This window comes from Salvelinus sp. IW2-2015, linkage group LG17 (genome assembly GCF_002910315.2).
Source record: "Salvelinus sp. IW2-2015 linkage group LG17, ASM291031v2, whole genome shotgun sequence".
In the NCBI taxonomy this organism is placed as follows: Eukaryota; Metazoa; Chordata; class Actinopteri; order Salmoniformes; family Salmonidae; genus Salvelinus; species Salvelinus sp. IW2-2015.
In genome coordinates, this window is record NC_036857.1 from 16,278,693 (window position 1) to 16,350,781 (window position 72,089).

The 72,089-nt window shown below is 42.7% G+C and overlaps 2 protein-coding genes across 2 annotated transcripts; both read left to right on the top strand.

Moving 5' to 3' along the window:
- Nucleotides 1-10,681: 10,681 nt before the first annotated feature.
- LOC111976902 (5-hydroxytryptamine receptor 6-like) lies at nucleotides 10,682-19,657 on the top strand. The gene is made up of 3 exons (XM_070447731.1): nucleotides 10,682-11,641; nucleotides 15,614-15,748; nucleotides 19,193-19,657. The coding sequence occupies exons 1-3, from the start codon at nucleotides 10,682-10,684 to the stop codon at nucleotides 19,544-19,546; spliced, it is 1,449 nt and encodes a 482-aa protein (XP_070303832.1). The 3' UTR covers nucleotides 19,547-19,657.
- Nucleotides 19,658-53,995: 34,338 nt separating this feature from the next.
- LOC111976800 (von Willebrand factor A domain-containing protein 1) lies at nucleotides 53,996-62,278 on the top strand. The gene is made up of 6 exons (XM_024005930.2): nucleotides 53,996-54,480; nucleotides 56,914-57,471; nucleotides 58,388-58,720; nucleotides 60,791-61,075; nucleotides 61,253-61,534; nucleotides 61,994-62,278. Exons 1-6 carry the CDS (start codon nucleotides 54,396-54,398, stop codon nucleotides 62,020-62,022), a joined length of 1,572 nt encoding a protein of 523 aa, XP_023861698.1. The 5' UTR covers nucleotides 53,996-54,395; the 3' UTR covers nucleotides 62,023-62,278.
- Nucleotides 62,279-72,089: the final 9,811 nt, after the last annotated feature.

Below are 72,089 nucleotides of genomic sequence, written 5' to 3' on the forward strand. Positions count from 1 at the left end.
TCTAAACTTCTTTCTTTAAACTTTGGCAAAGTCTACAAAACTTAGTCCACTCTGTTCGTAAACAGATTATAGTTTTGGGAAAAGAAAGCTGTATTGAAATCAAATGTTTCATCAATGAGAAAATTAGCAGATGACTGAATGCTTGTGTTGTCCATGTACACACAACAACTGAAAAACAATTCTGTTTCGGCACTTTGTCTTAAAAATGTAGGCCACACAAGCTCACAGAACGGGAACGCGGAGTGCTGAAGCGAGTAAAAAATTGTCTGCTCTCAGTTGCAACACTCACTACCGAGTTCCAAACCGCCTCTGGAAGCAACGTCAGCATAACTATTCGCCGGGAGCTTCATGAAATGGGTTTCCATGGCCGAGCAGTCGCACACATGCCTAAGATCCCCATGTGGAATGCCAAGCGTCGGCTAGAGCGGTGTAAAGCTCACCGCCATTGGACTCTGAAGCAGTGGAAACGCTTTCTCTGGAGTGATGAATCATGGTTCAGTCCGACGGACGAATCTGGGTTTGGCGGATGCCAGGAGAATGCTTTTGATGTCTTAACTATTATTCTACAATGTAGAAAATAGTAAAATAGTAATAAAAGAAAAACCCTGGTATAAGTAGGTGTCCAACATTTGAAAAAGTATGTGAACCATTTGGAATTACCTGGATATCTGCATAAATTGGTCATGAAATTTGATCTGATTTTCATCTAAGTCACAACAATAGACAAACAGTATGCTTAAACTAATAACACAAATTGTATTTTTCTTGTCTATATTGAATACATCATTTAAACATTCACAGTGTAGTTTGGAAAAAGTATGTGAACCCAGAGGCTAATGACCTCCAAAAGCTAATTGGAGTCAGGAGTCAGCTAACCTGGAGTCCAATCAATGAGATGTGATTGGAGATGTTGGTTAGAGCTGCCTTGCCCTATTAAAACACTCACAAAATTTGAGTTTGCTATTCACAAGAAGCATTGCCTGATATGAAGCATGCCTCAAACAAAACAGATCTCAGAAGACCAAAGATTAAGAATTCGTGACTTACATAAAGCTGGAAAGGGTTACAAAAGTATCTCTAAAAGCCTTGATGTTCATCAGTCCACGGAAAGACAAATTGTCTATAAACGGAGAAAGTTCAGCACTATTGCTACTCTCTCTGGGAGTGGCCGTCCTGCAAATATGAATGCAAGAGCACAGTGCAGAATGTTCAATGAGGTTAAGAAGAATCCTAGAAGGTCAGCTAAAGATTTACAGAAATCTCTGGAACATGCTAACATCTCTTGACGAGTCTACGATACGTAAAACACTAAACAAGAATGGTGTTCATGGGAGGACACCACGGAAGAAGCCACTGCTGTCCAAAAATAACATTGCTGCACATCTGAAGTTGGCAAAAGTGCACCTGGATGTTCCACAGCACTACTGGCAAAATATTCTGTGGACAGATGAAAAGAACAGTTGAGTTGTTTGGAAGGAACACACATAACTATGTGTGGAGAAAAAAAAGGCACAGCACACCAACATCAAAACCTCATCCCAACTGTAAAGTATGGTGGAGGGAGCATCATGGTTTGGGGCTGCTTTGCTCCATCAGGGCCTGGACAGCTTGCTATCGTCGACGTAAAAATGAATTCCCAAGTTTATCAAGACATTTTGAAGGAGAATATAAGGTTCTGTCCGCCAATTGAAGCTCAAAAGAAGTTGGGTGAAGCATCAGGACAACGACCCAAAACACAGAAGTTAATCAACAAGAGAAGGAAATATGCCTTCTGGAGTGGCCCAATCAAAGTCCTGACCTCAACCCGATTGAGATGCTGTGGCATGACCTCAAGAGAGCAGTTCACACCAGACATCCAAAGAATATTGCTGTATTGAAACAGTTTTGTAAAGTGGAATGGTCCAAAATTCCTCCTGACTGTTGTGCAGGCCTGATCCGCAACTACAGAACATGTTTAGTTGAGGTTATTGCTGCCAAAGGAGGGTCAACCAGTTATTAAATCCAAGGGTTTACATACTTTTCCCACCCAGCACTGTGAATGTTTACAGTGTGTTCAATAAAGACATGGAAATGTATAATTGTTTGTGTGTTAGTTTAAACAGACTGTGTTTGCCTATTGTTGTGACCTAGATGAAGAGCATATCAAATTTTTACCAATTTATGCATAAGTCCAGGTATTTACAAAGGGTTGACATACTGTTTCTTGCCACTTTGTGTGTGTATATATATATGTTGTGGGAATCAGCTGTTTTAAAAACACACACACAATCTCAATTGACTTTATTTTATGATTATTTTATCTAAATAAAGACAGACTGTCCTGTTCAGGCACATAAATTATACTGATACATATGGAAGGGTCAACCCACAGAAGGAAATTAGTCTGGCTGAAGGTCAGTGCAAAATGCGGGGCATCACAAAAACGTGACAGACAGTCCTTCACTGACGTTTGGCTACTGCTCCTGTGAGGAAAATAGTGAAGATAAAAGGGAGTCAATTTTCATTTGGATTTACATCTCTGTACGTTACGCAAGAACAATGTACGATATTGAGCAGAATGTAGGTCCAACATACTATGCATTAGTAACACATCCTCAATACAAAATGTGCATGGATTCTTATACTGACCTTAATGTTTCTCTGAATTAGATATGGTGCTCTCAAATCATTCTGGCAGTTTGTGTATGCCATGCCAAGCCCCATTCCTAAGCCAAAGGCAACTGGCCAGGTGTGTCCTGTGGAAAGCAAAATTTGTCCAAGCTATTTTCTCTTGAAAATACATCTACTCACAGGAATGTCTGAGTCACACTACCGTGCTGACCTAAACCATACTGTGTGCAGATATTTTCTTTTCACATGGCCTTTTCCTAGACTGGGAACTAAGACCACGTGGTCCAGTGAGAGCTTATGTTCCGAATGGTCTGGCCACAATATTTCTTAACTCCTGTTGAGTCCCATGTTAATTGACTGAATGCACACCATTTTGGGCTATCGCACTAATTGTATGTCCCGCTGACTGGTTAACCCCCCAGCGTGCTGAGATGGCCTCACAATGTTTAATTTGAAAACATCTGTTGTAAATCAAGGGGGATGGCACTTGGGGGGCTGTGTGTGTGAGTGTTTGTGTGCGTTTGAGTAACGGAGACCAAACACACAGAGAACCAACCAATGTAAAAGCACATCCCCCTTCATTAATGACTTAACGTGTTCACAACATCAAAAGAGCCTCCCTAGATGCAAATTATATGTGCTAGCTATGTAACTAACATGCATCTGGTCAGGGCGGAGTATGCTCCTTTCCAGCAGAGTTCCAGGAATTGTGGTTTATGCACAAACAGGCCAGCGCAATGCAACCTGGCTTGGCTTGGTTCAGGTCAGTAGTGTGAAATAGTCAAGGCCACAATGGCTGCTCCACTGCAAGTATTCCATATTTTGCATCATCAGTTTGCACCCCATAAAGAATGTTTATCTCTGGCCATTGTTAACAATCCTGTGAACGGTGAAAGTACTCACGTTTGAAGAATACCACAGAAAACACGATTCCTAAGCCCAGACCAGCACCTTAAAACAAGTAACATAGGGAGAAATGTTCAGGTAACAGAACTGAGACAGGAAATATGGGGCCAGAACCTGTACTGGCAGAGATGTAGCTAGCCATCTTGTCTCCACCAATGCACATCAAAAAGGATACACGATGAAAGCATTGCATAATGCCAAAGTATCATACCTTTAACACATTTTCCTAGAAAATGTAAACGAATATCCAATGGCTTGAGACATAATAGGCTACTCTTATGCCTCTAGGCCCTACACCCCTTTGGACAAACACTGACAGGTTATAACTATGTAGTAGCAGCAACCATGTTTGCTGGCTACCAAAATATGTTGTTATTCACATCTCGCACGCTAGCTATGTGACTAGCTGGACTGACAGTGATTGTAAATTACTAACTGATACTGTAACAGTTATCTATATTAGGAGAATAGGATGGATGGCTGACTGGCTAGCTAGCTGCTGCTGCTACCACCACCACCACCACCTACTACTACTACTACTACTACTCGTCCTTAGCAGACCTTCTAACTAGCTCGGTAGCTAGCAATAAGTGATAGCTAGCTAATACTGACTTGTTTCTTTTAGTTGTATTATCTGGCAAAGCAGACTGTAGCTAACGTTCTGGAACAAATTGAGTTATTTACCAAGTTTAACGGCGCTATCTGCGAGGCATCGATCCAGCTTTTTCCCCAGTTCCTTTTCAGACATGTTTAGCTTTTTGCTTGCTAAAAATGTCAAACGCAGTCCTTGGATTTCGGAGCCGTAATCTAGATCTCGCGATAGCTCGTTTTACTTGAGGAGGAACATAATACTCCATCTAGCGACTGAACTGGGAAATTCAAAGATCATTTTATAGCCAAGACTAGAAGAGTCTTAGCGGCATCCCGAATAAAGGGCCATTTTCACCAAATCTATCCATCAAGCAGGTGGTCCATATCTTGCAATGTCAGCATTTCCTTTTGCTGTAAAATAAACAGTTTGAGGCATTTGATTACTATTTATTAAACATTAATACATTTGCTTATCAACGCATTGAATAAATTACAGCTCACTTTTTGCAATAATGACAAGACAGTTTTATGAGATGACAGTGTCAAATACAACTGTTGCATTATAAAACATAAAAAAGACCCTCAAATCAAATGTACTTATTTAAGAGAAGTTCTGGAACTTTGGCCACTACAGAAGTATTTTTTTTTTAAATCCTGCTTTGGGCTGGATGTGTCAATGCGGAATTAATTTAAGTGATCCTTCCACAAGATCTAGTCCCAACACAAATCACTGAGGTATAAAGACAGTTTCAGGATGGATATTCGACAGATATTCATTCACCTGTAGTTTTCCTTACGTCCACCAACAGCAGTTAGGGACCATCAACATAGTGACAAATCTAATTTTTCAAATTTCAATTAGTCCTTAAATGTTCAAAACTGGTTCTAGGTAACCCGATGGCATAGACACACATTGCACACACATTTTTTTGTCGATTTACATCTCACACTATTTTAAATTATTTTTGAATTTCAATAGCTCTTTGGTCATGTGACCTACTGACTTCAAACAAGGTTCAGAATGTACACTCAGTGGGCCTACACATTGCACACCCTTTAGTTTGTCCATTTTCATCTCACATGTTTATACATTAATTTTTCAAACTTTAACATTTTTTACATTCGAATTTCAATAGCTCTTTGGTCATGTGACCTACTTGACTCAAACAAGGTTCAAATTGTACAGTCAGTGGGCCTACACATTGCACACCCTTTAGTTTGTCCATTTTCATCTCGCAGGTTTTTACATGTATTTTTTTAAATGTAAAATGTCAATAGCTCCTTGGTCATGTGACCTACTGACCTCAAACAAGGTTCAGAATGGCCACTGACTACCCTTCTATATTGCACACCCTTTAGTTTGTCCATTTTAATCTCACGCAATTTTACATTAATTTGCCTGCTCTACCCCCCTGAAGGACAGTGTCACTCACATACCTATTCACTTGGGCCTTCTCCCTGGGGCCTTCCTGACCTACAGGCAGGCCCCCATTGACCTGGCCTCCACACCTACTCTCCCTACCCGGTCAACACCCCTCTCCCTTGGCCTTAGAGTATAGCTTACTCCCTGGAATTACTAAGACGTCTATAGTCCCGCTGTCAGGAACCACGTGCACATGGTAACCCGCAACAGGCTCTGTGCACCTGGTAAACCGAAACAGGCTCTGTGCTCCTGGTGACCCGCCCACTTTTTTCTGCTCACAGACTAAGTCCCCACTCCAACCTCCATGGCCTGAGTGCTGCCCCCACCCCACGAGTCAGGTCGCCCATGCTTGGACTCGGAGTGCCCCCCGCCTTGATGGAGGCCTCCTTGTGCACCTGGTAACCTGAAACAAGCTCTGTGCACCTGGTGACCCGCCCGCTTTTATCCACCCAGAGACTAAGTCCCCAACCCAACCTCCACAGCCTGAATGCTGCCCCCAGCCCCTGAGTAACGCCCAGTGGTATCAGAGGTTTTTCTGTCTTACAAACTGGACATCAGTCTGACATTCTGTCTTACAAACTGCCTTTGCCTACTCCCTTTGTTATAATAAATATCAGAGCTCAACCATTTGCCTCCTGGGTCTCGCCTTGTGCCCTTATACCGTGGACATTCTGAAAGTAGTTTGAGGTCAGTAGGTCACATGACCAAGGAGCAATTGAAATGTTACATTTCGTAAAATACATGTAAAATTGTGTGAGATGAAAATGGACAAACTAAAGGGTGTGCAATATAGAAGGGTAGTCAGTGTACATTCTGAACCTTGTTTGAAGTCAGTAGGTCACATGACCAAGGAGCTATTGACATTTTACATTTAAAAAAATTAATGTAAAAACCTGCGAGATGAAAATGGACAAACTAAAGGGTGTACAATGTGTAGGCCCACTGACTGTACATTTTGAACCTTGTTTGAGTCAAGTAGGTCACATGACCAAAGAGCTAACGAAATTCGAATGTAAAAAAGTTTGTACTTTGTTTACGCTCCCTAACTCATTAAACTAGGAATACAAAATGCTGCTCACATTTCCACATGTTTATTAGCGTTGGAAAGCGAATTAATGTACAAATCGTGAAAATAAGACCTGTGCAATGTTGTGCGCAATTTTTCCAACATCATGACACTTATTTGGTCTGTGGCTCAAGTGGTTTGAAAGTTAATGAGGTTTGAAAGCGCAAATATCCAATTTGAAACTGTCTTTACCTCTACACAAATCTAGGGTTCGGTGCAGTTGGTCATACATTCTATCGGTTCGGTTGGTTGCAAGAGACGCGACCCAGTCCTTCAGTCTTTTTGTTCTGTATCTATGGATGCAACCCAGTCGTTCGTTCTAAATGTTCCATTGCCATACTGGCTGGCGACATTTGTATCCCTTGCTTGCTAGCCAACCAACTACGGCTAACTCAGTCACGTCAGAAAGTGCAGTGACATTTTGTAGTGACATTTATTTTGATTCATCCATAACAATGAATCGCGATTTTGCCTGGCATAGAAAATGTGCTCACTTGTCAGGACACTGTTGTTCAGAGGATCTAGCCAACACAGCTAACACAATCACTTCAAACTGAAGCTGGAAAAACTGCAAACTAGCTGCACTTTGTTAAGTTTGACCTTTTTTCAATTGACATTTCTTTGTATATATCCATAAAAATGATGCCAGTGTAACAGTATAAGTGTAGTCCGTCATCTCGCCCCGAACCGGGCACCCTCTGCACACATCAACAACAGTCACCCACGAAGCATCGTTACCCATCGCTCCACAAAAGCCGCAGCCCTTGCAGAGCAAGGGGAAGCACTACTTCAAGGTCTCAAAGTGAGTGACGTCACCGATTGAAACGCGATTAGTGCGCACCACCTCTAACTAGCTAGCCATTTCACATCGGTTACACCAGCTGATTCATGATTTCGACTGGCTGAGAAACGCTCATTGTCTGTCCAACCTCTCCTCCCAACACTTTCATTACTATGGGACAGCTGGAGGTCAACTTTGAATATTGAAACAATGTTGGAAATGTCGGAGAGGTTTATACAAATCTCCGCTGTTGAAAACAAAATGTTAGTCTAAAAGAAATGTGAGATAATGTCTAGATGCTTTTTATAGTGGAGCTCAAGTTTATAAATTGCCTGGCTGAGCTGATGAGACAGTGGATAGCGCAGTCAGATGGAACAGAGTAAATAGGCATTTTAATGTCATCGATTTAGCCGGTGGCAACCAATCAGCATTCAGGATTAGACCCACCGTTGCATAAACATGTATAATCTATGAGCAAAATTACTGTTCTACCTCAATTAGCCACAAAATCCCTAGTTTTCTGGAAGCTGTGTTGCGCCATTTTGAGTAGGTCCGATCTCTGCGGAATCCTTGGTACGTTCTTACCCCATTGAAGTAGAAATTTAACATGGTTAAGGTAAGGGTTAAGTGTAACGTGTACGCTGGGAGTCAGGAAGCAAGTACAGGGAGTGAATAATTGAATAAATAGAACATACAAAATACTAAACAAGAAACACGAAAAGTGCACAGACAAGAAACTGAAACAGAGTCAATAATGCCTGAGGGAAAAAACAAGGGGAGTGACAGATATAGGGAAGGTAATCAGGGAGGTGGAGTCCAGGTGAGTCTCATGAGGCGCAGGTGCGCGTAACGATAGTGTCAGGTTCCGTAATCATGAGACAACGAGCACATGAAAGGGGGAGTGGGAGTAAATGTGACAGTACCCCCTCCCTGGTGCGCGGCTCCAGACGCAGGACGCCAACCAGAGGGACGGTCCCGGGGACCATGCCGGTTGCCTCAGCTGAGGCGTGGGGGCCTGTCGAGCCGGCTGAGGCGCGGGGGAGCTTGCCTGAACCAACCGAGTCTTGAGAACCTGTCAAGCCAGCTGAGGCATGGAAGCCTGATAAGCCAGCTGAGGCATCCCCGGTTGCTTCGGCAGGGGCACTTGGACCCGAAACAAGATTTTCTGGTCTGATGAAACCAAGATTGAACTCTTTGGCCTGAATGCCAAGTGTCACGTCTGGAGGAAACCTAGCACCATCCCTTCGGTGAAGCATGATCGTGGCAGCATCATGTTGTGGGGATGTTTTGCAGCGGCAGGGACTGGGAGACTAATCAGCAAAGATGGACTGAGCAAAGTACAGAGATCCTTGATGAAAATCTGCTCCAGAGCATTCAGGGCCACATACTGAGACGAAGGTTCACCTTCCAACAGGACAATGACCCTAAGCACACAGCCAAGACAACGCAGGAGTGGCTTCGGGACAAGTCTCTGAATGTTCTTGAGTGGCACAACCAGAGCCCGGACTTGAACCCGATCGGGCATCTCTGGAGAGACCTGAAAATAGCTGTGCAGCAACACTCCCCATCCAACCTGACAGAGCTTGAGAAGATCTAGCTGAGAAGAATGGAAAAACTCCCCAAATACAGGTGTGCCAAGCTTGTTGAGTCATACCCATGAAGACTCGAGGCTTTAATCGCTGCCAAAGGTGCTTCAACAAAGTACTGTGTAAAGGGTCTGAATACTTATGTAAATGTCATATTTCAGATAATCTTTAAAAAAAATAATTAGCTAAAATTTCTAAAAAACTGTTTTTGCTTTGTCATTATGGGGTATTGATGAGGATTTTTGTGTTTTGTTGAATAAGTCTGTAACCTAACAAAATGTGTAAGAAGTCAATGGGTCTGAATACTTTCTGAAGGCACTGTATACCCACAGAATTAAATAAACACAATTGACCAATTATATATATTCCCCATACTCAAATGGCGCACCAGGGTCCATATCCAAAACAGGATCAATACGGACCGTCGGTCCCGAATACCAAAACATTTGGAAAAAAGCTTAGTCTGGCTTCGACCCGTGGTCATATAAACACATAAGACATGGAAAAATGTGTAGAGTTGTGTAAAATATCTGCCCCATGCAAAATGAAAAATGTGCTTCTTCTACATTTTCTCTCCGCCAACAAGAGAGGTGTGAACAGTTTGGGGTTGCATGGGTTGCGAGGTGGAGGTTTGTTACTATGCCGATAAATGACTATCCATCCGGACCTTTGCCACCTAGGAAATGTGTGTGACGGGTCCTTTCCAAATAGTACTTGAGTACCCCTGATATATACCATAAACTTATGTCACGCTCTACGAAGAAACGGAGTCAATACATTTATTCTTTCACAGAAATAATGCAAGAATGTCAGAATCACAGGCTATTAAATTAAATTGTACAACAGATGTCCCACACTGCCTCCTTGCTGTGATAGAATTTGCATCACCTAGCTGTGAATGTGCACAGGCATGTATTTGCAGCTCAAGGCTCAGACACGCTCCTTCTCCGGGAGCGGAGTGCTCTGGCTGGGAGGTGAGCTGGAGTGGCCGGCACGGGGATTAGCAGGAGGGAACACGACAAAAACCATGATACCTGTAGAGCACTTGTGGTCAGTGCCTTGCTTACAAATGACACCCTCACAGTGGAGTATGTTCTATTCAACACAAAGACTTGAGATTCACATATCCACAAGGAGTAGCAAATAGACTTCACACAGCTCTCTCTCACACAAACAACCAAACACCAACAGGAGCAATACCATTAACCTTGTGTGTAGTAAAGAATAACTTGGAGAATTTGTTGTTTTTCCCTCTTCTTGCCATTCCACTCAAGCTGCCTTTGCTCTCACACGTTGTAGCCCACCTCTCAATTTGCCCTCCCCCAGCGAGTGTCATCATGACACGCAGCTTTGAAACACACAGCCACAGAATTGCTCACTCTGGCTCCAACGCTGAGGAAAGCAGGACTATTGGGCACGACGAAGAGATGGAATCAGTGCCGACACTTCTTATCACAACTGCAACAGGAGCCAATAAGAGGTTTTCACAGAAATGACTGATGGGCCCCTCTGTTAACCTTGTGAAGAATGTGGTGAACGGATTATCAAAACAGGACCTCAGTGGCTTCTCTTTATTCTCCTCAAGTGTTGGGAAAACTTTATCAGCACTAACAAGCACCAGAGGTCACATAAATTTTGTGCTTCACAGCAATTGTTGGCATTCACAGACTGGGAGAGGAACAGGGAAGTTCTCACATTGACCAATGTCAACCACCGCTATGGACAACTCCACCTTACCTGGCTTAGAGGCAGCAACTGCAAGTGGGGATGCTGTTAACCCTTTAGGGAGCTCCAATGGCAGCTTGTCCGAAACCAGTGCCTGGGGCATCAGTGGCAGTGGTCCGTGGCTGTTGGCGTGCATGTTAACCCTCATCATCCTGATGACGGCTTGTGGCAACACTCTGTTGATCGCTCTGGTGTTTGCCCAACGCTCCTTACGCAACACCTCCAACTGTTTCCTGGTGTCTCTCTTCCTGTCTGACCTGATGGTGGCTCTGGTGGTGATGCCGCCGGCAATGCTCAATGTGCTGTACGGGGCCTGGGTGTTGTGGCCGGGCTTCTGCCCCGTGTGGCTCTGCTTCGACGTCATGTGCTGTAGTGCCTCCATTCTCAACCTGTGTGTGATCAGCCTGGACCGCTACCTCCTCATCATCTCGCCGCTGCGCTACAAGCAGAGGATGACCCCTCCACGGGCCCTGCTTCTGGTGGGAGGGGCCTGGGGTCTGGCCGCCCTCACCTCCTTCTTGCCCATCAAGATGAACTGGCACAGCTTGGGTCATGGGAGTGGCCATTCCCCAATGCACGGGGCTGGCAGTGCCAACGTCAGCACATACCCAGAGCTGAGCTTGTGGTACCACGCCTCCTACTTCCAGCTGTCGCAGTCCAGTGGCCTGTCCTTCCAATGCTGTCTGCGGGTTACCTTTCCTTTTGCCCTGGTGGCATCCATCCTCACCTTCTTCCTGCCATCCAGTGCCATCTGCTTCACCTACTGTCAGATTCTCCTGGCGGCGCGGAGACAGGCGAGGCGGGTGGCGGCGCTAAGTCAACCTCCGTACCCGCACCATTCGCCTGGGGAGCCTTCTCACCCTCCGTCACCAGGTGGGGGCGCCGCCGGACATGCTCACCTCGAAGGAGATGACTACAGTCATCAGGAGCACCCTGTGTCACGCCACATGCCGGTGAGAGCGTGGGGTGGTAGAGGAGATGAAGGGGGATACAATAAGGCTACATCCCAATGCTGTATAATCCGTCCCTGCATGATCACTGTGTGCCTGGATAGGTTTCCACCATGGTGCCTTCTCTGCTTCTCATGCCCTCTCAGATTAGTTGTCATGAAGGAAAACAAATGTGGGGATCTAGCTAAAATAATTAGGACACAGCCATTGATTTGGGAGAGATTCAAGAATTTGAGATTACGAAGGTGTTGTGGGCTGATTAGGTGTGTGTACACTCCCCTACATATTTATTTGGACAGTGAAGCTAAAACTTTCAATTTGGGTCTATACTCCAGCATAAAAAATATATATATGAGGCAACAGTACAGAATGTCACCGTTTATGAGTGTTTTCATGCATTTCTGTTTTACAGTTATGTATCAAATACCCCCCATTTGAAATTCACTTAAAGTGTATTCAATTTAGTCAACAGTTTAGTGTTTGATCCCATATTACTAGCACACAATGATTACATCAAGCTTGTGACTTTCCAAATTTGTTGAATGCATTTGCAGTTTGTTTTGGTTGTGTTTCAGATTATGTTCTGCCCAACAGAAATTCATGGTCAATAACAAATCCTCTGAAAGATACAAAGTGGGAGGAGGGGCAATGGCGCCTGTTGATGGAGAAGTGGTTGCTAGGTAGAATAAATGGCACAGACATTGCATTGTATTTTTCTAGTCAATGACCTGTGCCTACACTCCTGAGATTGAGGGCCTTGGAAAGTAATTCATAACAATGTTATTCCACACAGACTTTTCAATGTTTTCAACAACACTTCACATCTCTTTCAATGTGAGCATTACATCTTGTTAAATGTAAGAGTTAGGCCTACATACCTTTCCTTTTTTCTGAGACTCCTCGACATATCAGGCCAATGATGCATCTAAAGTGACATCTTCTTGTCTTTTCTTTTCTCCTGTGCAATGTGGTGGAAGCTATAATTTATTTTATTTTGCTACTCCAGCTATAAATGTTAGCTTTTGTGTAAGTGCACATTGTTACATAGGTTCTTAAAGCTATTGATACCGGTTTGCTGTTTGTACACAATTAACTTTCTATGCATTAGATTTGTGCTCACTCTGGAAATATTGTTTTAATTCCACTTCATTGTTTTAATTCAAGTTCATTTTCAAATCCTTGAAATCGTGCATGCCGCGAACAGATAAACAGTTTTAGGGCGGCAGGTAGCCTAGAGGTTAAGAGCGTTGTTCTTATCCCCGAGCCAACTAGGTGAAAAATGTGTCGATGTGCCCTTGAGCAAAGTCCTTAACCCTAATTGCTCCTGTAAGTCACTCTGGATAAGAGTGTCTGGAAAATGTTTTAAGAATCATGTAACAATGTGGACCTGTAGCTACCTTGTAAAATTAAATAAATACCTAGGTTTTTGGATACATTGAGATGCAGTCCTTGCCCGTGTCCGAATACCTATACTAGCATACTACATACTTAAACTGCATACTATGTACTCATTGTCGCATAGCCTACTATTTAGCACCTACCGTTTAGTAAAAAGTAGGCTATACAGTATGCCACAGCCGCAACGCAGTAGCAGCTCCTGACTGGATATGTGGATTTTTCCAAATTCAGACATGCATCACATTAACCAGCATGATAATATCTAATTTCAAATTTGATCAATTTCTCTAAACTCTGAATAGAATAGTAATGGAGTTATGGGCTTACTCAGGCTGGTTATATGCAGACTATCACATTCAACCTACACTTTAGCCCGTATAATCCATCTATCCTATTTAAAAAAGTCTGAAGACAGAAACAGATAATTTGGTTCCATTTCAACAAATGCATTAGTGAAACCAAAGTCCTGTAACATATAAATTAAATCAAATAGCCTAGTAGGCACACCAAAACTTTTCAAATGTTCACATCAAAAGGCTATTGCACAGAAAAACCTGGAACCGCTGGACAGCAACATAAACTAAAGCACTGATCAGTGGGACTGAGATCAAAATGACTGCTAAGGCTTGATCCATAAATGACTGATGTGATTTCAATAACGCAGCCACATCCCGAGATCCACAGTGCTGACAAATTCAGAAATTAAAAGATGATTTAGTACTTACACTGAAAAAAAAAACTTCAAAGATTTTATTGAGTTACAGTTCATATAAGGAAATCAGTCAATTGAAATAAATGAATTAGTCCCTTATCCATGGATTTCACATGACTGAGAATAGATATATGCATCAGTTGGTCACAGACACTCTTTTTTTTTAAGTAGGGGCATGGATCAGAAAACCAGTGACCACCATTTGCCTCATGCAGCATGACACATCTCCTTTGCATAAAGTTGGTCAGGCTGTTGATTGTGGCCTGTGGATGTTGTCCCACTCATCTTCAATGGCTGTGCGAAGTTGCTGGATATTGGCGGGAACTTAAACACACTTTCGTACAAGTTGATACAGAGCATCCCAAATATGGTCAGTGGGTGACATGTTTGGTGAGTATGCAGGCCATGGAAGAACTGGGACATTTTCAGCTTCCAGGAATTGTGTACAGATCCTTGCGACATGAGGCTGTGCAATATCATGCTGAAACATGAGGTGATGGCAGCAGATGAATGGCACAACAATGGTTCTCAGGATCTCGTCACGGTATCTCTATGCATTCAAATTTTCATCGATAAAATGCAATTGTGTTTGTTGTCTGTAGCTTAAGCCTGCCCATACCATAACCACACCGCCACCATGGGGCACTCTGTTCACACATTGACATCAGCAAACCACTTTCCCCAACAATGCCATACACGTTGTCTGCCATCTGCCCGGTAAAGTTGAAACCAGGATTTATTCGTGAAGAGCACACTTCTCCAGCATGCCAGTGGCCATCGAAGTTGAGTATTTGCCCACTGAAGTTAGTTACGACATTGAACTGCAGTCATGTCAAGACCCTGGTGAGGACGAAGAGCAGGCAGATGAGCTTCCCTGAGACGGTTTCTGACAGTTTGTGCAGAAATTCTTTGGTTGTGCAAACCCACAGTTTCATCAACTGTTCTCAGACAATCCCGCAGGTGAAGAAGCCGGATGTGGTCCTGGGCTGGCATGGTTACACAGTGGACATTCCTGCAGTCAGCGTGCCAATTGCACTGTCCCTCAAAACTTGAGACATCTGTGGCATTATGTTACGTGACAAATCTGCACATTTTAGAGTTGCTTTTTATTGTCGCCAGCACAAGGTGCACCTATGTAATGACCATGCTCTTTAATCAGCTTCTTGATATGCCACACCTGTCAGGTGGATGGATTATCTTGACAAAGGAGAAATGCTCACGAACAGGAATGTAAACAAACATTTTAGAGAAAAGCTTTTTCTGCATTTCTGGGATCATTTATTTCAGCTCATGAAACATGGGACCAACACTTTACATGTTGTGTTTATATTTTTGGTCAGTGTAGTTTAAAAGAGAACAAACACTTTACATGAGAAAACAGAAATCCGCTATTCAGCACCTTCCCAATTAAGCAGCCTAGTTTTTTTGTCTGGCTACTTGAAGACAACCAGGGCCTATCACTCGCAGCCAACCTCTTCCAATGCATTGTGGAAAACTGTGCATCAAATTATACTAGATGAAGAACTGAAATGAATAGGCCATTACATCATGACATTTTAAACCATACTAGATTTTTGAAAATTCACATTCTAGAAAACCTATTTTCGCATACTGAGAATACATTATTGCGTTGTTTCCCGCTATTAGTTGATTTCAGTAGTGCATCTCCATATCTAATTAACCAGCTGTTGTCACACCGAAATGAGTATGACATCCGGGCATTTAAAGTATACTTGATTTTTTAAATGTCGCATACTATTAAACCGTTTTTTTTTGCATACTCAAACGGCCTATTTAGGATGCAAGTACAGGTATTCGGACACGGCCCTTGTCTCTGACAGCCCTGTCTGTCCCTCTGTCCTCAGTTGTCGGTGAACAGCGAGCGGCGGCTGGCCCACCGGCAGGGACGAAGGGCAGTGAAGGCCAGTCTGACCCTGGGAGTCCTGCTGGGCCTCTTCTTCAGCGCCTGGCTGCCCTTCTTCATCACCAACATGGCCCAGGTCAGTGGCTCAAACTGCATCGGCCTCTTTATCAAAGAGTGATTTAAACAATTCCATTAATGTCAAGCATAGAAGAGTATACATGTTCTCCTGAAATCCTAGTGAAATCTCAATTCCCAAACGTTCACTTTACCTCCACATTAATAAAGAAATTGGCCTATAAAATGCACAATCGAATCTGGTCATTATTTCTCTTTGATATCAATGATATTGTTTCTTCTTGCAGCGCTTGCAGTAAACTTTGGGATTCAAAGCACATTTCAATCGAGGGCTTTTCAAAAAATTATGAGCTAAACACTAGGGGATCATCTAGCTGCTCTGAGCAGAGATGAATAGAAATCTTTAAATTGGTTGAAGCTCATCTTCTCAGGGTCGAAACTTACAAACCACATGCACACAGTATATTGTATAGCACATCTGTTATCATTATGTTTGTGTACACCTTCCCTATTCATTGCCAATTATTCCCTGTATTACAAAACCTGGACCACATCCATTCCATGTGTGACGCTCCATCTTATGGCAATTAAGCTTGCTTTGTGTGTGCTCTGAGGTTGCCTTACTCCTGTGGGAAAGGTGTCAGCTAGAACAGGGTTTCCCAAACTCAGTTATTTGAACTAGCTGTGTAGTGCTAAGAAAATACCAAAGCGTGCACCAAAACGGGGTGGGGGGTGGGGTCAAGTGGATACTAAATAGATTGGCTGTATGAATAGAAATGGATGCCGGTCAAGTGGAATAATAAGCAGTAGAAAATTAAAGACAGGAATTTTTGCTTGAAAATGTTCCCTTATCTACTGGAACATACTGTATATTTGATGTCCACTCATCCTTCTTGAATTTAGTGCCAAATTCTAGGAGACAGACAAACTTTTTTATTTTACTTTTGCCCAAATTTTTTTTTATATTGTAATATTATTGTAAGATGTCTCACATGTAGAGTATATCTTCATTCACAGTGAAAAACTAACATTTTGGAATCCTATTTCTTTCAATTCAGGTCTGTGGTCTTCATCTGAGCTCCATATTTCATTCGCCTCAGTGACTCGATTGGGTGTTTTTACTGTTCCATCACCCAGGTTTATCATTGCTGGAGTGTTGCCATGTGGTTCAGCATAAAAGCAATGTGTGAAATACAATTGGGGGGGTGGGGCTCATCCCAAGAATGTGTAAATACCATGGTCTTTTTGGGGTTGTAGAATTTTAGGGAGAAAAATGATAAGATGCTTGATTAGATGAAAGAACCTAAACATAAAATGTACCCCCCTTCACCATTTGCTCATTATCTAAAATCAAGGGGAGCATGTTAATCTTCAGGATTAAGTGTGTGACATAAAATGATTTAATCTAAATTGGTACTTATCGTTGTCCTGCTTTCAGGCTTTCAATGATCCAGTCATTTCATTTCCCATCTGTGTCCCTCACTTCACTCCTCCAGAATATAGCAGACAGAGGGCTCAAGTGTCTGCCTTCCTTTCACATGCAATGTGGTATGTGAACACCCCCCTCCCTTTTTCCTGCTTCTCACTCACTGCCTCCCTCATTCATCTTCATAATATAGGACACTCCAACAGCAGTCTTCTCCCTTTCTCTCTGATATGCCATAGTGAGCCAGTCTTTCACCCTCCTATGGGTTATGTCCCTATATGTATAAGCAGTATATACATATACAGTGGGGAGAACAAGTATTTGATACACTGCCGATTTTGCAGGTTTTCCTACTTACAAGACTGTAGAGCGTCGTGTAAGTGTCATAGGTCACTTAACTCGTGGAGACGGAATCTTAAAACAAAAATCCAGAAAATCACATTGTATGATTTTTAAGTAATTAATTTGCATTTTATGCATGACATAGTATTATGAATCAACTACCGACAGTAAGAATTGGCGCTCTCGCAGAACTGTTAGTTTTTCGTTTAAGAAGCCTTGTTCTCTACTCATTACTGTATTAACTTCACCTGGTTTGAACTCGTTACCTGTATAAAAGACACTTCACACACTCAATCAAACGACTCCACATTCACTGGCCACCAGGGCTGTGTAAGGACATCAGGGATAAAATTGTAGACCTGCACAAGGCTGGGGATGGGCTACAGGACAATAGGAAGCGCAGCTTGGTGAGAAGGCACAACTGTTGGCGCAATTGTTAGAAAAAATGGTGAAGTTCAAGATGACGGTCATCACCCTCGGTCTGGGGTCCACTGCAAGATCTACCTCGTGGGGCATTCAATGATCATGAGGAGGTGAGGGATCAGCCAGAACTACACTGCAGGACCTGGTCAATGACCCTGAGAGAGCTGGGACCACAGTCTCAAAAGAACCATTAGTAACACACTAGCCGTCATGGATTCATCCTGCAGCGCACGCAAGGTCCCCCTGCTCAAGCCAGCGCATGTCCAGGCCTGTCTAAGTTTGCCAATGACCATCTGGATGATCCAGAGGAGGAATGGGAGAAGGTCATGTGGTCTGATAAGACAAAAATAGAGCTTTTTGGTCTAACTCACTCGCGTGTTTGGAGGAAGAAGAGGATGAGGACAACCCAAGAACACCATCCAACCGTGAAGCATGGAGTGGAACATCATTCTTGGGGATGCTTTTCTGCAAAGGGGACAGGGCGACTTCACCGTATTGAGGGAGGATGGATGGGGCCATGTATCGCGAGATCTTGGCCAACACCCTCCTCCTCAGTAAGAGCATTGAAGATGGGTGTGGCTGGGTCTTCAGCATGACACAACCCGAAACACACAGCCAGGGCAACTCAGGAGTGGCTCCGTAAGAAGCATCTCAAGGTCCTGGAGTGGCTCAGCCAGTCTCCAGACCTGAACCCAATAAAAATCTTTGGGGGAGCTGAAGTCCGTATTGCCCAGCGACAGCCCGAAACTGAAGGATCTGGAGAAGGTCTGTATGGAGTGGGCCAAAATCCTGCTGCAGTGTGTGCAAAACTGGTCAAGAACTACAGGAACGTATGACTCTGTAATTGCAAACAAGGTTTCTGTACCAAATATTAAGGTCTGCTTTTTCTGATGTATCAAATACTTATGTATGCAATAAATGCAAATGAATTACTTAAAATCATACAATGTGTTTCTGGATTTTTGTTTTAGATTCCGTCTCTCACAGTGAAGTGTACCTATGATTTAATTACAGACCTCCACATGCTTTGTAAGTAGGAAAACCTGCAAAATCGGCAGTGTATCAAATACTTGTTCTCCCCACTGTATGTGTATATGTGTGTGTGTATGTATGTATGTATATGTATGTTCTACTTAGGTTCTGTACGCTAATGAAAATAGCCTTTACAATATTATTTTCTGTTTTATCTCTTACTGGCTACATATTTCCTATAAGAATACTTTTCATAAAAAAAATTGTTTCACAACATCTTCATGCTACGTACATACTGAACACAACCCCGGTGCCTGCCTTTTGCTCTCTCTCTCTCGTCAGGCGGTATGCGAGTGTGTTCCCCCGGCGCTCTTTGACACCATCACCTGGCTGGGCTACTGTAACAGCACCATGAACCCCATCATCTACCCGCTGTTCATGCGTGACTTCAAACAGGCCCTGGGGAGGCTGCTGCCCTGCTGCTCCACCCACTCACCCCGCAGACCCTCACTGGCGCTCTCCCTCTCCCTCCGCAACTCTGGCGAGCCCAACTTGCCCACGGAGCCCCCTTCCCTGGCCTCCGACCCCCCACAGCCCCCCGCCACCGCCACAGACGCCGTCAACCTGTTTGACGACGACCACGCTGGGATTGAGCTGCCTCTGCTGTTGCCCAATCAGGTGGACACGCTGGACTGAAGGGGAGGATGGAGAGTAGAGTGTGAAGAGATGTTACATACTGTAACTTATTACCACCAAGGGGAACTTGGCTGAGGGGAAAGGTTGGAGGAAGGTGTAATGTTAAACTCATCAAAGCGGCACTTGTGGGTGGTAGCAAGATGGAAAAAGAATCTAGACTGTGCAATTTAGTGAGCATACAGGGCAGGAGTGGATGAGAGAGAGCTAGGTGCTGAGAATCACTGGGTGACTGCATTAGATGACATCACTGTGATAACCATTATAAAAAATGCCAGGGACTCATTCATGCTGCATTGTCTTCATATCCACAAAAGTGGGAGGATGTCTATAACTAGTATTGTAATTAAATGTTTTTAATTAACATCCTGCCTACATTAAAATTACATTACTTTAACACACTATACAGTGCATACATTATTCATCACTTATTAGGCTGCCATAGTTAAATACATCCAAAAGCCCTAAGGGGTTCACATGTTCATGATTAGTTCAATTAAGATGTTTTTCACTGGAAGTTGCCATTTGTGTCCACTGATGTCTTCACTGAGTGTTCTGGCACCTGAGTGTGCTGAGAAGCTAAAGGAGGTCTTTCCACACACAACTGTGATGTTGTTGGTAATTCAAGTTGAGAAGAGGCAGAAGAACTGCAGTTGGTCCTATAACCTCCTATGTTCGCCTGTTTGGTCCCATGTGTTGATGTGTTCCCTCAAACTCGATATGGGAAGCTGCACCGTTGTCCTTATGGGCGGCATTCCCCTCAGAACTATGTTGCAGGTTACCCTGAACACAATATTTTCGGAGAAGGAAAAGTGGGCTTTCTGGACATATTTTCAACCCTTCGTAGATGGAAATGAAATATGTATACTGTGGAGTTGTTGTAATAACTGGACATTATTTGACACTTTATAGATTTCACGTTGTGTAACTGAAGTTTTGTTGTGAATAAAAACACCATGTTGCTAAATTATGCTCGTTGACGGTGACGACATCGTGATGTGACAGACAATGGTTTAGCTTATTTGAACTTGACTGGCGCCGCGCACGAGAGTCGGGCACGAGTGACATTCCGAGATATTTCCCTATTCCTATTTGCTATGGCCTATTTCAATAAATGTTATATACAGAACGCAAGAGAGAATGGTAGGCTAGACAGAGCAGAGAACTCCACCAAAGCAGTGCAAAATGTCCAGTCAGAAAATATTGTTTCTCTCTGTCGGATGCATGGGCCTTATAGCCTAAACCTATTCATTAAAAAATATATATACTCTAACAGTAGTTCCCAAACTTTTTATAGTCCCATACCCCTTCAAACATTCAACCTCCAGCTGTGTACCCCCACTAGCACCAGGGTCAGCGCACTCTCAAATGTTGTTTTTTGCCATCATTGTAAGCCTGCCACACACATACGATACATTTATTAAGCATAAGACTGAATGTGAGTTTTTGTCACAACCGCACTTGTGGAAAGTGACAAAGAGCTCTTATAGGACCAGGGCACAAATAATAATAATCAATACTTTTGCACTTTATTTAACCATCTTACATTAAAAAAATGTATTTGTTAATCAAAAAAATTTGAGTAAGAGGACAAGTACATTAGAGTGTCTAGCTTGAGAAACAGAAGCCTCACAAGTCCTTAACTGGCAGCAAAGAGGCAACTCCGGGATGCTGGCCTTCTAGGCAGAGTTCCTCTGTCCAGTGTCTGTGTTATTTTACCCATCTTAATCTTTTATTTTTATTGGCCAGTCTGAGATATGGCTTTTTCTTTGCAACTCTGCCTAGAAGGCCAGCATCCCAGAGTCGCCTCTTCACTGCTGACGTTGATACTGGTGTTTTGCGGGACCTATTTAATGAAGCTGCCAGTTGAGGACTTGTGAGGCGTCTGTTTCTCAAACTAGACACTCTAATGTACTTGTCCTCTTGCTCAGTTGTGTACCGGGGCCTCCCACTCCTCTTTCTCTATTACTGGTAAAGATGGCCATTTGCAACGGATCTGTGAAAGGAGTAGTGCACAGCGTTGTACGAGATCTTCAGTTTTTGGCAATTTCTCGCATGGAATAGCCTTCATGTCTCAGAACAAGAATAGACTGACAAGTTTCAAAGAAAAGTCTTTGTTCCTGGCCATTTTGAGCCTGTAATCGAACCCACAAGTGTGATGCTCCAGATACTCAACTAGTCTAAAGACCAGGTTTATTGCTTCTTTAATCAGAACAACAGTTTATAGCTGTGCTAACATAAATTGCAAAAGGGTTTTCTAATGATCAATTAGCCTTTTAAAATTATAAACTTGGATTAGCTAACACAGCATGCCATTGGAACGCAGGAGTGATGGTTGCTGATAATGGGCCTCTGTACGCCTATGTAGATATTCCATAAAAACATTTGCCGTTTCCAGCTACAGTAAGGACATTTCTAATTTCTAAGACCCTGGTCTCGACCCCGCCCTGTGCAACTGGGTCCTGGACTTCCTGACGGGCCGCCCCCAGGTGGTGAGGGTAGGTAACAACATCTCACCCCGCTGATCCTCAACACTGGGCCCCACAAGGGTGCGTTCTGAGCCTCTCCCTGTACTCCCTGTTCACCCACACTGCGTGGCCATGCACGCCTCCAACTCAATCATCAAGTTTGCGGATGACACTACAGTGGTAGGCTTGATTACCAACAACGACGAGACGGCCTACAGGGGAGGAGGTGAGGGCCCTCGGAGTGTGGTGTCAGGAAAATAACCTCACACTCAACGTCAACAAAACAAAGGAGATGATTGTGGACTTCAGGAAACAGCAGAGGGAGCACCCCCTATCCACATGTGACGGGTCAGTAGTGGAGAAGGTGGAAAGTTTTAAGTTCCTCGGTGTACACATCACGGACAAACTGAATTGGTCCACCCACACAGACAGCGTTGTGAAGAAGGCGCAGCAGCGCCTCTTCAACCTCAGGAGGCTGAAGAAATTCGGCTTGTCACCAAAAGCACTCACAAACTTTACAGATGCACAATCGAGAGCATCCTGTCGGGCTGTATCCCGCTGGTACGGCAACTGCTCCGCCCACAACCGTAAGGCTCTCCAGAGGGTAGTGAGGTCTGCAGAACGCATCACCGGGGGCAAACTACTGCCCTCCAGGACACCTACACCACCCGATGTCACAGGAAGGCCATAAAGATCATCAAGGACAACAACCACCCAAGCCACTGCCTGTTCACCCGCTATCATCCAGAAGGCGAGGTCAGTACAGGTGCATCAAAGCAGGGACCGAGAGACTGAAAAACAGCTTCTATCTCAAGCCATCAGACTGTTAAACAGCCACCACTAACATTTAGCGGCCGCTGCCACATACTGACTCAACTCCAGCCACTTTAAAAATGGGAATTGATGGAAATTATGTAAAAATGTACCACTAGCCCACTTTAAACAATGCCACTTAATATAATGTTTACATACCCTACATTACCCATCTCATATGTATATACTGTACTCTATATCATCTACTGCATCTTGCCATCTTTATGTAATACATGTACCACTAGCCACTTTAAACTATGCACTTTATGTTTACATACCCTACAGTACTCATCTCATATGTATAATACCGTACTCTATACCATCTACTGCATCTTGCCATGCCGTTCTGTACCACCACTCATTCATATATCTTTATGTACATATTCTTTATCCCTTTACACTTGTGTGTGTGTATAAGGTAGTAGTTGTGGAATTGTTAGGTTAGATTACTTGTTGGTTATTACTGCATTGTCGGAACTAGAAGCACAAGCATTTCGCTACACTCGCATTAACATCTGCTAACCATGTGTATGTGACTAAAAATTTGATTTGATTTGATTTGATAAGTGACCCCAAACTTTTGAACGGTAGTGTGTATACAGTGCCTTGCAAAAGTATTCATCCCGCTTGGCGTTTTTCCTATTTTGTTGCAGTACAACCTGTAATTTAAATAGATTTTTATTTGGATTTCATGTAATGGACATACACAAAACAGTCCAAATTGGTGAAGTGATTTTTTTTTTTTTTTTAACAACGTAAAAGTGGTGCGTGCATATGTATTCACCCCCTATACTGTGAAGCCCCTAATTAAATCTGGTGCAACAAATTACCTCATCATAAGTCACATAATTGGTTAAATAACGTCACCTGTGTGCAATCTAAGTGTCACATGATCTCAGGATATATACACCTGTTATGAAAGGCCCCAGAGTCTGCAACACCACTAAGCAAGCACACCATGAAGACCAAGGAACTCACCACACAGGTCAGGGTTTTTTTACTGTGGCTATAGATACTTTTGTACCTATTTCCTCCAGCATCTTCACAAGGTCCTTTACTGTTGTTCTGGGATTGATTTGCACTTTTCACATCAAAGTACGTTCATCTCTAGGAGACAGAACGCGTCTCCTTCATGAGTGGTATGAGGCTGCGTGGTCCCATGGTGTTTATACTTGCGTACTATTGTTTGTACAGATGAACGTTGTACTTTCAGGCATTTGGAAATTGCTCCCAAGGATAAACCAGACTTGTGGAGGTCTACAATTTCCCCCCCCTGAGGTCCTGGCTGATTTCTTTTGATTTTCCCATGATGTCAAAAAAGAGACACTGAGTTTGAAGGTAGGCCTTGAAATACATCCACAGGTACACCTCCAATTGACTCAAATGATGTCAATTAGCCTATCAGAAGCTTCTAAAGCCATGACATCATTTTCTGGAATTTTCCAACCTTTTTAAAGGCACAGTCAACTTAGTGTATGTAAACTTCTGACCCACTGGAATTGTGATAGTGAAATAATCTGTCTGTAAACAATTGTTGGAAAAATTACTTGTCATGCACAAAGTAGATGTCCTAACTGACTTGCCAAAACTATAGTTTGTTAACAAGAGATTTGTGGAGTGGTTGAAAAACGAGTTTTAATGACTCCAACATAAGTGTATGTAAACTTCTGACTTCAACTGTGTGTATATAATATTTTTAAATGTAAAATCACATTTTTATTTGGCGTACCGCCGCCGGCATTGCCCCAGTTTGGAAATATCTGGTATATAACACACTCCTTAACTATCTTGTCTAGCCATTTAAAAAAACCTAGGCTGTGTTCCTTTCTCTCTCCATACTATAGGCTATGAATATGACTTTGGGCTTTCATTGCTTTATGCATGCATAGCTTTCTCCCGGTCAAACAATTAATACTTGTAACAGAGTTCCATCTCAAAAAGTTGTTTGAATTGCCTAAACATAAGGTAGCCAGGGGAACAATAATGAGAGAGAACAAACCATATCAATATGGAAATCAAAACTGGATGGTGTTCAGAGATGGATGGGAGGGGTTGAGTGGAGCTGAATGACAATATGAATAGAAAAATGTAATGACAAGTTTAAACTTAAGAAAAAAATTCTCTCCATGCAAGGTTGAAAACCAAATGGCCAACCCTCCTACTAGACCTATCATAAAAGCTATAAGACAAAAAAAAGTTAAAAGTTATGAACCAAAGCCTATTTACCAAATATTCTAACAGCCTAAGAAGGTGTTGTCCTTAAGTTGAGAGATTGCACAAACAATATTAAGAGAAGAGGATGAGGCAATTATTATCAGGTCCCGAGGATGGTAAACTTTGCTTCTATCCAGCCCATGATTTATCCTAACTGACTTTGCTCTGTTATGTGCGCGATCCACTAGGGCTGACCCCATTTAGTCGACTGGTTGATGGGTTGTTGGTCGACAGATGTATTTCTTCGTCTAGCAGGCGCAAATATAACCTAGCACACAAGACACCTGTCTGACTCACGCCTGTCTCAGTTGACTAATCCATTGCTAAGGCCACATGGATGGCACTGTCCACCACTCTAAGCAGTGGTGATTTTAGCATGTAAATCTTGGTGGGGCAAAAAAAAATGTATGCAAAACACAACACTAAACAATACATTATTTACACTATAACGGTGTCCACAAACTGTTAGGGTGTAAGGGTGCTCTAAATCTGCCTCCTCCTCGGACGAGGAGGAGCATGGGTCGGACCAACACGCAGCGAGGTATGTAGACATAAATGAATTTATTGAAAGACTTAGACGAATACGAAAACACTTGGAAAATTACAAAATAAGAAAACGACGTAGACAGACCTGAACATGGAACTTACATACTACACGCAGAACTCACGAACAGGAACAGACTACATCAAAACGAAACGAACAGCCAAAACAGTCCCGTGTGGTGCACATACACTGACACGAAAGACACAGGAGACAATCACCCACAAACAAACAGTGTGAACAGCCAACCTATATATGGTTCTCAATCAGAGGAAAACGTCAAACACCTGTCTCTGATTGAGAACCATATAAGGCTGATTACAAGTGACCTAAACAATGAAACACAAAACATATAATGCCAACCCCAACTCACGCCCTGACCCTCTAAACATATACAAAAATAACATAAAATAGGTCAGGAACGTGACATAGGGCCTACATAAAACTGTCCCAACAGCAGAGCTTTCTTTTCAGCACCATGGATTCAAATCACATTTTATAGGTGAATACAAATGGTTAGCAGATGTTAATGTGAGTGTAGCAAAGTGCTTKTGCTTCTAGTTCTGACAGTGCAGTAATATCTAACAATTCCACAACTACCTAATACACACATCTAAAGGGATGGAATAAGGATATGTACATATAAATATATGGATGACCGATCGAGTGAACACCACCCACCACTTCCGAGTATATTACTCGCCAATGTACCGTCTCTGGACAACAAGGTGGACGAAATTAGGATGGAATACTTACCACTGCTACACCTGGCTATCAGCGTCTGGCAGCGAAACAATTAATTCAGTGTAATTTACTGCCTTTTTAAAAAACATAGCTGATGTGGCTAACTTTTGTACATAATGTTTCTGCCACCGTCTCTTATGACCGAAAAGAGCTTCTGGATATCAGAACAGAGATTACTTACCTCAGACTGGACAAAGATTTTTTCTTTAACGAGTCAGACGCAAAGGATTTACTTCAGAAACCAGACAAAGACCAAATCTTTGAAGAAGAGATGGAGATATAGGGGTCGCAGGTCGAGGTGCCTTGTAAGAATCCGACGGTGATTGGGTAACCCGCCTCTACCATCAGTCCTATTAGCCAACGTGCAATCATTGGATAATAAAGTGGATGAGCTCCGATCAAGACTGTCCTACCAACGGGACATTAAAACGGTAATCTTTTTTTCCACCGAGTTGTGGCTGAATGACAACATGGATAACATACAGTATGCTGGGTTTTCTGTGCATCAGCAAGATGGAACAGCTGCCTCCAGTAAGACAAGGAGTGGCGGTCTGTATTTGTAAATAACAGCTAGTGCACAAAATCTAATATTAATAAAGTTTCGAGGTTTAGCTTGCCTGAGGTAGAGTATCTCATGATAAGCTGCAGACCACACTATTTACCAAGCGCTTTTATCTATATTTTTTGTAGCTGTCTATTTACCACCACAAACCGATACTGGCATTAAGACCACACTCAACGAGCTGTATAAGACCATAAACAAACAAGAAAATGCTAATCCAGAGGCGGCGCTCCTTGTGGCCGGGGACTTTAATACAGGGAAACTTAAGTCAGTTTTACCTAATTTCTACCAGCATGTTATGTGCAACCAGAGGGGGGAAAAAATCTAGACCACCTTTACTCCACACACAGAGACTCGAACAAAGCTCTTTCCCCCGCCCTCCATTTGGCAAATCTGACCATAACTCTATCCTCCTGATTCCTGCTTACAAGCAAAAACTAAAGCAGGAAGTACTAGTGACTTGCTCAATACGGAAGTGATCAGATGATGCAGATGCTAAGCTACAGGACTGATTTGCTAACACAGACTGGAATGTTCTGGGATTCTTCTGATGGCATTGAGGAGTGCACCAGATCAGTCACTGGCTTCAACAATAAGTGTATTGATAACGTTGTTCCCACAGTGATTGTAATTACATACCCCAACCAGAAGCCATGGATTACAGGCAACATCTGCACTGAGCTAAAGGGTAGAGCAGCAGGAGCGGGACTCTAACCCGGACGCTTATAAGAAATCCTGCTATGACCTCCAACAGTGGTAGGCCTGATCACCGATAACGACGAGACAGCCTATAGGGAGGAGGTCAGAGACCTGGCCGGGTGGTGCCAGAATAACAACCTATCCCTCACGTGACTGAGATTGTGGACTACAGGAAAAGGAGGACCGAGCACACCCCCATTCTCATCGACGGGCTGTAGTGGAGCAAATCAAATGTATTATATAGCCCTTCTTACATCAGCTGATATCTCAAAGTGCTGTACAGAAACCCAGCCTAAAACCCCAAACAGCAAGCAATGCAGGTGTAGAAACGTGGCTAGGAAAACTCCCTAGAAAGGCCAAAACCTAGGGAGGAACCAGGCTATGAGGGGTGGCCAGTCCTCTTCTGGCTGTGCTGGGTGGACATAACAGAACATGGCCAAAATGTTCAAATGTTCATAAATGACCAGCATGGTCAAATAATAATAATCACACTAGTTGTCAGGGTGCAGCAAGTCAGCACCTCAGGAGTAAATGTCAGTTGGCTTTCATAGCCATCATTAAGAGTATCTCTACCGCTCCTACTGTCTCTAGAGAGTTGAAAACAGCAGGTCTGGGACAGGTAGCTTGTCGGTGACAGGTCAGGGTTCCATAGCCGCAGCGAACAGTTGAAACTGGAGCAGCAGCACGGCCAGGTGGACTGGAGACAGCAAGGAGTCATCCTGCCAGGTAGTCCTGAGGTCCTAGGCTCAGGTCCACCGAGAGAGAGAAGAGAGAATTAGAGAGAGCATACTTAATTCACACAGGACACCGGATAAGACAGGAGAAGTACTCCAGATATAACAAACTGACCCTAGCCCCTGACACATAAACTACTGCAGCATAAATACTGGAGGCTGAGACAGGAGGGGTCAGGAGACACTGTGGCCCCATCCGATGATACCCCCGGACAGACCAAACAGGAAGGATATAACCCACCCACTTTGCCAAAGCACAGCCCCACACCACTAGAGGATATCTTCACACCAACTTACCATCCTGAGACAAGGCCGAGTATAGCCCACAAAGATCTCCGCCACGCCACAACCCAAGGGGGGCGCCAACCCAGACAGGAAGATCACGTCAGTGACTCAACCCACTCAAGTGAGCACCACTCCTAGGGACGGCATGAAGAGCACCAGTAAGCCAGTGACTCAGCCCCTGTAATAGGGTTAGAGGCAGAGAATCCAGTGGAGAGAGGGGAACCAGCCAGGCAGAGACAGTAAGGGCGGTTCGTTGCTCAAGAGCCTTTCCGTTCACCTTCACACCCTGGCCAGACTACACTCAATCATATGATCCACTGAAGAGATGAGTCTTCAGTAAAGACCAGTTGAGACCGAGTCGCATCTCTCCACATGGGTAGGCAGACCATTCCATAAAAATGGAGCTCTATAGGAGAAAGCCTGCCTCCAGCTGTTTGCTTAGAATTCTAGGGACAATTAGGAGGCCTGTGTCTTGTGACCGTAGCGTACGTGTAGGTATGTACGGCAGGACCAAATCGGAAAGATAGGTAGGAGCAAGCCCATGTAATGCTTTGTAGGTTAGCAGTAAAACCTTGAAATCAGCCCTTGCCTTAACAAGGAAGCCAGTGTAGGGAGGCTAGCACTGGAGTAATATGATAAAAAATGTTGGTTCTAGTCAGGATTCTAGCAGCCGTATTTAGCACTAACTGAAGTTTATTTAGCGCTTTATCCGGGTAGCCGGAAAGTAGAGCATTGCAGTAGTCTAACCTAGAAGTAACAAAAGCATGGATTCATTTTTCTGCATCATTTTTGGACAAAGTTTCTGATTTTTGCAATGTTACCTAGATGGAAAAAGCTGTCCTTGAAACAGTCTTGATATGTTCGTCAAAAGAAGATGAGGGTCCAGAGTAACGCCGAGGTCCTTCACAGTTTTATTGAGACGACTTTACAACCATCAAGATTAATTGTCAGATCACAGAAGATCTCTTTGTTTCTTGGACCTAGAACAAGCATCTCTGTTTGTCTGTGTTTAAAGTAGAAAGTTTGCAGCCATCCACTGCCTTATGTCTGAAACACAGGCTTTCAGAAGGGCAATTTTGGGGCTTCACCATGTTCATTGAAATGTCAGCTGTGTGTCGTCCGCATAGCAGTGAAAGTTAACATTATGTTTCGAATGACATCCCAAGAGGTAAAATATATAGTGAAAACAATAGTGGTCCTAAAACGGAACCTTGAGGAACACACCGAAATGTACAGTTGATTTGTCAGAGGACATACCATTCAGAGACAAACTGATACTTTCCGACAGGATAAAGATCTAAACCAGGCCAGAACTTGTCCGTGTAGACCAATTTGGGTTTCCAATCTCTCCAGAAGAATGTGGTGATCGATGGTATCAAAAGCAGCACTAAGGTCTAGGAGCACGAGGACAGATGCAGAGCCTCGGTCTGACGCCATCAAAAGGTAATTTACCACCTTCACAAGTGCAGTCTCAGTGCTGTGATGGGGTCTAAAACCAGACTGAAGCATTTTGTATACATTGTTTGTCTTCAGGAAGGCAGTGAGTTGCTGCGCAACAGCTTTTTCATTTTTTTTTGAGAGGAATGGAAGATTTGATTATAAGCCAATAGTTTTTTATATTTTCTGGGTCAAGGTTTAGCTTTCTCAAGAGGCTTTATTACTGCCACTTTTAGTGAGTTTGGTACACATCTGGTGGATAGAGAGACATTTATTATGTTCAACATAGGAGGGCCAAGCACAGGAAGCAGCTCTTTCAGTAGTTTAGTTGGAATAGGGTCCAGTATGCAGCTTGATGGTTTAGAGGCCATGATTATTTTCATCATTGTGTCAAGAGATATAGTACTATAACACTTGAGTGTCTCTCTTGATCCTAGGTCCTGGCAGAGTTGTGCAGACTCAGGACAACTGAGCTTTTAAGAATACGTAGATTTAAAGAGGAGTCCGTAATTTGCTTTCTAATGATCATGATCTTTTCCTCAAAGAAATTCATGAATTTATTACTGCTGAAGTCAAATCAGTTTGAGAGCTTCAAGTTCCTTGGTGTCCACATCACCAACAAACTAGAATGGTCCAAACAGCCCAAGACAGTCGTGAAGAGGGCACGACAAAGCCTATTCCCCCTCAGGAAACCGACCGCAAGACACTACAGAGGGTAGTTTGTACGGCCCAGTACATCACTGGGGCTAAGCTGCCTGCATTCCAGGACCTCCAGGATCCAGAAGGATCCTTTTTTATGTCATGCAATAAAATGCTAATTAATTACTTAAAAATCATACAATGTGATTTTCTGGATTTTTGTTTTAGATTCCGTCTCTCACAGTTTAAGTGTACCTATGATACAAATTACAGACCTCTACATGCTTTGTAAGTAGGAAAACCTGCAAAATCGGCAGTGTGTCAAATACTTGTTCTCCCCACTGTGTGTATATATACTAAGCATTTAACAATTTAATTACACTTTGATTTTGATCCTGTGAAATTCCTGGATATTGCTGTTGGACTTTTTTGTTGTTGTATGAAGATCTCAGAAGTGTACTGTAACCTCCTAACGTTTCCTATCTCCCTATGTTATGGTGTGGAAACAGTTTTCATGGTCACACATACATTATTTTATTTTATGTCGGTCGGTTAACTACAGACCAGTATCCCTTTCTTTTCTCTCCAAAACTCTTGAACGTGCCGTCCTTGGCCAGCTCTCCTGCTATCTCTCTCAGAATGACCTTCTTGATCCAAATCAGTCAGGTTTCAAGATAGTCATCACCTGAGACTGCTCTTCTCTGTGTCACGGAGGCGCTCCGCACTGCTGAAAGCTAACTCTCTCTCCTCTGCTCTCATCCTTCTAGACCATCGGCTGCCTTTGACACTGTGAACCATCAGATCCTCCTCTCCACCCTCTCCGAGTTGGGCATCTCCGGCGCGGCCCACGCTTGGATTGCGTCCTACCTGACAGGTCGCTCCTACCAGGTGGCGTGGCGAGAATCTGTCTCCGCACCACGTGCTCTCACCACTGGTGTCCCCCAGGGCTCTGTTCTAGGCCCTCTCCTATTCTCGCTATACACCAAGTCACTTGCTCTGTCATATCCTCACATGGTCTCTCCTATCATTGCTATGCAGACGACACACAATTAATCTTCTCCTTTCCCCCTTCTGATAACCAGATGGCGAATCGCATCTCTGCATGTCTGGCAGACATATCAGTGTGGATGACGGATCACCACCTCAAGCTGAACCTCGGCAAGACGGAGCTGCTCTTCCTCCCGGAAAGGACTGCCCGTTCCATGATCTCGCCATCACGGTTGACAACTCCATTGTGTCCTCCTCCCAGAGTTGCTAAGAACCTTGGCGTGATCCTGGACAACACCCTGTCGTTCTCAACTAACATCAAGGCGGTGACCCGTTCCTGTAGGTTCATGCTCTACAACATTCGCAGAGTACGACCCTGCCTCACACAGGAAGCGGCGCAGGTCCTAATCCAGGCACTTGTCATCTCCCGTCTGGATACTGCAACTCGCTGTTGGCTGGGCTCCCTGCCTGTGCCATTAAACCCCTACAACTCATCAGAACGCCGCAGCCCGTCTGGTGTTCAACCTTACCAAGTTCTCTCACGTCACTCCGCTCTCCACTGGCTTCCAGTTGAAGCTCGCATCCGCTACAAGACCATGGTGCTTGCCTACGGAGCTGTGAGGGGAACGGGCACCTCCGTACCTTCAGGCTCTGATCAGGCCCTACACCCAACAAGGCACTGCGTTCATCCACCTCTGGCCTGCTCGCCTCCCTACCTCTGAGGAAGTACAGTTCCCACTCAGCCCAGTCAAAACTGTTCGCTGCTCTGGCACCCCAATGGTGGAACAAACTCCCTCACGACGCCATCAGCGGGTCAATCACCACCTTCCGGAGACACCTGAAACCCCACCTCTTTAAGGAATACCTAGGATAGGATAAAGTAATCCTTCTACCCCCCCCTTAAAATGAGTTAGATGCACTATTGTAAAGTGGTTCCACTGGATATCATAAGGTGAATGCACCAATTTGTAAGTCGCTCTGGATAAGAGCGTCTGCTAAATGACTTAAATGTAAATGTAATGTATGTGCTTGCGAAATCCAATGCTTCAAACAGAAAGAGTAAGTTTAATATGATTCAAAAATTGAAACCGTCATAAATGGGGTTCTTCAATAATTACGCATTAGTTGTTTGATGCTTGTTTGTCTAGGTGTTTAGTTAGGTAGGGACATAATCGTGGAGCATCAGCAATTCAATTAAGGATTTTCCGAATGACAGTCAAGCGATAAAGAGCTTGTGAAACTGCACGCGATTTAACAATAGCCAAAGTGCGGGAATTAATGTTGCGCTCGACAATTGACAGAAGATTTTGTTGTCTGTTATGGCGTTTAAGATAATTATCCTACATCAAATCAAATGTATTTATATAGCCCTTCTTACATCAGCTGATATGTCAAAGTGCTGTACAGAAACCCAGCCTAAAACCCCAAACAGCAAGCAATGCAGGTGTAGAAGCATGTAGGTGTAGAAGCATGAGTTGATTCAACTCATTATATTGAATGTATCTACTATGTTTAAACCCTCTCATGCTTGGTCTTCACAGATTTGGCAACAATCGTGTGACATACATAGTTGACAACATTAAATCAAGATTCCTGAGGTAAGATTAGTCAGTGTATGTTTTGATCATTTGTTTTACAGAGTTAAAACTGAGTATAAGGGAATGTTAATTTATTTATTTTATTTATTGAATAAAAAAAATGGCTTCCCCCCCCTTTTTGCATATAAAACCAAAACACGACTTGATATTTCGATGTTCAAATGTGGCTGGGGTTAAATCTGGAATGTCTGGTCAAGTGTACAGCCAACACTTCCTGTCCTTTCAAAGTAGGTCACCCTTCTAACTCCATTCTATGAATCTACTGTCTAATTATTTGATTAATAGCTGCCCATACTGTGCCTCAATGCCAAGATGAGGTAAGATCTCGATTTTCTGCAAAAGATTTAGTGTATATTGACTTATTAATCAACTGCTGTTACTGTAAATGGTTAGCTGATATATCCTCGCTAACCATTGGTAATCTTATTAAATGATGCTATACAGCCAAAACAACAGTATCTATTCCTAGACTAGAGATATGCCCTAGCTATATTAAGTCAGTGGTTGCACATCTAACTAGCTGGAAGGAAGCAAGGGTGTGAATAGTAGACATGTAAATTTATCCTTTCACTGGGTAGCAGGTCTCCAGCTACCCAGACCTGTCGGATCAGCCTGATAGGGTACCGTAGGTGTGTCCAGCGTACACCTGTGTGTGTGTGTGTGTGTAGCAATGGAAGTAAACATCTAACCAATGCCTCAAGTGTTGTGCTGTAGGTCCACCACACACCTGGAAGGTTGTGGAGTTTAGAAACAACCCCTACCTCCATACACTTGTGGAGATCTGAGAGAATTGGACAGGTGTAAGTAGTATTGCCAAAATTCTACCAAGCCTATCAGAGGGTAAGGTGGAACTCTCACATTGTCACCACCCATAAATCCCTCTCAGAGGATGTGAGAAAAGAAGGAAATGCAATTGAGATCCTCCCCTTGTTTCCTCCATTCCTCACCTCCCTATCAAAGCACATTGGGGGAGAGGAGGGAAGATTCCTCCCCTGGGGCTCCAATGCACTTTCAAGGAGAGGCAAGTAGTGGAGGAAACAAGGACGGAGGAAGAATGTGATGTCTAGTTTTCACATGCACCTACCCACTGTTTGAAGAGTTTACTGATTATAATGATTTCATTATTGGTTATTGTCAATGATTTTGTTGACAGAACCATTGTATTATATTATTGTGTTAAATGATTATATCAACTATAAAACACAATTTCTCTATATATATATATATATAATTTTTCATTCTTCTGGAATGTTTAGCATGGCTATAAATGACAGAAGTTGACCAAAGCACAAACAGACCTGGCTACTAAGAATGACAAAGAAACATGCAGTGTCCATGTTTCATGTGAGATTATGAATGGCATGTAGATGTTTTGTTGTTGCTAGGTGTTATGCTCTCGTTGTGCCTATTTAGACTATCATTCCTGTAACTACACATGTGAAGCTGCAAGAAAATCATATTTAAATGTATATCAAACTATTTAGAAATGTTGACCCTGATGTCTCACATTGGCCCCATTTTATTTATAGAAAGACTAATATGTTCTACTGAAATTGTATATGGTTATATTATGTAAGAACAATGTAGCCCTAAGACTTAACTACCAGTACATACATTGGTTACTTGATACTTTTATTAGGCCAACTTAAGACAAAATGTCTAAAGTCTGCAGTATGGTAGCATTTCATTGTAGTAAAGGATGACGCCAAAAGGTGGAATGCAAACAGCGTTTTGCTTATCAAAGTTTGACAACAAATATAACATACCACTTAAACAGTAAATTAGCCAACTTTGTTTGTCTTGTTGCATGCCAAAACATTGACAGGTTTTATGTTTGACAGAGGATGCTGTCCACGGTGCCACTGTGGCACTCTCCAAGGTGGTGAACTGAATTTTCAGTGGGTGCTTTCTCCCACGTTGGATAGCAGTTTCAGAACCGTGGACAGCAACCATCTTTAGTGTGCTGTTGAATTGGCGCACTCTGCTGGTTTGGAGATAAAAAAAAACATCTCATTCTTCATTTTTACTTGGCCTTCTCAACTATATAAATATAAATATATATATATGGCCTATTACCAGCAACTTCAGGAGCCTAACGGAAGAATCGATGAAGGCCAGCAGCACTGGGAGAAGGAGCGTCGGGAACAGATTTATTTTCTTCTGGTTATCTTGATCTCTGGCTCTCTCTTGAGTCATTTGTGTGTCTTAATTATTTCATCAAACAGTGCGCTTAAAGTATCAGACAAGCTCAGTGCATATACTGTAGTTGATTTTATTAAAACACAAGGTGTGTCTACATGGAAAAATAAGAGTTTTCAAATTTCAACCAATCAATTGGCCCGAAAGTACAGACTCGGCCAAGATTCTTTTTTAGTCGGGGACAGCCACACAGACCTGTTCCATGCTAAAGCACCACCAGAAAGAAATATTCAGAAGGATTTGCCTGCATTTAGCCTCTGCCCAGGCTTTCAACATCATCTTTCGTCATGATTCGTCCAGTTGTAGCATGCAATTTTGCGCTATATAGCCAACCATGGTTTTTAGCTGTTTTTTTTCTTCACCCCAAAATATATTGGTTGACCAATAGGGTGCGATACCATCACAATGCTTTATGAGTAMATAATCACAATAGGACAAGGGTTGACGTCGCTCAACTCTACCTGGCTGTGAACTGACAATGCAACATGCAGTTACCGAACAGTTTTTCTTCAACTTTAAATACATTTTATGACTCCATGTCTATTATGGTGTAGTAATAAAGGTTTTAGAGAAAGTATTGTCAAAAAGAGAAAGTTCTAGAAAGCCTGACGCCAACTAAAATGTACAATTGAACACAAAGCTAGTAGCCATCTCATCCCTCAAAACGCTTTAGTCTGCTGATAAACTCGAGCAATCAATGCATCCCGGCAGCACAATAATAACCGTCTTAAGATTTCAATAGATTGGCCTCTAACTCCATTCCCAAGGCCGTGAAGTGATTAATGCCTGTTGCATTGTGAAGCTACAATAGAGGTTTGGAGGATGAATGCATCACGATGCGAGTTGGTACTGCACAGTGATGTGTGAATTCTCCGTCAGCTCACACCTGGTAGTCATTGACCTCGAGGTAATTATTTTGTTCAGCAGCATCAGTTAGTGCTGGTGTTGGATAGAAAACAAATCGACTAKGCCCATGGCAACATTTTGGTCAAGCTCGAACCTAGTGAGTCATGTAATGTTGGTGCATCTACTTAAAAATGTAGCTAGCTATCACTTTTAATTTGTACAATAGTCTAATTCACCACAGAAGATAGAGCCACGTTGAATATGCAGCAATCATTCAAGCTGATTGGCTGAAGCCCTGTGAGAGACAGCTGTGCCGACGAACCCCTGTACACGTATCCCAGGAGCCATTCCCCTCTGACCAGTACATGGACCAATGAATAAAAACCACTGCACTGCAACATGCTGTATACATCTTTTGCATCCCTAACAAAATCATCCAAGTGACAGATAATCTCACTTATCCATTCAACATAGGAAGCTTTGTGAGTTTCAAGTTTGCATAAGCTAATTTTCACCATAAAAATGCACCTTTATAATAAAGAATTCCATGCATCATTGCATTTGCAGACTTATGTAAGATAGCCTACTATTCCTAATGTGATGAATATATTGGATAGTTATATAACTCAAGCACTGTTGGCAAAAAAGGCCACAATCAGCCATGCAATTAACGTAGTGGCATAGAGTAGGCCTAAGCTATATCAGATATGTTTCTTCTCCTTTCTTTGCAGAGGAAAATGTGACCTTTTATGAACCCATTTCATTAAATTCTACTACACTATATTTTACTGGAGACATTTAACAGAATATGTTTTAATACAACAAAAATGACAGGGTAGCCTACTCTGCTGACTGACAATTATATCAATAAAAACAATGTTGTCCATATAATAGGCCTAGGAGAAGGGAGACCCAAAAACAATATAACGTCCATCTAACCTGGAGGAAATAATTGTCCAAAAACAAACTTTCAAGTGGCACTACCCAACAATGATAGAGTGAATACGCACAGTCACCGAGGATATGGCCGATGCGCTCCGCTGGTGCCAGTAAGATAGGCCATATAGTTTGGTCAGTTATGTTGAGACTTTTGATAACTAAAAGACAGAAATTTGTCTTTTCATTGTCTTCTCTTTACAACAACAGCCATTTGGAAAGCAAACTGTTTTCTCACGATTGTATTTTGAAATATTGCGATATGCCTGGCTGGGCCTCTACCTTCATTGACAGTCGCAACTTAACAATCATCATTTTGGTAGGCTGTGTGCTGCCCATTATTTTACTGCCAAAATAATGGAAACACTTGAGTAAATGAGGGCTACAAAGTGTATTGAAAACAGGTGCTTCCACATAGGTGTGGTTCCTGAGTTTACTAAGCAATTAACATCCCATCATGCTTTGGGTCATGTATAAAAATGCTAGGCAGGCCATTATTTTGGAAATATTCTGTTTTACAACTGTTTGGACAAAACAGTGCTCTGCATTGTCAATCTGACATCTGCAGTGGCCTTGCAGCATTAACTGTGATAAGGCCTCAGTCAGGGCATTCATACTTCATAATTCATACAGAGAAGCTGTCAAGGAAGTAAGTTTGTTTATACAGGACCTTCTACCCCCACCTACCGTCAGCTATATGGAGCCTCCGGATTGACATGATTGGTTAACGGTAGGTGGGGGCGGGAGGTCCTATATAAAGACAAACTAATTTCCTTGACAGCTCTGCTCCGCGAAGCACAAGAAGAATGAATGTCCTGACTTCTGCGGAGGCCGTATCACAGTAAATGCTGTACGGCCACTGCAGACATCAGATTGATCATGCAGAGCCTTTAATGATTACACCCCTGATCAAAGAGCTGACGCGTCCACCTCATGACCAAGCAGGGTCGTGTTCAATATAGTAACGTCGCGTCACAACTTCGATCTGAAACATCTCGTTCATTCAGCAAGAGCAAATTGATGGGAGGGAAATTATTTTAGAAAATGAATGGATAAAGTTGTTCATGGACAAGTTATCATGCTCATTCTATTACATTTGAGACATTCTGAGGCATAGTGTTTGCACCTTTGGATCTTGATAACAAAGTTAAAATGTAAAGGTATCAGACAAAGATTGGATTAATTTAGAACAGTGAGGATTAAGGGGTGCCCTGTCAAGCATAAAAAATGTTCCGATCAAATTAATTATTTCACCATCACTGCAAGGTTAAAAAAGGGTGAGAGCTTTAGCACATTCTAACATGCTTTAGTTAATTATTTCAGAAGATCAAGGAGGACAAGGATTTCTTAAATAATAATACAATACCGTTTTTTGGGGTTCTGCCCCGCTCCCATTTGTTGAAGTCAGAATTTAGATTGATATCGCTCAAGATATTTTTTTAAGCCTTCTTGGGAAGAAAATTAAAGAGATAAAAAATCTCCTCTTTGCTTGTTATCTATCACAAATATGGAATTCTGATGTCTACTTGTCACCCAAAGTCTGTACAATTATATCTGTAACATGACATTTTGGTTTATGATATTTGTACAATTGTCTTACCTTATCATAACCACCCAAAAATGTATGACCTAATCCTACATTGTTTATGTTACGTCATGGAAGATGTTAATGTTACATGTGTTTTTAGGCCTACAGTGATTCTTGTACATTGATGCTATCCCAATCCCCAAGATGCTGGTTTTCATTCCAGTTAATCTTTAAGATAAGCATTAGTTGGCTATTGACCTACATTTGAAAGTGCTTGACTGCTAGTGCTATGTCTTGAGCTTGGCCCTTGGGATACATTGGTGTTTTTATATACAAATTCAACGTTTATTTGATAGGTTTTTTTCCTCTTTTTCCTCTATTTGGTGACTTTCACCTGATTGACAGCCAACTGAATTCGCTCTCACACCCAGGTGTCAAGATCTGACAAAGTTGAAGTAATTGCCGTTTGCCATTCTGTGCCAGCCATTTTAGAGGTAATGATTCACAACAACATCTTTCCCAAGGACAACACAAGAGGGCCAACTTAGAAAAGGACTTCAGATTGAAGCTGTTGTGGCCATGAGTGTAGCATCCCCAGTTGAACTCTCAAACTGATGGTTGATGAAAGTTTAATGGGGTACCATTTCCATAAACACACTGTAAGAGCTGATGGAGGAACAAACCAAAAATGCTCTTACAATTTGAACAATACAGTACACTTTTACACAACTTTAAATTAGCGTGCTTCATACATACATACATACATACATTAAATGCATATCTATGTATGAGAATTTCTACCCAAATAGTTGATTACGTGCTAACAGCTTGCTAATGTGGCGCAAGATTAACTAATATTAGCCAGCACACAGTGGAGCTAGGCTACAGCTAATAACGTCATAATGCTAGCAGACTTCGGAACATCAATTACAACACATATCTGTTCAGTACACGTTCAAAAGAATTAGAAAGATTTCTGAAACAAGACCAATATTGAAAGACAGTAAATACCTTGTTCCTTTCCAGCTAGGTGCTAAGCTTGACATTGTTTCTTGGATGCTTGAACAATCTTAGTTATTTTCCTTTTTCTCTCATGCCCGTTTCCCATATACCCAATGAGCAGAGAAGGCAAAAAACCTGCTGTCAAAATAAGTCACACTGCCAAATATACAGTGAGGATTGAAAGGTCGTACAAAGAAAATAAAAGTCCAAATATAGAGCAGACATTGTGATCTGACACTCATTTGTAGGGGTTAATTTACACTGGCGCCAAATCATGAGTGATTTGGAACAATGTACATGGTATACACAAAGCACAAATTATTTCTGTACTTTAAATTACCTATGACAGAAATAGCGGATCAGAAAGGTATGGAATCATAGCACCAACCATTCAGAAGTACAAGAGATCACAGTTAAATATAGGATGTAAAGAGATTTGGTGGGCATCTATCTTAACAACAAGCCCAGTGACTGAACTGGGCATTTGAACACTGACAGCTTGGTGAGACGCTTGCTTGTCTTGTCTAACTTCCGATCACCAACACATATTTTGACTCTCCTTACTAGTCCATCTGTATCAACAGTAGTCTCTGAAACTCTACCTAACTGACACTCACTTCTTGCCAGACCATTGTCTCTCATCACTATGTCACCGATTTGCCGGTTTCTCGTCGGGGTGTGCCAGCGCTGCCTGATGGCGATGTTGGCTAGATACTCTTTTCGCCAGCGGCTCCAAATCTGTTCTGCTTGATATTGAACATACCGCCACCTTTTCCGAGCGTACATGTCCTCCCTGATGAACTTGCCTGAAGGACGTAGAGCTGTGGTAGATTTCATAGTAAGCAGATGATTAGAGGTGAGTGGCTCAAGGCTGTTTGGATCATTGAGGTTGTCAATGGTGAGTGAGCGATTGTTTACAATTGACATTGCTTCATAGAAGAAGGTTTGTAAAGAAGAATCATCTAGTCTACCAGAAGAGAGAGAGTGTGGAGCTAAGGATACTTCTCACAAAAACAGGTGAAGAGAAGGCCATACCTTTTGTGCAGTCTTCGTCCTTGCTTAATGAGAAATGGGCCAAAACAATCCATACTGCAGTATGTAAATGGCGGTGATGAGTCCATGCGCTCTGGAGGGAGATCAGCCATCTTTTGCCCTTCTGTGGGTCTCCAGAGCTTTCTAGAAGTCACACATTGGTGAAGATGAGAGGTTACGGCCTGATTGATACTTAGGATAAGGTAGCCCTTTGACCTGATCTCATTTATGTTGTGACCTTTACTCTGATGTTTGACCTTTTCATGGTAGTGAGCAATTATCATTTTCGCGATGTTGTGTTCCTTAGGAATGATTGCGGGTTGGTTGACTGAGTTAGGAAGAGATGAGTCACAAAGTCTTCCTCCCACCCTGAGCACACCATTTTTGTCTAGGAAGGCATTGAGGAGGTCGTACTCATTTTAGTCTCAGCTGTCCCTTTACATAGTAACTTAAGCTCATCTTGATATAAAGTGCCTTGCAAAAGTATTCATCCCCCTTGGTGTTTTTCCTATTTTGTTGCATTACAACCTGTAATTTAAATTAATTTTTATTTGGATTTCATGTAATGGACATACACAAAATAGTCCAAATTGGCGAAGGGAAATGAAAAGAAATAAAAATAAATAAAATGTTTTAATGGAAAAGTAGTGCGTGCATACAGTTGAAGTCAGAAGTTTACATACACCTTTGCCAAATACATTTAAACTCAGTTTCACAATTCTTGACATTTAATCCTAGTAAAAAATTAAGAATGTGAAATGTCAGAATAATAGTAGAGAGACTGATTTATTGTCAGGTTTTGGCCAAGACTGTTCGGGTTTTGGTCACTAGATGTCCCCATTGCACCTTTTTTGTACCTTTTGTTTTTCTTGCTCTAATTATTGTTTGCACCTGTAGGTCATTCCCTTGTTAGTATTTAAACCCTGTGTGTTCCTCAGTTCCTTGCTCAGTGTTTGTAAGTTAGCACCCAGCCCCAGCCCAAGCCTTGGTTTATTCAGATATTTCTCTTGTTGGATTTTCCAGAGGTTCTCTGGTTTAGTTCTTGTGTATTATTTGAGTAGTCTTTTGAGGTTTGTTTTTCCCTGCTGTTTTTTACCACTTTGTGGAGTTTCTTTTGTATTTTGGAGGATTTCCATTTTGTGCCTTTTGGCTTTATTTTTGGACATTGTGGATTTAGTTTCTTTGCCTGACGATTTTGTTCTTTAATTAAACCACCATCTCTAGTACTGCTGTGTCTGCCTCATCTTCTGGGTTCTGACGATTTATTAGTGACTGTTTCTCGCACCGGGTCCTGACATTTATTTCAGCTTTTATTTCTTTCATCACATCCCCAGTGGGTGAGAAGTTTACATACATTCAATTAGTATTTGGTAGTATTGCCTTTAAATTGTTGAACTTGGGTCAAATGTTTTGGGTAGCCTTCCACAAGCTTCCCACAATAAGTTGGGTGAATTTTGGCCCATTCCTCCTGACAGAGCTGTAACTGAGTCAGGTTTGTAGGCATCCTTGCTCGCATACGCTTTTTCAGTTCTGCCCATACATTTTCTATGGGATTGAGGTCAGGGCTTTGTGATGGCCACTCCAATACCTTGACTTTGTTGTCCTTAAGCCATTTTGCCACAACTTTGGAAGTATGCATGGTGTCATTGTCCATTTGGAAGACCCATTTGTGACCAAGCTTTAACTTCCTGACTGATGTCTTGAGATGTTGCTTCAATATATCCACATAATTTTCTTGCCTCATGATGCCATCTATTTTGTGAAGTGCACCGGTCACTCCTGCAGCAAAGCACCCCCACAACATGATGCTGCCACCCCCGTGCTTCATGGTTGGGATGGTGTTCTTCGGCTTGCAAGCATCCCCCTTTATCCTCCAAACATAACGATGGTCATTATGGCCAAACAGATCTATTTTTGTTTCATCAGGCCAGAGGACATTTCTCCAAAAAGTACAATCTTTATCCCCATGTACAGTTGCAAACTGTAGTCTGGCTTTGTTATGGCGGTTTTGGAGCAGTGGCTTCTTACTTGCTGAGCAGCCTTTCAGGTTATGTCGATATAGGACTCGTTTTACTGTGGATATAGATACTTTTGTACCTGTTTTCTCCAGCATCTTCACAAGGTCCTTTACTGTTCTGGGATTGATTTGCACTTTTTGCACCAAAGTACGTTCATCTCCAGGAGACAGAACTCGGTATAACGGCTGCGTGGTCCCATGGTGTTTATACTTGCGTACTATTGTTTGTACAGATGAACGTGGTACCTTCAGGTGTTTGGAAATTGCTCCCAAGGATGAACCAGACTTGTGTCTTGGCTGATTTTCTTTTAATTTTCCCATGATGTCAAGCAAAGAGGCACTGAGTTTGAAGGTAGGCCTTGAAATACAACCACAGGTACACCTCCAATTGACTCAAATCATGTCTATCAGAAGCTTCTAAAGCCGTTAAATATTTTCTGTAATTTTCCAAGCACAGTCAACTTAAACATACACTTTTTAATTTATTTTTCATTTTATTTAACCTTTATTTAACCAGGTAGGCTAGTTGAGAACAAGTTCTCATTTACAACTGTGACCTGGCCAAGATAAAGCAAAGCAGTGCGACACCAACAACACAGAGTCACACATGGAATAAACAAACATACAATCAATTACACAATAGAAAAAGTCTATGTACAGTGTGTGCAAATGAGATAAGATAAGGGAGGTATGGCAATAAATAGGCCATAGTGGCGAAATAATTACAATTGAGCAATTAAACACTTAGTGATAGATGTGCAGAAGATGAATGTGCAAGTAGAGATACTGGGCTGCAAAGGAGCAAAAATAAATAAATAACAGTATGGGGATGAGGTAGATGAATGGGTTATTTACAGATGGGCTATGTGCAGTGATCTGTGAGCTGCTCTGACAACTGGTGCTTAAAGTTAGTGGGGGAAATATGAGTCTCCAGCTTCAGTGATTTTTGCAATTCGTTCCAGTCACTGGCAGCAGAGAACTGGAAGGAAAGGCGGCTAAAGGAAGAATTGGCTTTAGGGGGATCAGTGAAATGTAACTGCTGAAGCGCGTGCTACGGGTGGGTGTTGCTATGGTGACCAGTGAGCTGAGATAAGGCATGGCTTTACCTAGCAAAGACTTATAGATGACCTGGAGCCAGTGGGTTTGGTGATGAATATGAAGCGAGGGCCAGCCAACGAGAGCATACAGGTCGCAGTGGTGGGTAGTGTATATGGGGCTTTGGTGACAAAACGGATGGCCCTGTGATAGACTGCATCCAATTTGCTGAGTAGAGTGTTGGAGGCTATTTTGTAAATGACATTGCCGAAGTCAAGGATCGGCAGGATAGTCAGTTTTACGAGGGTATGTTTGGCAGCATGAGTGAAGGATGCTTTGTTGCGAAATAGGAAGCCGATTCTAGATTTAATTTTGAGAAGCGCATTCAGACAAGATCATAGAAAGAGTAATACAACTGGATGGTTAGTAAGGGTGAAAGTATCGTTTGTTTAGATCAGATGTATAATGGATTATGCCACACAGAAAAGAAAATCAACATCACATTCACACTCTGTTGCCCCAGAAAGCCACAATGATTACTGCAACTTATAACATGTAACGTGTATTAGTCTCCTCAAAGAATAATGCAGCACACCCTTATTATTTCATGTTATATAGTTCCATATGTTCTAAATTCAAGTCTGATTGTACATACGTTTGTATGACTTCTGTATGTGTCTTTGAGAATATCTACCATTTCCATAAGTCTCTCTCTCTCTCTCTCTCTCTTGGTATGGCAACTGCTTGGCATCCGACCGCAGATCGCTACAGAGGGTAGTGCATATGGCCCAGTACATCACAGGGGCCGAGCTCCCTGCCATCCAGGATCTCTATATCAGGCGGTGTCAGAGGAAGGCCCTCAAAATTGTCAAAGACTCCAGCCATCCAAGTCATAGACTGTTCTCTCTGCTACCGCACGGCAAGCAGTCCCGGAGTGCCAAGTATGGGACCAAAAGGCTCCTGAACAGCTTCTAACCCCAAGCCATAAGACTGCTAAACAGTTAATCAAATGGCTACCCGGACTATTTGCATTGACCCCCTTTTTTATTTGCACTGACATTTTTGCACTGGATCTATGCACTCACACAGGACTCTCCCCACACACTCACATATACTACACACATACATGCATATTGACACCACACACACAAACTCACACATAGAAACACTTTCATCTGTCCTGATTGCCTAGTCACTTTTACCCCTACCTACATGTACATATTACCTAAATGACCTCACATACCTCTTACCCCTGCACATTGAGTCGGTACCGGTAGTCCTTGTATATAGCCTCGTTATTGTTGTTTTATTGTGTTACTATTTTTTTTTTAATTACTATTTAACTCTGCATTGTTGGGAAAGGCCTTGTAGGTATGCATTTCACAGTAAAGTCTACACCTGTTGAATTCGGCGCATGTGACAAATCAAATTTGATTTGATCTCTCTCTGTCTCACCAGTTCATGCCTGGCACTGTCTGTGGGCCTGGCACATCTTGAGTGCATCTGATCTGTATAATAACAACGGAAAGACAGGAAAGTACATGTGGGTGGATTAAGAGCAAGGCCTTCATGTGGTGAAACTGTTACAACCTGTGTACTCTGTCAAGATAATATCCTTTCAGAGTGGAATCCCCAGCCTACGTACTGCATATTAAGTGTGTGCACGTTAAAAGGCACCCTATTCCCTATTTAGTGCACTACTTTTGACCAAAGGCCTATGGGTCCTGGTCAAAAGTAGTGCACTAAATAGGGAATAGGATGTAATTTGGGATGCTGACTATTGTCTATCTGAAAGGCATCCTGTTTACACTGTCTTTCCAGTCTTGAGTCTCTCTTGTATCATAAACATTTCTTTATTTAGTAGACACAAATCATTAGTATACAAATAATACAAGTAAAGTAATTAAGTAAGTAGAACAAATAAGAATAAGGGGCATGTGAAATGTTTTCTAGTGAATCCGACTAAAATTGCTGTAATCTCGTCCACCCAGCCTGCTCTCATATGCGGTAGCAACTGAGCCTGGGGATAAGGTTAGAATTTCTGTAGTCGGTGAAAAGAAGTTGTGAAGCAAGAAATGTCATGTTTGCCCTGCAATTATGTGCAGTGCAGCATTCAAATGAATCTTCATGTATCTGGCCATGCATTGTGTTGGACAGGTAATCATTGTGTAGTTTTCTATAACGCAGTCGATGGGACAAGACGGCACAGGCAAACATCAAGGGCCTGTTTCATTCACACAGCTGTTGTTAGACATTGACCGTGACCTTCAGTTAGACTTTCTCCACAGCGTCCCATGCTAGCTGTATAGAAGGGCCATCAAGCTGCAGCTGATGTTGAAAGGAATAAAAGGAAAAACGGCAGCTTTGAGTATATTGCCAATTGTTCAAATAGCCCTGTTCACAAATTCTCCATTTCACTCTGGAAAAATTGATTATATTGACTTACAATATGTGGCAGCAAATAGAAATGTTCTGATGTGGTTCACTGGTGACATTAGGAAGTCAGTGTTTCCCAAAGGACCCACTGGTGGGTCGAGGCCCATTTACTTTTAGGTGTTGCAAGAAAAAAAAAGGTGTGTTTACTTGGAGGCTAAAAGGAAAATCTGAAAGCCATACAACACAGTGAAATAAAGTTCTAATCACTGTTAAGTGATTGTTACAGTATATGTCGCCTATGTATCAAGTTTGCATTTGCGAAACAACTTTGGCATTATATACTATAACAAATTTTGCCAATTAATTCTATTCCTTGACACACAGTACGTCCCACTGATCCCATCTTGATTTTGTAGGAAACAACCCCTTAAACTTGGAACACTACTGACTCTGTCTCCTTTATCTATACCACCATGTAAAACATCCATTCTCCCATGCGTCTGAGCTATATGAAGCACGCTTCCATTCTGTGTGACCTCAGCCTTAGGTGACTCATTGACTGGTAGAAAGCAGTGTTTATGCAGACAAGTTCAAAGTAACACAACCCCCCTGGTACCATATCACTACCAGACAATGTGATGACTCTTTTCGACTCCCTCTGGTTCATTGACAATTGAAAATAAGGCAGGCAGCTTCACCAACTGACCCTACGGCACAGAGGAAGGGAGGGAGAGAAAAAAGGGAGAAGATAAATGAGTGGAATAAGAGGAAAACATTAATAATAGGTGACTGTGTTAACAGGCAGGATGAACTGGGCACATCAACTGTCATCTCCCTGTCATTAATAAGTGCTTTACACATATGGTGAGAGCTATGAGTACAGGTTTGCACTGCTGTATGTCTCCACAAGATGGAAACACAGACACAAACAAACACACACACACACACTCAATGAGGTCACACTACTGTTGCGTTAAACTCACAGAGATGTGGAGTTGTGGGTACATCCGCAGTGGAATCTGTTAGCGCAAGTTCAGAGAGGGAGTTGGAGAACTTGGCAACCAATCAAAGGTATCATAAAGCAAACACACCCTTTCTTGCATCCGCTCAATCCAGAAACTCACAAACACATATAGTTTAGGCCCCCCCAGCTACTGCACCTGGATCAGGAGAACACAATGGCCAACTCAGACTACCTTAGCAGATCTTTGCTTAGGTGACTAGTGAGTACATAGGTCCCACGGATGTAATGGAAACTAAAATTTGCGCATATGTGATTTGTGTGTATTTGTGTATTCATGAGTATTGATGAGTGTTACTCAGGGTGAAAGGCAGCTGTGAAACAAAGGGAGTGTGTGGGGTATGAAGAGTAAACTCATGATATCACAAAGGGAGGAAGGAATGGAGAATGCAGCTGCATTCGACCAAGGCCAAGACCTGCTGGGAAATACACCGAGAGAAAGAGAGAACAGGGTCACATAAAAATAGATAAAATAAGAGAGAAAAACTCACACAGTATGGTTGGAAGATGGTCTGAGAAAATGAAGAATTGAGAGAGTTTAAGGGAAATGACCACAGTGGTGTTTGAGAAGAAAATAGAAAATGAAAATGAGGTGGGCCTAGGTGGAGGAAAAGAGAGAGTGGCCCCACGGCCAGCTTGAGATGAGGAATCCTTTTTAATGTAAACAGTGATATAAACACTTCTGCACCGAGATAAGGGGTTTGTGAGCGCTTATGCTGTGTTACAATTTAATGTTGAATTCTTTTCCTCCAGATTGTAGATAGAACCTGGGAGTAAGGGCTTGGAGAACTCTGTCTCTGAAATTGGATGACTCCTTGAGCCAGTAACCAAAAGGTTGCTGGATCGAATACCCGAGCTGACAAGGTAAAAATCTGTCGTTGCCCCTGAACAAGGCAGTTAACCCACTGTTCCCCGCTAGGCCATTATTGTAAATAAGAATTTGTTCTTAACTGACTTGCCTAGTTTAATAAAGATTAAATAAATAATACAAAAATGACACTGACCTTGGTCCATGGTTACTGAATAACTGGGCTTTAGTATTCCACATTTTAATGAACAAAATACTATTTATTTTACCCAAGGACAAACTACTGAATGGACGTTCAAGTCACTATACAATAAAAAATGGCATTTGGCTGATGAACTTCCTATTAAATGTTAATAACAAAGTTAGTTTTAACAGTGATGTACAGAAATCATTGCGATTTTCTGTTTATACATAAAATGATAGAATAGCATTAGTATTGTAATCACATCTGTACAAAATGTAAAGAAAAATGTATTACAAAGCAGTTGTCATAACTCTTGAACTGGTTATTTAAAGTAGATACAGTGCATTCAGAACGTATTAAGACACCTTGACTTTTTCCACATTTTGTCATGTTACAGCCTTATTCCAAAATGAATGAAATAAAAATTGTTCCTCATCAATCTACACACAATACCCCATAATGACAAAGCAAAAGCAGGTTTTAAGAAATGTTTGCAAATGTATTAATAAAAAAAACTAAAAAAAACGTATTTACATAAGTATTTATACCCTTTGCTTTGAGACTTGAAATTGAGCTCAGGTGCATCCTGTTTCCATTTATCATCCTTGAGATGTTTCTACAACTTGATTGGAGTCCACCTGTGGTAAATCCAATTGATTGGACATGATTTGGAAAGGCACACACCTGTCTATACAAGGTCCCCAGTTGACAGTGCATGTCAGAGCAAAATCCAAGCCATGAGGTCGAAGGAATTGTCCGTAGAGCTCCGTGTCGAGGCACAGATCTGGGGAAGGGTACCCAAAAATGTCTGCAGCATTGAAGATCCCCAAGAACAGAATGGCCTCCATCATTCCTAAATGGAAGAAGTTTGGAACCATCAAGACTCTTCCTAGAGCTCGGGAGAAGGGCCTTGGTTAGGGAGGTGACCAAGAACCCGATGGTCACTCTGACAGAGCTCCAGAGTTCCTCTGTGGAGATGGGCGAACCTTCCAGAAGGACAACCATCTCTGCAGCACTCCACCAATCAGGCCTTTATGGTAGAGTGGCCAGACGGAAGCCACTCCTCAGTAAAAGGCACATGACAGCCCGCTTGGTGTTTGCCAAAAGGCACCTAAAGGACTCTCAGACCATGAGAAACAAGATTAATTGGTCTGATGAAACCAAGATTGAACTCTTTGGCCTGAATGCCAAGCGTCACGTCTGGAGGAAACCAGGCACCATCCCTACAGTGAAGCATGGTTGGTGGCAGCATCATGCTGTTGGGATATTTTTAGTGGCAGGGACTGGGAGACTAGTCAGGATTCGAGGGAAAGATGAACGGAGCAAAATACAGAGAGATCCTTGATGAAAACCTGCTCCAGAGCACTCAGGAGCTCAGACTGGGGCGAAGGTTCACCTTCCAACAGGACAACGACCCTAAGCACACAGCCAAGACAACGCAGAAGTGGCATCGGGACAAGTCTCTGAATGTCCTTGAGTGGCCCAGCCAGAGCCCAGACTTGAACCCGATCGAACATCTCTGGAGAGAGCTGAAAATAGCTGTGCAGCGAAGCACCCCATCCAACCTGACAGAGCTTGAGAGGACCTGCAGAGAAGAATGGAAGAAACTCCCCAAATACAGGTGTGTCAAGCTTGTAGCGTCATACCCAAAAAGACTCGAGGCTGTAATCGCTGCCAAAGGTGCTTCAACAAAGTACTGAGTAAAGGGGCTGAAATCTCTAAATGTGATATTTCCGTATTAAAAATAAAAAAAACATTTGCAAAAATTTCTAAACCTGTTTTTGCTTTAGAATTATTGGGTGTTGTGTGTAGATTGATGAGGAAAAAACAAATGTAATACGTTTTAGAATAAGGCTGTAACGTAATTTTTGGGGGGAAAAAGTCAAAGGGTCTGAATACTTTCCAAAGGCACAGTGTAAATTGTGCAAAACTTACCCCAATAAGTTTTTTTCTCCAAATAAGCCATTCATCACGATGACCCCATTTGAACACCAACTCTAATGACAGTCCACCATTCCCTGTCACAATAAGGCTATTTTCAGACCAGTCCTCTGGAGAAGCCAGCACAACTTTAGAGAGAACTTCCATTAGTCGATCTTGGCAATATGGGAAACTGTAATATTTCACTATGGAAACTTTAAATGTTACACAGAGGGTGTTGGCCCCTAGAATTTGGGAAAGACTCAGTGCAGAAAATAGCAAAAAAGATGTGTATCCTTGCTAGTTGAATCTTGTAGTTGAATCATTAATTCACATGAAGACAGTGCACAGATGAGTGTAGTATGTTTTCCTCCCTAAGTTCAACATACATGATGTTTAACATATCCATGATCTAAGTCAAAAGTACCATGCAATGTACAGTATGTTGTGTTTAATGTAACTTGTCATATTTGTTTAGGAGGTCTTATGATGAATCATTTCCTTTTGAGCTCGATGCAGTTTGGCTGTCTGGCTCTCAAAGCATGGTAGAATATCCTGCACTTGGTCAGCCATTTTGTCCTGAGGGGCTTATTTTGAAGCCCCCATAAAACAGTCATCTATGTGGTAACAAAGTTCGCATGATGAGCAATGGGCAGGATGCACACCCCATGAAGAGCAGGAAGTTCCAGTGACGCAGGAAAGTAAGGATCACAGCGTGTCAGGAAGACGCTGGACATTTGGTCAATTAAGTTCAACACATCCCATTGATGGGAAACCCCTCTGACTTCCCCCTCCTAACTTATTTTTACTTTTATTTATGTCTGGTGTCCAAATCAAAAATAGTACATGAGCTTACACATGAGTGTCCTAGGCCTGGCATGCATGGGCTGTGAGTGTGAATGCTTTGGGCTTGCTTCTGACATCAAGCAGATTGGGGGATTAATAATTGGTCTATTTTGTTGCCTATCAGATTGCCCTGTTCTTCGTTCTCATATTTTATCTCCCTTTGACCCACTTTCCCTCTTACTTCTCCTGATCAGATAGGTGCTCAATCTCTCCTCTCATTCATCGCCTTTCTCCTATCTTTGCGCTGCCGTTTGTTTCACCTAGAAAGGTCTGGAGAAAGTCAACACTCCACCTCTTAATTCTCACAACTCTACAAAACATGGCACGCTCATAAACCTAAAATTCCTCAACCTCGCGAAGGAAGGTGCAAAAACTGGCAAGGAGTGATGTGGAGAATTGTCTTTACTACTGAAATTCTGTTTCCATTGTGATGTGATGCCAGAAGCACTGGAGCCAAAGTTTTAATGGTAAATAACAGCAGGAGCGCTGACAAAGTGTTAAGAGATTGTATAAACCCCAATTACAAATGGTGCGTAGTTGTGTAAACTTAAAGTGTTCAGAATCTAACAAAATAGGTCCCTCCACTCACGAAATGCTGTGTGTCTGTGTTTCCATGTTGTCACACTGTGAGGGTTGGGCGATGGAGGTGTCATACAGTATTAGACTTGTCATCCATTTGTCCGTCTCCGTCTCCACCTCCTTTACTCTTTCACCTCCCTTCCTCCCTTATTCCTATTGCCTTGTCCACTGCCAAAAAATGCTCAACTAACCTCTTTTTGCAGCTTTGCCCAATCGCTTTCAATGACACTGTTCCAGAAAGACATGTGAATCTCAGAGGAGCATAACTACTCTTCCACAGAGATTGCTAGGGTATGTGCAAATAAGTGAAAACAGATAGCCAGTTTGGTTGCATAACATATGCTTACTGAGAGAAGATAGAAATGTGTCAACATGAACTGGTGTGGGGTTGATATGATTTCCCTTACTCTGGTCCCCCTGTAACAACATGTGATGTGAATTGCATACAGCACAGACACTCACCTGATCCATTAGTCAAAACCTGCATGCCATAGATACACACATGCACATATGCGCACACACACACGCACATATACACACATACAGTACACACATACCAATACAAGGTTATTCCAGGTGGGTAATTCTAACTGATTTACTGCTTACTGGACAGTGCAAAGAGCAGGACTCCGATCTGCTGAGATAAACAGTGTACTATACAGTGGACCAGACTGGGGGGGTTAGGGTTAGGGTTAAGTTTAGGAGTTAGTTTAGTTTGGTTTGGCTAACGTTAGCTAAGCTAGGGGTTAGGGGTTAGGGTTAAGGTTAGGGTAAAGGTCAGCTAAAAGGGTTAGGGTTAAGGGGAAGGGTTAGCTAAGTAGTTCAAAAGTAGTTCAAAAGTAGTAAGTAGTTAAAGTTGCTAATTAGCTAAAATACTGAAGTTGTCCATGATGAGATTCGAATTCGCAACCTTTGGGTTTCTAGACTTTCGCGTTCTATGCCCATCCATCCACCCCCATTTGTTTTTTTGCATTAAGTAACCATCTGTCTTCTGTAACCATACCAAAGTAACATTTCATACTAATTTGAGTGTCCCAGATTTACGTTTACTATGTTACGTCTAGTCTATAAGACCAGGCTGGTCAAACAAAACAGTATTATTTTTGGAAATGTATTTTACCTTTATTTAACTAGGCAAGTCAGTTAAGAACAAATTCTTATTTTCAATGACGGCCTAGGAACAGTGGGTTAACTGCCATTGTTAGAGGGCAGAACGACAGATTTGTACCTTGTCGGCTCGGGGATTCGATCTTGCAACCTACTAGTCCAACGCTCTAACCACTAGGCTACGCTGCAGCCGCGAAAAAGGGTAAAGGGTAAACTCCTTATCTTTCATAGAGCAGCCCCTATCTTTTACTGTTTTGTACAGACTCAGTGTTTAGTTACTAGGTGTGTGGTGGAGTGTTCTGTTACAATGGAACAATCAAAATAAGCTTGGGTAATGTGGTGTCACCGAGGTCTCTAGACATCAGACCTTTCCCACTGGGCACAGAAGTCATTTCAACCTCTAGTTTGATTTCAGTTGACACCTGGTTGAGTTGTCAACTGATGTGATTCAATGTGAAATCAACAAAACATTTCATCATGTCACTGGATTAAGGTAAAAATGTGTTAAAAAAATACAAAATTCCCTTACGTTGACAACTTTTAGCAAATCCAAACAGTTTTTCACGTTGATTCAACTTCTTCACATTAAGTTATTTTGTTGAAATGACCTCTCTCTCTCCTCTCTCTCTCCCCCCCCCCACCCACAAAAGCTGCCTGCTTTTCACTCTCATATAGACCCCATCCAATATCACATTCTCCAAGTCTCCCCTGAGGCACTATAGGCTGATGCAATTCAATTAAAAATAATATTTAATGGTTTATTTTGATGACTTGAGCAAGGGTTGATGCTGAAGTCCAAGAGCTTGACCCCATTATTTGTGTCCACCAGTCAGTGAACAGTTTGTCAGCATACTGTAATTCTATATTTAGAAAATATTTTACATGATCTTATAGTATCATATTTAACTAAGCATGCACATACACATTAAATAGAATATAGCCTACATGTAGGCCTGTCATCTTGAGGAGGCACTCTCAATAAAATGATTTTGGTGCTGAAAGTCAGTGGCCCACTGGTAATAAAAGTATCCATAATTACAACGGCTCATAACCAAAATTCGTAGTTATAATAGGATAGTGTACAGAACCCGGATAATTATGCATCTCCGTTGGTTAATTTTTTAAGTTACAATTCTTCTTTATGTTGTTTTACATTTTCAAGACACTTCACTTTTTGCATGATTGACTACTCGCCATAAAATGTAAAGATAACCTTTATGAGAAAATGGGCACCTTTCCAGAGCAATGACGTTTGGCGAGAGGACTCTTGAGCTTCTTGCTATTCGAAGTCTCTTGAAAGACTGAAAAGAAAGACGATTAAACACTGGAAGGGGAGGACCTGGACACGGGACTAGAGTCAGGGCGAAGAACCGACTTGAACACTCACGCCCTAGTTCGCTCAAGGCGCCTTTTACCTCACAAACTCACCGAGGATACCCGAGCAACCAATTTTCTGGGGAAAATATTACGAGAATAAAATGTTCCAGAAAAACAGAAACAAAACTGGAAAAGTCTGAGTGAAAGTGAGGATTTGTGAAGTTCCAATCTTTTTATAGCCTATTAGTAGCTCGAATGTAAGGCTGATTACCATTTCACTTGGAGCGACGGTCCAGGCAATGGACACTTTTTTGGAGGAAGCCCTTTCGATATCGTCATAATTCTTTATACTGGAATTGATCACAATTAACCCTTGCAATGAAGGGTCGGATTTTATTTACTTGCATGCTGGTTTGCGTGTTCCTGTGGTCGTCCAGTGGTCAGAACTCCGCACCAGAAGCAGGTGAGCTTTGCAGGTGATGGTCGGTGGTCTGGTGGTGGGTGGATGTTATAGCCTAGTTCTACATGACTGACAGACTAGGGAGGAGAGGTCAGAGTATCTCCAAATGGTGTTATTAGATTGGCACAATCATTTTATCATAGACTACTGGTCATGGGTTACTGTCAAAATTGTAGAAATGCTATGTTGATACCTGTTCCTGGCTTTTAATGAGAAGTTTAACGCTAAGTTAAATGTATTTATGCATATGATTTATTGTGATGTAAATTAAAACATCTAATTGATTATAACACCATAATAATTATTGAATGCTTGTTACAACCATGCATGTGTTAGCTAGAGCTCATAACCGTAGTGGTGAAAAGTAAACTTGGTGGTGAGTCAATTCAATCTGTCAGTGGTCTGTTTTTATGACTCAGTGTAAGGATACAATGTACAGAACATTACACTTCTCACACCCTCTTCCATTTATAGACAAGACATGCTTTGACTAAGATAGCCTAATTACTTTCTATGCATCGCACTCAAACATAGAAATGCTTTTAATACTAAGGACTGGCTGAGAAGCACAGTTTATTCAGGTTTAATCTCCTGTGATGATGTATTTTGATCCTACATACTGATGTTTTTTCATTTTTATTTATTTAACCTTTATTTAACTAGACAAGTCAGTTAAGAACAAATTCTTATTTACAATGACAGCCTACCCTGGCCAAACCCTAACCCGGATAACGCTGGGCCAATTGTGCGCCGCCCTATGGGACTCCCAATCACGGCCGGCTGTGATACAGCCTGGTGATATAACCACATCATGTTTTAGAATCAAGAAGAGCTGCGGATGAGGCCTTTTCTATCACATCTGGGCTGTCAATCTGAAGTACACACCTGTGTGTGTGTGTGTGAGCTTCCATGCATGTGTGAAACAGGTCTAAAGCGTTATAGTCAGTTACTCCCATGCTCATCAAGGTTATGGGGTTTCATAATTTACATTCAGTGTGTAACCATTAATATATTAGTCAAACTTGTTCATGGTGTACTGTAAATCTAATACTGCGATAAAGCTAATACTGTACAAAGCAAATATTTGTTTTACAATAAATAGGCATGACCAGAGAGACACATACATAAGTACAGTTTACAGGCGCTTTAACCTGGAGGCGACTAAGGCAGCTGGAGGAGTACAAAGTCCAAACAAGAAGACAGATGTAGTGAATTTTTTAGGAAGCAAGAGAGTGAAAGAGAGAAAGGCAGAGTGTTTTCACACTCACTGCAATTCGTCCTTCAACACTACACTCTTGTCAGTACAACCACCACAGATCGAGCGTCAAATTAAAGCCTGAAGAAATTCACTTTTAAGGGCCCAAAGAAAATAGTGCATTTCAAAAGTACTCATAGCTGGACAATGAACTTAGCATGTCTCTCTCTTTCTCTCTTTCTCTCTCCCTCACTCTTTCTGCTCTGAGCACATATGCTACTACTGCACATTCTTCCTCTTCTCTCAAATGGAACTGCAAAAACACACCTCCCCCTTACCCTCTCTCTTCTCTCTCTCTCTTCTTTCTCTCTCTCTTCTTTCTCTGTCTCTCTCTCTATCCCCACCTCCAACCTAACCCCTCCTTATACCACCAATACCCAGTAGCTCCTACTGTTCTCCCCCCTCTCCCCTCTCTCCCCCTAACCCCCTCTCCCTTAAATGAGAAGCCATGCTTCGTGCTACTGTTACGAAATATGGAAATTTGGCAAAATCTGGAATATTTTGCCTAGTCTTCCTAAATGTTGTGACAGCATCTTTCATCCGTCCTTCATCCGCCCATCCCTACTCTAATCTATCTCACTTCATACCTATTTTTGTTGTGTTTTGATCTTGTCTAATTTCTGTAATTACTTGTTTCTCACTCCTCCACTCATTTCTGTGTGTGTGCGCGTGCGTGCACTGAACAGGGAGGGGACCACTGGAAAAAGTTAAGGGAGGGAGAAGGAATCAGAGGGAGAGAGAGAAAGTTGGAAGTGGTAGTGGGTTTTTCTACAGATGCCACACCGTCTCAGTTTGCTCTAGGATTGTACTGTACATATCCCCGTAAATGTGTGTGGCTATGAGTTTGCCACTTCTCTATGGGAAGTTTGTAGGTTAACTAACTATACCACTATGTTTCCCTGTTTCCCACATACACTAATTGTTGTGCATCTCACACACTTATTATAAGCACTATGCTTAAAGAAATTCACCCACCATGGAGTGAGGGGAAGAGACAGACTGAGAAGGTGTAAATATTGCTGCATTTAAACTCTGGGAGCATATAATTCTCATTCATTTTCACATATTATTAGCATGATAATCTGTAGCCATAGCCTATACATATGTATCTATATTCTCCTATAGCTGTAAAAATCTACTGAATGTGTGTCCACCACCTGTAACCTCTCCTCTCCTCTCAGTGTTGAACTGCTGTGAAGGTGACGTCCTCTTCCTATTGGACTCCTCGGGCAGCGTCTCATCATATGACTACTCCCGCATGCTGGGCTTTCTGTCCGAGCTCCTCCTTCCCTTCTCATTGGGTGAGGACCAGGTGAGGGTGAGCCTTCTGCAGGTGGGCACCCAACCCCGCCTTGAGTTTGGTTTTGACAGCCACAATAGCCAAACTGGCCTACAGGGGGCACTGGGGAACACCAAGCCTCTGAGGGGCGACACCAACACAGAGGAGGCCCTCAGGATAGCCAAGGACTGGGTGCTGAAGCCCGGTGGTGGTGCGGGGGCCAGGGAAGAACTCCCCAGAGTTCTAGTGTGGCTGACGGATGGGGTGAAGCCGGGTGATGTGATTGGACCAATGGAGAAGCTGAGAGAGGAGGGCGTGGCTGTTCTGGTGATCTCCACGGGCCACGGGAACTACCAGGTGCTGCGGCAGGTGGTCACCCCTCCTGTGGAGTCACACTTGTACTTTGTGGACATTGACGATATGAGTATCATCACTGAGGACCTGAGGGATGCCATTATTGGTGAGTGCGTGTGGGGTTCTGTGTGTGTCCAATTTGATTCCACAATTGACTGCAACTAACATGGACCTGACACCTTCTTTTGAGCTCTACTATAAACTGCGCTGCTGTACAAATCCATGTCTCTGTGCTACTCCTTTATCACATACCCACTCCTAGAGACAGTGGGACATAGAGGGAAGGAGAGACAGTGTGTTTTAGACTGGAATGAGAGAGGGGGGACTATTAATAAAGACATTATTCAACCCAGCCCCCTCTACCGTGCCCCCCTACGGTGCCAGACAGATATATATAGACAAGACGGTATTTTTCTGTTCAGATAGGGTAACAGTCATATCGACACACAGGCATTTCCAGTAAACATATGTAGCTCTAAGACATGATGCATAGTGATGGGCGGACGCAGAGTGTAAATACAGTTTGTTTACGACATAGAAGGAGAATCCAGGGTCCCTTTAGCGAGTGCCTGAGGTTCCTATCCGCTGATACTGAAACCTGAATACTGGTTTGCTATTTGTTACAATGGTATCCTCCAGAACTGGTTTGTCTATTTCGAGGGTTTTTATGGCACGAGTTGTGAATGCATTGGAGAACCCACAGTTTGTCTGTCTGTCTGTCTGAGCTAGGAGCTCTCTTACTGGTGTGTCCTCCACTCCTCATCCCTTTCCTCCCTCTCTTTTTTGCCATCTTGTTCTGGTTATCCAAGTATGAATGTTTACCAGTGAGAGAAAGGAATCTGCACACTGTGATAATATGGTATGGTACCGCCATCGTTCCAATATAAATTTCCATTCATTCCATTCCAGCCATTACAATGAGCACGTCCTCCGATTTATTAAAGTGAAACGAGTCTCCACTGGAGGTGTATATTGCACCAGTGGTTCAGTCCTTCGGTCTCAGTCTGTCTCTTCTCTAACAGAGATCCTCCGGGCTGAACGGCTCCAGGTGCGAGACGTGTCCACAGACAGCGCCATGCTGCAGTGGCGACCGGTTCTGGCCGGTTTGACCGGTTACTATGAGATCCGGTTTGGACCGGCTCCCAGTCTAGGAGTGAGCGAAAGAGAAGCAGGGGGGGCTGGTACCAGCCCCAGTACCAGTGGTAGTCAGTACCAGCGACTGACCCGTCCAGGGGACTCCAGCACCGCCAGGCTGATGGGCCTGAAACCAGACACCACATACATGGCCACACTGACTCCCAAGTCCAACCTACAGGTGCTCAACCCCCTCTCTGTCACCTTCACCACTAAGCCAGGTAAGAGGAGGTGGCACATTTGCATTGGACATTTACAACATTTACATTGTTACAATTAACAATGTTGACTTGGAGTGTGGTGTCTTTAGGGTTGTGTCCAGCATGGGCCTCTATATTGAACATTCTTGAAGATGGAATCCGCAGTAGGGGAAACAGCACCACTGTCCAACGCACTGCCGTTGTTATTGTTTTTGTTTTGTTGACAAAGTAGAGCTGGGGAAGCTTGTGCCTCGTTGTAAAATTAGTACATGTGCTGCTGTTCTATCGCACTTGCAATGATGTCAGACGGGAAAAAAACTGTTCGTTGTTTGTATTATCTTCTTTGTTGTTGTAATATCAGAAACGGATGTGGCAGTTCCACCATTAAGGATTCCAGCTTTCACTTCCACTTTAGAATAAAATCACCTGGTAAATCACCATATTATATATATTTTAATATTATATTATTACATACAGTTGATGTCGGAGGTTTACATACACTTAGGTTGGAGTCATTAAAACTCGGTTTTCAACCACTCCACAAATTTCTTGTCAACAAACTATAGTTTTCTCCAGTCGGTTGGGACATCTACTTTGTGCATTACACAAGTAATTTTTTCAACAATTCTTTACAAACAGATTATTTAACTTATAATTCACTGTATCACAATTCCAGTGGGTCAGAAGTTTACATACACTAAGTTGACTGTGCCTTTAAACAGCTTGGAAAATTCCAGAAAATGATGTCATGGCTTTAGAAGCTTCTGATAGGCTAATTGACATCATTTGAGTCAATTGGAGGTGTACCTGTGGATGTATTTCAAGGTCTACCTTCAAACTCAGTGCCTATTTGCTTGACATCATGAGAAAATCTGAAAAATAATTGTAGACCTCCACAAGTCTGGTTCATCCTTGGGAGCAATTTCCAAACGCCTGAAGGTACCACGTTCATCTGTACAAACAATAGTACGCTAGTATAAACACTATGGGACCATGTAGCCGTCATACCGCTCAGGAAGCAGATGCGTTCTGTCTCCTGGAGATGAACGTACTTTGGTGCGAAAAGTGCAAATCAATCCCAGAACAACAGCAAATAACCTTGTGAAGATGCTGGAGGAAACAGGTACAAAAGTATCTATATCCACAGTAAACCGAGTCCTATATCGACATAACCTGAAAGGCTGCTCAGCACGGAAGAAGCCACTGCTCCAAAGCCGCCATAAAAAAGCCAGACTACGGTTTGCAACTGCACATGGGGACAAAGATCGTACTTTTTGGAGAAATGTCCTCTGGTCTGATGAAACAAAAATAGAACTGTTTGGCCATAATGACTGTCGTTATGTTTGGAGGAAAAAGGGGGGGGGCTTGCAAGCCAAAGAACACCATCCCAATCGTGAAGCACGGGGGTGGCAGCATCATGTTGTAGGGGTGCTTTGCTGCAGGAGGGACTGGTGCACCTCACAAAATAGATGGAGTCAGAGGAAGCAAAATTATGTGGATATATTGAAGCAACATCTCAAGACATCAGTCAGGAAGTTAAAGCTTGGTCACAAATGGGTCTTCCAAATGGACAATGCACACTTCAAGCACACTTCCAAAGTTGTGGCAAAATGGCTTAAGGACAACAAAGTCAAGGTATTGGAGTGGCCATCACAAAGCCCTGACCTCAATCCCATAGAAAATGTATGGGCAGAACTGAAAAAGCATGTGTGAGCAAGGAGGCCTACAAACCTGACTCAGTTACACCAGCTCTGTCAGGAGGAATGGGCCAAAATTCACCCAACTTATTGTGGGAAGCTTGTGGAAGGCTACCCAAAACGTTTGACGGAAGTTAAACAATTTTAAAGGGAATGCTACCAAATCTAATTGAGTGTATGTAAACTTCTGACCCACTGGGAATGTGATGAAATAAAAGCTGAAATAAATCAGTCTCTCTACTATTATTCTGACATTTCACATTCTTAAAATAAAGTGGTGATCCTAAGACAGGGAATCTTTACCAGGATTAAATGTCAGGAATTGAGAAAAAATGAGTTTAAATGTATTTGGCTAAGGTGTATGTAAACTTCCGACTTCAACTGTATCACTTAGTCTCCTCAGAGGTGTTGAGCCCGGCTGTGGTGACGGTGTCTGACTCAGGGGCCAACAGTGTGAGGGTGAGCTGGGGTCCTCTGCAGCCGGAGTCTGTCCAGAGTTTCCAGGTGGAGTACATGGCCCTGTCGGGGGGGAAGCTCCACATGACTACTGTGGGCCAAGGGCAGAACTCCACCGTGCTGACCAACCTCCAGCCAGACACCCAGTACCTGGTCACCGTGAGCGCGCGGCACTCCTCCGGCCGGGAGAGGGCCATGTCTGTCAAAGTGTGCACTGAGGAGGGTAAGGAGCATTGAGGATATATTCTTAGGCACAGATGTAGAATGGTATTAGCCTCAAAGCTTAAACTGAAGTATTAAAAGGGGGAAGTGCAAAATTGACTATTATGCTTCACATAGAACTGTATAAATGCAGCACATAGGCCTTATTCTCTCCCTCCCTCCCTCCATCCCTTCTCAGTGAGGCCGGCTCTAGCAGACCTGCAGCTGACCACGGTGGGCAGTGACTCTGTGCAGGTGGACTGGAAAGCCAGCGTGGACGGCCTCAGAGGCTACTGGCTCACCTGGGAGGGACAGGGCATCCACGGCTCTACCGCTGCCCCGCGCTCCTCCCTCTACTTGCCTTCCAACTCACTGTCCACGCGCCTCACACACCTGCCCCCCGCCACCCGAGTGTGTGTGTCGCCCGTCTACCGGACGGCACGCGGGGAGGGCCTCTGCTGCATGGCCCAGTTTCATTCAGGTGAGAGGACAGGAGGCTGCCATTTTGAATAAGGAAGTGAACCCTTTCAGCACTGCTGGTTGGGTCAGTTAATTTCAGTTGTGTTGAGTTGGTCAATTGGAGCGGGCATGGAATTTTTTAGGGCATTTCTAATTGGATCCTAGAATTGGCACTTTTGAATGCACCCAAGCCATCTCTCTGTTTGGATAAGGATGAGTTTTGAATAGCATTTTGAATCTGAAGAGGAGCAGTAGCCTATTTTTTGCCTACATTGCAACAATGATCCACTTATAGTATGTCACCAAAACTTCTGATAATTTTTGGGAAACAACTGTCTGACCCCAAAGTAACCACACCAAAATGTGTGGTTGTGGTTGTGCCAACTGGGGTTTCCATAACAACTAGCTAACACTCTTGGCTTGCTACTGGGAAGGTCTGGTATGAGATTTTTATGTGTGTCTGTTTCCTTCTGCCTTTCAGATGCATCGGTTTGGGGCCACAGATCATAACATTGCTGAGCAGGCACTATGCCAAGGATGGAGGGATGAAGGAGAAGAAGAGATAGAAGAACAATGCATCTGAACCTGCATCCCTCCTTCAGTTCATTCTTTCCTTTCTGGACAAGACACAAGGCCTTTGGCTTACAAAGCACTGTCTAATAGATACTGATACGCTAGATAGATAGATAGATAGATAGATAGATAGATAGATAGATAGATAGATAGATAGATAGATAGATAGATAGATAGATAGATAGATAGATAGATAGATTAGATAGTATAGATTAGATAGATAGATAGATAGATAGATAGATAGATAGATAGATAGATAGATAGATAGATAGATAGATAGATAGATAGATAGATAGATAGATAGATAGGCTTGCTGTACTATAAAGATCTTGCTCTATTAGTAAGCACCCTAACTGAGTTGTGTTGCTATCTCCAGCGATATAGACATCTTGATTTTCACATTTACTTTGCATTGCCTAAAACCTGTAATCACACTGTAAACATGTTTGTTTTAGATATAAGATGTAGAGAGTGGCCAAGCATTTCAGTCTAGATCAAGGTCATTCTGCTTGACGGTATTTTGCATAATGTCGTTTTAATCAACAAGACCCACTGGGCACAGACGTGTTGATTTACATTTGGTGATTTACTAACTTGAATTCAACAGAAAATGTCACCATGTCATTGGATTTATGTTAAAAGTTGGGTGAAAAAAACATGAAATTCCCTTACGTTGATGACTTTTTGCAAATCCAATCAGTTTTCCACATTGATTCAACATCGTCTCATACATTTTTGATGTTGTTGAAATGACGTGGAAACAACGTTGATTCAACCAGCTTTTGCCCAGTGGGGAGGAATGTATTTTAACACATTTTTCTAGCTTCTACAATACACAAGGAGCAACCATGTTTGCAAAATAATCTGAATATTTCCCAAAGCACCCACTCGTAATATTTTAGTAACACTTAATACATGTGTGCCAACTCAATGTAGACTTTAATTGAAGGGCAAATGGACACAGAATCCTTAATAACAGAGAGGAACCCCTCTAAACCAATGAAAAATCTGATTCTCTACATTGCTGCACTGATAAAACACAGACAAGATGTTCTACCAGTGAGATGTTGCAGATGTTTTTTCGATAAAGGATCAATCTGATATTTTCCAGGATTGTTTTGACCCATTACTACCAAGATTTATACATGGAGGACTTACATTGGATGATATTGTATATTCAGTGATACAGGTTGGCCATTTCACAACGGTGCATAGATCTGCAGAGGAAATAGAAGAATTCTTCTACCAAATTCCTTGGACCGTATTCATACTGTAGGTGTAATGTTTCTACATCATTTCAACAACAAAAAATCTAAGCGATGTCGTTTAATCAACGTGGAAAACTGATTGGATTTGCAAAAAGTCATCAACGTATGGAAATTCCGTCTCTTTTTCACCCAACTTGTAACTTAAATCCAATGACATGGTGACATGTTATGTTGATTTCACATTGACTTCATGTTAGTTGACAACTCAACCAAATGTAAATCAAAAATAGACGTTGAACTGACGTCTGTGCCGTGTGGTGGCTCTGTTATCAGCTGGTTTCTGCTGCCTCCCTGTGGAAGTTGTACTGATGCGTTTTAGATCATTTTTAGATGGTTTCAATGTTGGTTTGTTCATATTCAATACATTGAGAGTTGTTCATCACTATATTAAATGAACTAGTTTTACAACATAGCGGATTTTCTTTGAGAATGATCATGCATATCCAAAGTGATTACAGGTCTAATACAATGTATTTGTTTGGTTATTTTCACTCCTAACTAACTGCATCACATTTTTTTTTTGCATTAACATTAACTGCATTAACTTCCAGAACTGTCTCTTAGTGCCTAGTATTGATGGATGGTGTTGGGTTGTTGCAGTTACCTCTCACAGTGGTACATCAGTTAAAGCACAGGGACTGAATGACTGACTATTTATTGAGGATCGGGATGCTAATTAGAGGAATTAATTGAGGAAGGGTTGATTTCTAAAGGGATTGTAGAAATGATGATGAATATGAAACAGATGGATGCCCTGCCTTTGCTGATTTGCAAGGAAAAGCTGGAAATAGAGGTTGTCAAAGGGTGAGTCTTATTTCATGGTCTTCATAAGCTGCCACAGAAAGCCACTCTTTTTTTGGGAGGGGTGGTCCCCTGTAAGACATTCTATGCATCTCTAACTCCCGTTCTAATTTTCTCATCTCCTCCCTCTTCTTTGCCATTTTTACCTCATGCTCTTTGCCAATTGTCGCCTCCTCATTTTCTCCTCTGCCTTCTCATCCTCGTTGTTCAATCGTTTTTCTCTCCTCCTCGGCTCTCTTTTTTGCCTCCTGCTCGTCTCTTTTTCTCCCTCTTTCTTCTCTTGCTCTTGTCCCCTTCTCTCTTTCTTCTCCTGCTTATTTTTCCTTTTCCCCTCTGTCCTTTCATTCTCTTCCATTTTCAAAAACTCTCTTTATCCTTCATTCTCTGTAGCTCCCAACACTTTTTCTCCTCCTTTTCCATTATCTCCAGTTCTTTATTTTGCCTTTTCTTCTCTGCCTCCTGTTCTGCTTTCGCCATCCTGCTGCAAGTTCTTGAGGATCTGCTGTTTGTTCTTTAACTCCTGTTCTATGAGTTGTCTTTGTTGTTTAACAGTATCCTCCTGTGGGTTGGCAGTTCCTTGCTTCTCCTCATCACGATCACTCTCAGAGGTCTCCTCTTTTTCTCACATTCTTTTAGCTACTAATTTCCCTTCCTTCCGTCTCTCCTTACTCTCACTTAGCTGAACAGAGACGGCAACTAGGCTATTACATTCCACTCCTGTCATTTGCTAAAGAGGTCCAGAGCAGGAGCAGCCATTGGTGAAAACAGCGGGAGGGACTTGGTGTGTGGTACTGGAGGAGGGCACTGAGGGCTTGGGGGTGTCCATTGCAGGGGAGAGCTCCCCGGTCTGTCCAGGGGGAGGTGCAGATGCGTGTGGCAAGGGGGACAATGGGGCATGCGGGGAGCTTGGTGCAGGCATGCCTGGCTGGCTCTGGCTGGGTGTTGGTGGTCTGGTCGGGCCCGAGTGGAGAATACCAGCTCTGCCGTGAGGAAGGATCGGCGGGGTTGGTGAGATGGGGCATGATGGAGGATGCTGACCACTGCTTCACCACAGCTCTCTGCGCGGAGACAGATGGACAGACAGATGGACGGACGGACGAAAAGACAGTTCGGAAAGAGGCCAGAGGCCAAAGCTGGTTAGAAATGACATCAGGAGTGATGGTCTGGCCTTACCTCCTCCAACATGCCTCTTAGAGTCTTCAGCTCCTCCCAGATCATATCGTCAGAGGCTGACTGGGACAAGAATTCAGCACTGGCATTTTATCCACACCAGCCCATATCACTCCGGGAACCACCAATACCAACTTTCTTTTTCAATAGAGATGAATTACATAAATCTTTATGTACTAATATCATAGGCTAATTAATTTGGGGTTCAACACCTGAGGAAGCGGAAACTCAAAACACATTAACTATGTAGATCTCTAACTAAATATAATGCCCACTGCTAGTAGCCATGTATTCATCCAACAGTAAATTCAATGTTGCAGTTGTAGGCTACTACCCATGAGACCTTTAGGCCTATTCCCTGGCAAGAGCCAGGGCGCATTTAACATGTTGCTCCATATCACAAAGCCATATCAACATGTCTTGGTTGTAAAATAATTGCTATTGAGATGAATATTGAGAGTTAAGAAATAAGGATACCTACAGAAAGTGGTGTTTTTCCCGTAATTGCATTTAGAAATGTTATACGATCAGAACGCATTTCTCTCGAGCGCATGGGGGAGATAGGAGTGGCTCACTCATCACAGCAGCAGGCCCCATCGAGGGCAAAGGCACAGGGGCTGATACTTTTATTACAGGCATCATGAGGATAATGCACTTTACTGTTTGACCAAATCATTGTTTTAGTTGCCCAAAAAACAGGACGTTTTGAATGAGGTGACAATGTGGAATATGCTCTTTCTATGTTTATAGGCACCCTTTCCGTTTTTTACGATCCATGATCTTGGCTGTCTAACTGATGACAGAGTCGGAGCAGGTCTCTTTGCTGCTGCCGTGTTAGACTTTGCATGTGAGTTTGTGTGACCCCAGCCCACCCAACAAAAAAACATTCCAGCCCATCTGGCATTTGCTAGAATTGCCAGATGGCCAATAGGCCCCTGCATATCAGTCCTCCTCCCTCTTCCTGAATACTGTTCACTCTCTCACACATGTCCTCCTGCCTCTTCTGCAAATCAGCCCTGCCCACATAGAATACAGTGGCCATTCCACAGTCCCCTTCCATTTACAGATACTGGATATAACAGAATACATTGTTCTTCTTTTGGCTCTCCTCCTGAATCATGATCACACCATCCTACACCTCCGCCATGTATTTCTTCACAGCCTGGTTTCAGACTAGACGTAACACATGAAATGTAAATCCGGGACACTCAAATTACTATGATATGGTTACATAAGACAGAAGGTTACTGAACGCAAAAACGAATGTAGGGTTGTTGGTCGGGGTGGATAGGCGGACGTATGAAGCGAACATCTAGCAACCCGAAGGTTGCGTGTTTAAATCTCATCTCGCAAATTAGCAACTACTTAGCATGTTAGCTAACCCTTCCCCTATCCCTAACCTTAACCCCTAACCCTAAACACTAGCCTAGCTGGCATTAGCCATCTAGCTAACATTAACCACAACAAATTGAAATTCGTAACATATCATACACTGCAAATTCGTAACAAATTGTACGAATTGCAATTTGGAACATATCATGTGAATTGTACATTCATATGAAATGGATGATGGACATATGGAAATGAATACATACCATACGAAATGTAACATATCATACTCATTTGAGTGTACCAGATTTACATTTACAATGCTATGTTTACCCCTGGGACCAGGTTGTGCTGCATCTCTGTCTGAAAGACTTGGAAGACACATTTCAGTTGAATGCATTCAGTTGTACAACTGACAAGGTACGCCCCTTTCTGTCTCCATCTGCAAGGCTTTCACTTTGGTTGTTGTTGCGACTAATAGCTGGAGAGTCCTGATCATGGCTGTCCATCATCCCCAGACCTTGCCTCAGCTACACCACGTCCCAGGGGACCCTAGCGATCTGGTTGAGCTCTGCCATCTTCTGGTCAAACTCAGAAAGCTTCTGGTTCCTCTCCTGAGTAGGAGAAACATGTTTCAAGATTCCAGAGGTGAATTTAGACAAAGATGTTGCAATATAGCTTTGCCTTTTCCCCTCTGGTTTCTTTTTGGCCTTAGTTGCTGACTGCTGCGTAGCCTTAACATGTCCTCTCTAAAAAGGAAAACTATGCTTTTAGCTTGTGAACAGACTGCTTTGTCAATCAATCAATCAAATGTATTTATAAAGCCCTTCTTACATCAGCTGATGTCACAAAGTGCTGTACAGAAACTCAGCCTAAAACCCCAAACAGCAAGCAATGCAGGTGTAGAAGCATGGTGGCTAGGAAAAACTCCCTAGAAAGGCCTTAACCTAGGAAGAAAGGAACCAGGCTATGAGGGGTGGCCAGTCCTCTTCTGGCTGTGCCGGTTGGAGATTATAACAGAATATGGCCAAGATGTTCAGATGTTCATAGAAGACCAGCAGGGTCAGATAATAATAATCACAGTGGTTGTAGAGGGTGCAACAGGTCAGCACCTCAGGAGTAAATGTCAGTTGGGTTCAACTCAGAGACCTTCTTGCGCTTTGTGCTGTTGTTTGTGCCCAATAATGTTTGTACCATGTTTTATGCTGCTACCATATTGTGTTGATACCATGTTGTTGTTATGTTGTGGTGCTACCATGCTGTGTTGTCATGTGTTGCTGTGTTAGGGTTCGTTCCTTACTAGGCAATAAATGTCTCCTCCCCAAAGTTGATTTATTGTGGAATGTCTGAGTAGTCTCTTATCTCCCACACTCCCCTGCAGAGTTCTGTCTCAGTCACACATTTTTAAGAGGGGCCTTCTTTATAAGAGAGAGAAAGAAAGAGCAAACAACTGTGGGAACAATTCTTAAACTATATAATGAATATATATATTATTAATCTGTAGTCTAGGACCCTATAAATGTGAGGAGGTCTTATAACCCCTCCCCTTCTATTAATATAACATAAGCATAATCAATTATTCTAATACATCAAACATTTGTACAGCCCCAAATCATGACCGCTAGGTGAATCCTGACAGCTGCCATGCTATGTTGTCTTAGGTCTCTCTTTATGTAGTGTTGTGTTGTCAAAAATCCAATCAAACTTTATTTCCCACATGCGCCGAATACAATAGACTTTCCCGTGAAATCTTTACTCACAAGCCCTTAACCAACAGTGCAGTTCAAGAAGAAGAAAATATTTACCAAGTAGGCTAAAATAAAAAGTAACAATAAGAATAACGAGGCTATATACAGGGGGCACCGGTACTGAGTCAGTGTGCAGGGGTACAGGCTAGTTGAGGTAATCTGTACATGTAGGTGGGAGCGAAGTGACTATGCATAGGTCATTTTCCGGTGGCGATTTTGTTGTGATGTGTGTTTTGTCCTATATTTATATTGTATTTATTTTTAATCTCAGGCCCCCGTAGGAGGCCTTTTGGTAGGCCGTCATTGTTAAAATAAAAAAACATTAAAAAAAAAAAAAAGGTTCTTTGCACTCTGGGAGGGGAACACCATTGAATTGTCAACTGTGATGGAGAGGTCTTTGAGCTGGCAGGCCTTTGCCGGGAGGAAGGGCATCTCCATCTTGTCGAGGTTGAGCTTGAGGTGGTGGAACGACATCCAAGCTGAGATATCTGCCAGACACGCAGAGATGCGCGTTGCCACCTGGATGTCAGAAGGGGGAAAGGAGAAAAGTAGTTGAGTGTCATCCGCATAGCAATGATAGGTGAGACCATGTGAGGATATAACGGAGCCGAGTGACTTGGAGTATAGAGAGAAGAGGGCCTTGAACTGAGCCCTGGAGGACACCAGTCGTGAGAGTACGTGGTGCAGACACAGATCCTGCACATTTCCATTGCTCCAGAGTCCAATGCCGGCAAGCTTTACACCACTCCAGCTGACGCTTGGCATTGCGCATTAGTGATTTTAGGCTTGTGTGCGGCTATGGAAACCCATTTCATGAAGCTCCCGACGAACAGTTCTTGTGCTGACATTGCTTCCAGAAGAAGTTTGGAACTCGGTAGTGAGTGTTACAACTGAGGACAGATGATTTTTATGTGCTTCAGCACTCGGCGGTCTGGTTCTGTGAGCTTGTGTGGCCTGCCACATCGAGGTTAAGCCGTTGTTGCACATAGACATTTCCGCTTCACAATAACAGCACTTACTCAAGCAGGTCAGAAATTTGATGAACTGACTTGTATAGAAAGGTGGCATCCTATGACGGTGCCATGTTGAAAGTCACTGAGCTCTTCAGTAAGGCCATTCTACTGCCAATGTTTGTCTATAGAGATTGCATGGCTGTGTGCTCGATTTTATATACCTGTCAGCAACGGGTGTGGCTGAAATAGCTAAATACACAAATTTGAAGGGCTGTCCACATACTTTTGTATATATAGCGTAGGATGCAATCCAAGAGTGTGCAGAGCCTGAGACGCCCAACCCTGAGAGGGTGGAGAGAAGGATCTGCTAGTTCACGGTGTCGAAGGCAGCGGGTAGATCTAGGAGGACGAGAACAGAGGAGAAAGAGTCAGCTTTGGAAGAGCAGAGAGCTTCCGTGACACAGAGAAGAGCAGTCTCAGTTGAATGACTAGTCTTGAAGCCTGACTGATTTGGGTCAAGAATATCGTTCTGAGAGAGACGAAGAGAGTTGGTCAGAGGCCGCACGCTCAAGTGTTTTGAAAAGAAAAGAAAGGGATACCAGTCTGTAGTTTTTGACGTCAGAGGAGTCAAGTGTTGGTTTCTTGAGGAGGGGAAGGGACTCGGGCCATTTTCATGTCAGAGGGAACGGAGCCAGTGGTCAGCGATGAGTTGCTGAAGGAAGTGAGGAATGGGAGAAGGTCTCCAAAGATGGTCTGGAGAAGGGAGAAGGGGATGTGGTCGAGCTGGCAGATTGTTGGGTGGCCAGACCTCACTAGTCGCAGGATTTCATTTGGAGAGAGAAGGGGTCAAGGGTAGTTCTGTGTGAGCGGGACCAGTGAACTCAATAGGCTGAGTGAATGAGAAGCAGATGTCATCAACCTTCTTTTCAAAGTGGTTGACAAAGTTGTCCGCAGAGAGAGAGGGGAGGATTAAGGAGGGAGGAGAAGGTGGAAAATAGTTTCCTAAGGTTAGAGGCAGAAGCTTGAAATTTTGAGTGATAGAAAGTGGCTTTAGTAGTGGATACAGCAAAAGAGAAGGTAGAGAGGAGGGAAGTGAAGGATGATAGTTCATCTGGAAGTTTTGTTTTCCTCCATTTTTGCTCAGCCGGCTGGGAGGAAAGGGGACAGTGCGAGTCATAGGATGCGGAAAGGGAAGAGAGTAGGGTTGAAGAGCCAGAATCAGGAGACAGGAAGGAGAAGGATTTAGCAAAAGGGAGAGATGATAGGATAGAAGAGGAGAGAGTAGTGAGAGAGAGGGAAGATTGTGACGGCACATTACCATCTGGATTGGGGTTGAGTGGCTAGGGTTGGAGGAGAGGGAGGAAGAAAGGGAAACAAAGTAGTAATCAGAGACCTGGAGGGGGGTATTGCCTGCCTTGTGAGTGGGAGGGGACTGGTGAAGGGATAGGTCAAGAGGCAAGGAGGGGAAAGAGTTGGAAATAAATTAATCGAAGGCAGATGTCAGGAGGTTGAAGTCACCAAGTACGAAGAGCGGTGAGCCATCGTCAGGAAATTAGCTTATATTGAGGAACTCTAAGGGCACTTGGTGGGCCATTAATGACAACACCATTAAGCTTGAGTGAACTAGTGACAGAATGGAATTCAAATGAAGAAAAGGACAGGTGAGAGGGAGAAAAAAGAAAATCTCCACTTAGGAGGAATGAGTAGCCCTGTGCCACCACCTCAACGACCAGATGCTCTCTGACTATGAGAGAAAACGTAGTCAGGTGAAGAGAGAGCAGCTGGAGTAGCGGTGTTCTCTGGGATGATTCATGTCTCCATCAGGGCCAAAAAGTCAAGGGACTGAAATGCAGCATAGGCTGACATGAGCTCTTCGTTCTTGACCGCAGATCGGCAGTTCCAATTGCTGCTGGAGACCCGGAATTCCACATGGGTTATGCGCGTAAGGCACACTAAATTACAAGGATTGCAGCCAAGGGGTGTGGAGCGTCTGTAAAGTCTACAGGGAAGGGAGCAAAATGGGATAGAAAACACACACACATAGTTGCCAAAGCTACAAAAGAGCAAAATGAGATGATCTATAAATAACTAGGTAAGATACTCAAGTGAGAGACTTGATTTCCTTCCTTGAATAACTCTGGAGAACAGTAGGGACCAATTGGAGGTTTACTTAGTAGCAATGCAAATATCATGGTACAGCTATATAGACACTCAATCATCATGTTACTTTTTAATGGTACGTTTACAAACATATATTTTGATAAAAATAATTGAAAGTTGTGTCTCATTATGGTAAGTGGTGAAATAAGTATAGCCAGTTACAATTGTAATGGCCTAGCAGATAATAAGAAAAGACGATCAGTATTTACCTGGCTAAAAGAGAAGGAATATAATATCTATTGTTTACAGGAAACCCATTCAACAATTTTAGATGACGTTTTGTGGAAAAAGAACAGGGGGGGGCGAAATATATTTCTCCCATGGGCAAAGAAATTCAAAAGGGGTGATGGTTTCAGGGGCGAAAATCTGATATCAACCTTGGAGGGGACAATTACATTACATTTTCTCAAGAGCAATTCCTGAGGGGGACACCAAAAGTAGTGCTGTAACACATAGCCTACGTTGTAATATGTTAAATGTATATTGAGGAACCATAATTCCTACAACTGAATAATTGATAGGTACAGTAGTTAACTGAAGGGTTTAACCAACTTGTTCAAATGTTTAAATCATTA

Bases quoted from the DNA above. Each gene is read 5' to 3' on its own strand.
- LOC111976902 (XM_070447731.1), top strand. From the start codon at position 10,682: ATGGACAACTCCACCTTACCTGGCTTAGAGGCAGCAACTGCAAGTGGG. The intron at 11,642-15,613 runs GTGAGAGCGTGG...CTCTGTCCTCAG, and splicing joins CTGTGTCACGCCACATGCCG to TTGTCGGTGAACAGCGAGCG. The intron at 15,749-19,192 runs GTCAGTGGCTCA...CTCTCTCGTCAG, and splicing joins TCATCACCAACATGGCCCAG to GCGGTATGCGAGTGTGTTCC.
- LOC111976800 (XM_024005930.2), top strand. From the start codon at position 54,396: ATGAAGGGTCGGATTTTATTTACTTGCATGCTGGTTTGCGTGTTCCTG. The intron at 57,472-58,387 runs GTGAGTGCGTGT...CTTCTCTAACAG, and splicing joins CCTGAGGGATGCCATTATTG to AGATCCTCCGGGCTGAACGG. The intron at 61,076-61,252 runs GTAAGGAGCATT...ATCCCTTCTCAG, and splicing joins CAAAGTGTGCACTGAGGAGG to TGAGGCCGGCTCTAGCAGAC.